This window comes from Gouania willdenowi, chromosome 4 (genome assembly GCF_900634775.1).
Source record: "Gouania willdenowi chromosome 4, fGouWil2.1, whole genome shotgun sequence".
NCBI lineage: Eukaryota > Metazoa > Chordata > Actinopteri > Blenniiformes > Gobiesocidae > Gouania > Gouania willdenowi.
In genome coordinates this window covers 38,205,827-38,268,263 of record NC_041047.1, presented here as the reverse complement: position 1 = coordinate 38,268,263, position 62,437 = coordinate 38,205,827, and the positions used below count along the sequence as shown (strand labels likewise).

General features: G+C 40.7%; 4 protein-coding genes and 5 long non-coding RNA genes across 15 annotated transcripts; 4 read left to right on the top strand and 5 right to left on the bottom strand.

The window, feature by feature from the left end:
- Positions 1 to 7,466: 7,466 nt before the first annotated feature.
- LOC114461826 (tubulin alpha chain-like) lies at positions 7,467 to 10,126 on the top strand. Its single transcript, XM_028444264.1, has 4 exons — positions 7,467 to 7,592; positions 7,739 to 7,961; positions 8,777 to 8,925; positions 9,009 to 10,126. The coding sequence occupies exons 1-4, from the start codon at positions 7,590 to 7,592 to the stop codon at positions 9,984 to 9,986; spliced, it is 1,353 nt and encodes a 450-aa protein (XP_028300065.1). The 5' UTR covers positions 7,467 to 7,589; the 3' UTR covers positions 9,987 to 10,126.
- A 3,766-nt stretch (positions 10,127 to 13,892) lies between these two features.
- On the top strand, positions 13,893 to 28,386 carry LOC114461824 (zinc finger protein 189-like). Of its 7 annotated transcripts, XM_028444262.1 has the most exons (7): positions 14,330 to 14,561; positions 14,630 to 14,684; positions 14,770 to 14,991; positions 15,069 to 15,181; positions 16,996 to 17,607; positions 22,339 to 22,950; positions 27,682 to 28,386. In XM_028444262.1, the coding sequence occupies exons 3-7, from the start codon at positions 14,891 to 14,893 to the stop codon at positions 28,077 to 28,079; spliced, it is 1,836 nt and encodes a 611-aa protein (XP_028300063.1). In that variant the 5' UTR covers positions 14,330 to 14,561; positions 14,630 to 14,684; positions 14,770 to 14,890; the 3' UTR covers positions 28,080 to 28,386. The 7 variants fall into 7 exon arrangements, 2 of the variants coding, with proteins under 2 accessions (XP_028300063.1, XP_028300064.1); XR_003673868.1 differs by lacking the exons at positions 22,339 to 22,950; positions 27,682 to 28,386 and having other exon boundaries at positions 13,893 to 14,561; positions 14,770 to 14,823; positions 14,897 to 14,991; positions 15,069 to 15,242; positions 16,996 to 17,090; XR_003673867.1 differs by lacking the exons at positions 14,330 to 14,561; positions 14,630 to 14,684; positions 14,770 to 14,991; ... (1 more) ...; positions 16,996 to 17,607; positions 27,682 to 28,386 and adding exons at positions 19,263 to 19,919; positions 19,988 to 20,042; positions 20,128 to 20,181; positions 20,255 to 20,349; positions 20,427 to 20,600 and having other exon boundaries at positions 22,339 to 22,433.
- LOC114461829 (uncharacterized) lies at positions 15,541 to 17,680 on the bottom strand. The gene is made up of 3 exons (XR_003673872.1): positions 17,458 to 17,680; positions 17,200 to 17,352; positions 15,541 to 17,045 (listed from the first exon to the last, which is right to left on the bottom strand). It is a non-coding gene; the product is annotated as an uncharacterized LOC114461829 (long non-coding RNA).
- On the bottom strand, positions 21,809 to 23,023 carry LOC114461830 (uncharacterized). Its single transcript, XR_003673873.1, has 3 exons — positions 22,801 to 23,023; positions 22,543 to 22,695; positions 21,809 to 22,388 (listed from the first exon to the last, which is right to left on the bottom strand). It is a non-coding gene; the product is annotated as an uncharacterized LOC114461830 (long non-coding RNA).
- Positions 24,959 to 26,113, top strand: LOC114461827 (uncharacterized). Its single transcript, XR_003673871.1, has 5 exons — positions 24,959 to 25,262; positions 25,331 to 25,385; positions 25,471 to 25,524; positions 25,598 to 25,692; positions 25,770 to 26,113. It is a non-coding gene; the product is annotated as an uncharacterized LOC114461827 (long non-coding RNA).
- On the bottom strand, positions 26,182 to 28,367 carry LOC114461831 (uncharacterized). Its single transcript, XR_003673874.1, has 2 exons — positions 27,886 to 28,367; positions 26,182 to 27,731 (listed from the first exon to the last, which is right to left on the bottom strand). It is a non-coding gene; the product is annotated as an uncharacterized LOC114461831 (long non-coding RNA).
- A 4,707-nt stretch (positions 28,387 to 33,093) lies between the features above and the next one.
- LOC114462122 (zinc finger protein OZF-like) lies at positions 33,094 to 49,587 on the top strand. The gene is made up of 4 exons (XM_028444781.1): positions 33,094 to 33,151; positions 36,885 to 36,950; positions 37,054 to 37,111; positions 46,479 to 49,587. The coding sequence occupies exons 2-4, from the start codon at positions 36,900 to 36,902 to the stop codon at positions 47,735 to 47,737; spliced, it is 1,368 nt and encodes a 455-aa protein (XP_028300582.1). The 5' UTR covers positions 33,094 to 33,151; positions 36,885 to 36,899; the 3' UTR covers positions 47,738 to 49,587.
- An 8,629-nt stretch (positions 49,588 to 58,216) lies between these two features.
- LOC114462224 (homeodomain-interacting protein kinase 2-like) lies at positions 58,217 to 59,968 on the bottom strand. The gene is made up of 7 exons (XM_028444920.1): positions 59,844 to 59,968; positions 59,541 to 59,722; positions 59,295 to 59,418; positions 59,052 to 59,171; positions 58,872 to 58,964; positions 58,535 to 58,704; positions 58,217 to 58,440 (listed from the first exon to the last, which is right to left on the bottom strand). Exons 2-7 carry the CDS (start codon positions 59,717 to 59,719, stop codon positions 58,263 to 58,265), a joined length of 864 nt encoding a protein of 287 aa, XP_028300721.1. The 5' UTR covers positions 59,720 to 59,722; positions 59,844 to 59,968; the 3' UTR covers positions 58,217 to 58,262.
- Positions 59,969 to 59,981: 13 nt separating this feature from the next.
- LOC114462130 (uncharacterized) lies at positions 59,982 to 61,480 on the bottom strand. Its single transcript, XR_003673916.1, has 3 exons — positions 61,358 to 61,480; positions 60,113 to 60,288; positions 59,982 to 60,020 (listed from the first exon to the last, which is right to left on the bottom strand). It is a non-coding gene; the product is annotated as an uncharacterized LOC114462130 (long non-coding RNA).
- Between the last annotated feature and the right edge of the window lie 957 nt (positions 61,481 to 62,437).

Here is a 62,437-nt window from a genome sequence, read left to right as displayed (position 1 = left end):
AGAAAATAAAGATTTTATTTGTGTTGGGAAATATTTAATTACCGGCCAACATACCAGATCAATAAGCATACTTGATATGTTGCATCTATCAATTAGTATTATATATATATATATATATATATATATATATATATATATATATATATATATATATATATATATATATATATATATATATACAGTATATATATATATATATGTATATATACAGTATATATACAGTATATATATATATATGTATATATACAGTGTGTGTGTGTGTGTGTGTTGACCGACATGATTATGTGTTATTAAATTCAGGTTATTTTTTGTAGCACTACAAGTACATCAACATTTTTTTAAAATTATTATTATTATGCACTATATTGTCTTCATTGAGGGCAAGGCAAATGTATTTGTATAGCGCATTTCATACACAATGCAACTCAATGTGCTTTACATGATAAAAAATTCAACTGTTTAAAATCAATAAGAACATTTAAAATCATCAGTAAAATCATTTAAAATCATCAACAAACACATTACATCAACAACATGACCAAAAATCTTTCTCTCAATCATACGCAGTAGAGAAAAAAAGTGCCTTTAACTTTGATTTAACAATGTTCACATGTGATGCTTGTCACCATGTTTACTGTGAGCTCTGGGCTCCACTATCTGACCTGTGTTCATAGACCTGGGAGACCTGCTGGGTTCATACCTTTTTTTTTTTTTTTTTTTTTCTCTTGTCTGCACATTCTGTCGAAGGTTAACACTACAAGAAGTGCAATCTTTTAACAGCAATGCATATTTTGTTATTGCAATTAAATAAATTTATTTATTTCATTGCATAATTGTGACCATCACCAGCCCTCCCTAGGGAAGGGTAAGAAATACTTTATTAAAGGGAGGATGTAAAAAAAGAGAGGGCAGTGTTACACCAAGGTGAGGGGTTGGAGAGGGGTGGGGAAGTTAACAGGGAAGAGGAATACAAGATAGGAAATGGAATGGGTGGGGAGTAGTCGATAGATTTCAAGTGATGCGATGTGAAATTGTGGTTGTGTATATTGTGCTTATTGTTGAGTTATCAAGCCAGTTTGGTGACCAGTGTGCGGCTTAGGAATAATGGTGGTGGCTGTGAGCAGAGGAAGAAGTGAGTGGAAATTCCATAGAACAGGTATTTGGGAACAACGTGTCTGTGGTTGAGCCCAGTATGAGTGTTATCCCACAGCCCAAGGCCAGTGCATCCATGACAAATGTATTTCCAAGAACCGCCACTGCAAAACCCACGAGCCGCCCCCGGGCCCCGGAAGCAGCCAGGCCAGCAGCAAGAGCGGGCAACCCGGGGGCCCCCGGCGACCACCACACGGCCAAGCAGCCCCCCGAACGCCCCCAAGATCCCAAACCGAGAGGCAACCATCGCCCCCCCCATACACACCCGAGAAAGCCCCAAGGAGCCAAGGACCCAGCGCACCACGCCACCAATCCAACCCCCAACCCCCAGACCCCCCACCCCATCCCCCCCACCTCCCCCATACCCCCGCGCCCAACCCCCCGAGGGGAGGGCCCAGAGAGCTCCCCGCCCGAGACCCCAGCGGAGGAGCCAAAGCCCACGCCCAGCAGACGACCAGAGCCACGCCGAACGGGCAGCCGGCGGGCACCCGCCGCCGGGCCCAGAGCCAGCAGGGACCCGACCCCAGGCCAGAGGGACCCGGAATGAACGCAGCACCAGGAGCAGCCCGCCCAGGGAGGACGACCACACCCCAAGCCGCATAAGGCACCAGGGGGCCGCCGGGAGTCTCCCCGTCGGCCCCCAGGCACCCCAACCTAGCCCCCCATGGCGCCCCAAATCACCTATTGTTGATGTCGCCCGCGCCACGGGCTTTAGTTTTTTTTATTTATTTATTTATTTATTTTTTTTAAAAGCCAGGGCCCCCTCCAAGGGCCAAGCCAGACCGCCTTGTGCATCCCCAGCACCCTGCCTCACGGGGCACTGCCCAAGCAGGGGCCGTACCATTAGGTATGCAAGGGCGCGGCACGCGGCACCTGCCCCGAAAGACCCCCGCCAGGACCGGCCCGGCCAGCCAGCCAATCACCCCGGGCCCCAGGAGCACCCCCCGGGACCAGGACCCCCCAAGGGCAAGTCCCCGGGCCAAGCCCCCCGGGACGCACCCCCCACCCCCGCCCAGGACCCGGCCACAGCCCAGCAGGACCGCACAGCCCCGGACAGCCCAAGGCCAGCAGCCCAGGGCCCGCCGCCCCCCGGGCAGCGCCAGCCACGGAGCAGCGCCACCCACCGGCCCGCGAGCAACCGGCGATCCCCACCGCGGGGACGGAGGCACCCCAAAGGCACACATCAAGTGTGGAACCGCAGCCCCGAGCCAAAGATGCCCCGGACCCACCCACCAGTCCGCAGATGGCAGGACAGACCCACCAGGCGGCCGACAGCAACCTCCACCACCGGAACAGCTAGCGCCGCCCCCCAGTAAACAGCATCGCTCCGAGGCACCTAGCAACCCCGCCCCAACCCCGGTGAGGACACCAGCACACCCCCAGCACACCCACCCCCCAAACCGGCGAGGCAGGCCGCCCCAGGCCCGCACACCGCGGGGCCCGCCCCCAAGGCCACCAGCCGACGAAACAAGCACCAAGCCTCACCCAAGGGGAGGAAGCGTCCCCGCGCTCCACCAGGCCGACACCGCCCGGAAAGACCCCGCAAGGAGAGACCCCAGCAAAGCCCCCCCGAGACCCACCGCCACGCCCGACCACACCATCCTGATGTATTTTCACTCTATGTAGTGGCCCAGCCACCAACAGAGGGTTCATACCTGACTAAAATCTCACTGATGTATTCTGGACCAAACTCATTCACAGATTTATACACCAGCAGCAGAACTTTAAAGTCTATTCTGAGGCTGACTGGGAGCCAGTGTAAAGACTTTAAAACTGGAGTAATGTGCTCTGACCTCTTTGTTCTGGTTAAGACCCGAGCTGCAGCGTTCTGAACCAGCTGTAGATGTTTGATGCTCTTTTGGGGGATTCCTGTCAGAAGACCATTACAATAGTCCAGTCTGATGGAGATAAAAGCATGGACCAGTTTCTCCTGATCTTTCTGAGTCATTAAACCTTTCACTCTGGAGATGTTCTTTAGGTGGTAGAAGCTGTTTTTGTGATAGATTTGATCTGACTGCTCAATGTAAGATCTGAGTCAATCAGAACACCAAGGTTTTTGACTTGGTCTTTAGCTTTTAACGATCGAGACTCAAGATGCTCGCTGATAGCAGTCCTCTTTTCCTTGTTACCAAAGACAATCACCTCCATCTTGTCATGGTTTAGTTGAAGGAAGTTTTCACTCATCCAGCAGTTTACTTTTTCTAAGCAGTCATACAACACCTCAATGGGACCATAGTCATCTGGGTTCAGTGATAGATATAGTTGTGTGCCATCTGCATAGCTCTGATAATCAACCTTACAGTTCTGTAAAATTTGTCCTAAAGGAAGCATATAAAGGCTAAACAGAAGTTTAGATGGTTGAGATGGTATTTTTTGGCTCCAGAAACATTTTAATAAAAAGGTGAGAGGAAGCAAAATGGCTCCTTTGAGAATAATGGTTATAGACCGCTGCCATAGGGGCACATGAACACCTTTCAGGAGGTTCACACAAACATTTCAGGTTATTTTTCAACATTATAGATTTTTTTTACATGCACACAGACAATGAACAAGAAAATCAGAAATAAATCAATAAAAAGGCCTAAATTCAAGGCTAATAATGGACGAGACAAAGGAAAGAGTTTAGACGCGCCTGCAGACACAATAAATAATATATACCATGAGCTCAGAGCCAAGGTACATGGGGCAGTAACATTTGGTAAACACTGTTCTATGTCAAAATGTTTCTATTTATGAGGATTGTGTTCACGGTGACGTGGGTGTCCTTTATTTTATTTTCTGAAAGGTGACAACCTGATGCAGATCCATACAAGTCGGCTCCCTCGTCTTGGATCAATGATATATTTCCTCCTTGTTTCTGTCATTAGACCAGGGGCAGACTGGGGGACGAACATGTCCCGAGATTCAATGACAGACCGACCCACTTCATACGAGGTGTGGGGAGCCAGCCAGCCAGTCGGCAACATAAGTTTCATGTCCCTTGATTAAAAAAAACTGCATTTGATGTTGCTTTGGACCATAATCATATAGTAATCTTTAACTTGAACCCTTAAGTTGCTACAGTAAAATAATTACAGCAGTATAATGATTTTACAGCATGTAGTGATTTTAAGGCAAACAGGTCATTAACATATGACTAACCCACCAACCCAACCAAGCTCCAGTGTCCCTTATATTTTAATACAAGTGTACAGGAAATCTAAAATAGCCACTTGTCAATGTCAACAACTTAAAACTTAAATACAAATGTGATTAGAATCTGGTAGGCCTACATTTGTTGACATTAAAATGCTGTGAACATTCCTACTAGAGCTGGCCGATATGCACCAAAACTCACATCTCAATACATTTTCTCAAAATGGTGAATCTCAATCATTTTTATTTCATATCAAGTCTGACCAGAAAGACAATTCTTGGTAAAAAAAAAAAAAAAAAAAATTGCTGATGCAAAATGCCACACAGGCTCATTTATTAACAAACAGCTGCACAATACAACATCTCCTGTAAGGGACAGTATGTGTGAGTGAGTTCTATAGTGTGGCTTGTTATGGGTTAGGTCAAACAAGTATTTTTATACAAAATAGGAGATATATCTGTATATGCGACTTTGTAGTTTTCTATATTGCCAAAATAGAAAACTCAATACATCTTGAATCTCGATATATCGCCCAGTCCTAATTCCTAAATTATAATACAGCCTAAATTAAAACATAAATGGGTATATGAAACACATGTGTTTATCTATTATACTTACAGTTCATATACAAGTCAACACATTGCATATTTGCTGTTAATTTCATGTTGCTTGTATTTAAGTTAGACATTTACATTTGCAGAGCTGCCAAGCCTCATGCTTTGAGCGTGACACTCACGCAATTTGACGCATTCTCACGCCACACTTGACATTTCTCACGCTTATATTTCCCCATTCCCCATTTTTTTATGATAATAAACTTTGATCCTCGTGGCATGCCGTAGCTCGAGTAATTCTGATTGACTGACCGAGATAGCTAATCTATGTCTCCTTGTGCCTAAATCTAACCAACCATGGCATGCATCACACAATAATCAACCAATCAGAAGCAATGTAAGGCGGGTCTTGACGAGCCCTCTCTCGACACAGAGCGTACCGACTTTCAGAAAGAGTTTCTAGAAGTCAGACGCCGTTTGAGATGGAATTTAACTACCCAATTTTGTTCACTGCTTTGTATATTGCTGTGTGTGTGTGTGTGTGTGTGTGTTATAGTGTTAGTTTACTTGTCTAAAAAACTGAACCCCCTCCCCCCCAGTGCACGAACACACAGTCAGCTGTGTTAGCGACTGTCTGTCAGAAGCTCAGTGCAGATGTCTGTCTGTCCTCAGTTCTGAGTGTTAAACACAGAGATGTTTGAGGAAACACTGCATGTGTTTTTCTTCTCTAACTCTCTGTTGCTCCTCAGCAGAGATCTGCTGCTGTAGCTAATGGGGCTGTTTACACTTTCTTAAAGAGACAGTGTCCTGAATGTGATTTACTTTAAAAACGACTTTCTGCAACTCAGAGCTGCCCTGAATGAAGCAACACTACATAATTTAATCACATTTCAGCCTTAATGAAGGAAAAAGTCAAAAGTGACACAAAATGTTGTTATTGTGCTGCTAATGATTAATAAAAGGGTCTTTGTGGCTCCACTGACTTTGACCCATTATTGTTTTTCATGTAAAACTATTGAAAAAAATAAATGGTTTATGTTGCCTATTTCCATTTTGAAGAAAAATATAGAGATATGAATATTGGTCCATATCACCCAGGCCTAATGTAACCAAAACAGTAACGTTTTATTTTGTAAAGGATATGATTGTCTGAACTGTGTGAAATGAGGCGTTCAAATACTGTTTAAATTAGGATTTTATTAATATGAGTGTTACCTCAATAACAAATAGAAATCACTAGACAGATATGCTGCCTTGTTATGTAGCAAGTGTTGCTAATGCTACACTACTTAAGTTAAACAAAGTAAAAAGACTGTGTGTGACTATAAGAACATGTCAGCCCTTTTGTTTGATGTTAGTTGTACTTGGAACCAGTTTGATAAATTGCTTACATTCAATTTAGAAAAAATATTTGAAAATTACCTTGTCTTAAATGATCTTTTATTCCTTTTTTCATTAGGGGCGATGATTTTAAGTAAGTGTTTGTGTGTGTGTTTGTGCTAGACATTAACTTATATTATTTAAAACTCTTATTCAGCTACTACCAGTGTTATGAACACTGGTTGTAGCTGAATTGCACTTGTAGGTTATGTCAGCATAAATACATAGTAAATGAAACAAATGCCTTGTCTAATGTTCATTTGAACTGTTGTTATGATTATTTTTGTATGTAATAGTGTTTTTCTATGGACCTTGAATCTGCTGCTCAGACATTCATTCAATCAAAAATCACTTGATGTTTTAATGGGTTTTTTTTTTTTTTTTTTTTTACATGATTTGCTTTTTAATGACCTCCTTTCTGTTGCAGACAAGGAGAGCTGAGGGGTATTCCATAAAGCGGGTTATGTTCAAACTCTGAGTATGTTCAGGCTCAAATGAGGGAAACTCTGAGTATCCCATTCCAAAAAGCGAGGTATGTTCTTCTCTGAGTATGTTACCATGGCAACATTGTCCTGAACTAAACCTGGTCGCTGGCAGGTTTTATCAAAGAAATCCTGGGTTTCTACCTGGCTCCGCCCACCTGAACACCATTTCTGAACACTTTAATAAACCTTAACACTTTACTCTGAAACACATTAGTAACATCACACACCACAGACGTGTTCACATCATTACTAATGTTGTGTTGCTTTAAGACTTTTTTTTTTTTTTTTTTTTTGTGCAAATGGTAGTTTTCTTTCTAACATTGTAGATGTAGATCATTAAGTGAAAGTCACTGAGAGGTTGATCTGCATTAAAACATTTACTGACATCAGTAAAGTTCTCTGGATAAAGTTCATCAGTAAAGTTCTCTGGATAAAAACCTGTGGATAATATAAAGGAGGAGATGATCATTTAAATAAATCAACTTTTAAGGCTCGATTGTTGTTTTATATTGTTATACAGTTAAATCTGTAGAGCATACATCTTTAAAGGTATGATGATGAATGCTCTACAGACTTAACTTTTTTTAACTTGTCATTATTTTCATTTAATTCTTTTTTTTGTTTTCCTCTCTTCTCTAAATTTTATTTGTACAGTATGTACTGTGTGTGTGTGTGTGTACACACACGCACTAAATCTGACGTAATAACCAGTACGTCATTGCGTGTAATGTGTACATTATTGGAACGCAATGACGTACTGGTTATGACGTCAGACTTAGTGCGTGTAGTTCACAGTACACGGTGTCGAAACGCAGAGTTAAAGTTCTCTCTGACACTACAACTTCTCTCCAAAGCCTGAGCATTTAAAAAGAAAGATAAACAATGGTAAGACAGGATTTCATTGTCTTCATCTGCTTTATATTCATAATTGAACAAATGATTAGATTTTGCAATGAACAAATTAGCATATGACCAACTGATGTCATGATTAAGTGGTGCCAGGATCCTGATATATTGTTTTCTCTCTGCAGCGTGAGATTATTTCTATTCATGTGGGCCAAGCTGGAGTCCAGATCGGTAATTCCTGCTGGGAACTTTTCTGTCTGGAGCATGGGATTCAGCCAAACGGACAGGTGCTTTCAAACCAGGAATCTGGAGGAGGAGACGACTCCTTCAACACCTTCTTCAGTGAAACTGGGACAGGGAAACGTGTCCCCAGAGCGCTTTATGTAGACCTGGAGCCTACTGTCATCGGTTTGTAATCATATTATTACTCATTATTATATGATTATATCAGAACTATGACTAACAAACTTATAACTATACACAGAATACTTCTTTATACTGGAATCACTGTGAACACATTATCATTTCTTTTAAATATCAAGACAAAACAATGCAATTCTGTGATACAACAAACCCATTGAAAAAAATATACAACCTATTTTAAAATTTAAAATTACAATAATACAACATAACACTTACAGGTATAGTGCAAATGTCTCAAGGAAACAATAACAACAATGGTGCAAAAATCCAAAAACAATGTAAAACAGTGCAATCAAAAGTTAAAATACAGTATATACAGTTTCAGTACAAGGACATTTCTACTTTCCTGTTTGATTTTAGGTTTTGTGTTACTGACTAATCAAATCAAAGAACACAATGTGCAAACAACATAATATAATTACTGTATATAGAATAGAACAAGAATTAGAATAAAATAAATAGAAATATGAGCAGAAGATTAACATATAAAGTTACAGATTTTTAGTATTAATATTAAATTAGGAGAAAACATGTACAGTGATTGTAAAGGGTGTGTTTCACGTTCATTATACCTTTTTAAATTATCATTTAAAAAAAAAAGAAATGTGGTGCTATTTGGCCCCCTTCCAGCAGATGGCGCCCTGGGCCTGTGACTAAACATCAGGAAAACTGCACCAATTAAATAAGTCATGTTTTTTTTTTAAAAAAAAACGTCTATGGATTGAAGATTATTCTGAATTGTGTATTTCATTAGATTATTTTGAAACTACATAACTTTACTGCTTTGATTTTCTCTATAGATGAAGTGCGAACAGGAACGTACCGTCAGCTGTTTCATCCAGATCAGCTCATCACAGGAAAAGAGGATGCTGCCAACAACTATGCCCGAGGACACTACACCATTGGGAAAGAGATCATAGAACTTGTTATGGATAGGACTCGTAAAATGGTACAGCTAAAAGAAATGAAAGTTGCAGGAAATAAAACCTAATCTTAAAACTAATAAGGATTTTATTGCTTTTTTTTTTACAGGCGGATCAGTGCACTGGCCTGCAGGGATTTCTCATCTACCACTCCTTTGGTGGAGGCACTGGCTCTGGTTTCACCTCCTTGCTGATGGAGAGGCTCTCTGTTGACTATGGTAAAAAGGCCAAGCTTGAGTTTGCTGTCTACCCATCACCCCAGATTTCCACTGCTGTAGTTGAGCCTTACAACTCCATCCTGACCACCCACACCACCTTGGAGCACTCAGACTGTGCCTTCATGGTGGACAACGAGGCCATCTACGACATCTGCCAGAGGAACCTTGATATTCAGCACCCTTCATACCCTAATCTTAACCGTCTCATGAGCCAGACCGTCTCATCAATCACATCTTCTCTTCGTTTTGATGGAGCTCTGAATGTTGATCTGACAGAGTTTCAGACCAACTTGGTGCCTTACCCTCGTATCCACTTCCCAATGGCCACCTATGCCCCGGTCATCTCTGCTGAGAAAGCCTACCATCAGCAGCTGTCTGTGTCTGAAATCACAAACGCCTGCTTCGAGCCAGCCAATCAGATGGTGAAGTGTGATCCTCGCCATGGTAAATACATGGCCTGCTGTCTGCTGTATCGAGGTGATGTGGCGCCAAAAGACGTCAACGCTGCCATTGCAGCCATTAAGACCAAACGCTCCATCCAGTTTGTGGACTGGTGCCCCACTGGCTTCAAGGTGGGCATCAACTACCAGCCTCCCTCTGTGGTTCCTGGAGGAGACCTGGCCAAAGTGCAGAGGGCCGTTTGCATGCTGAGCAACACCACTGCCATCTCTGAGGCCTGGGCCAGACTAAACTACAAGTTTGACCTCATGTACGCCAAGAGAGCCTTTGTCCACTGGTATGTTGGAGAGGGAATGGAGGAGGGAGAATTCTCAGAGGCCAGAGAGGACATGGCTGCCCTGGAGAAAGATTATGAAGAAGTTGGCGCTGATAGTGTGGAAGATGAGGGAGAGGAAGGAGAAGAATATTAAGGGCTTGATGTAACTGCACACCCCAAAAGTTTGTCATCAGTCATTGTTCCACCAACTGTTTGCTCTGCAGTGATGAATTAAAACTAATAATAATATATAAATAAATATATAACAATAATAATGCCCAAAACAGATAAGTTAACTAGTTACGTGCACATCTTTGGATGAAACCGCAAACTGGCCATTTTAAAGTTGAGTTATTCTGAGTGAGGAAATGTGTATAAATCATAAAGTTGGAACCAGAAGTTTACATACACTATATAAAAAAACATTAAATCAGACTAAACTTTTCATGCTTTAGGTCAATTAGGATTACCAAAATAATTTCTACTTGGCAAATGCCAGGATATTTTGGAAAAAGGGAAACTTTCATTAAAAATGTGAAATACTTGGCAAAACCTATTTATTTGTGTGGCACATTTTATACACAAGGCAGTTCAATGTAATTTACATGATCAAAAAGTGCAGCATTTAGAAGAATCAACACTAAAAACTTTTTGTTTCTCATTTTTGGTTACATCTCTGTTGGTTTTTGTTTTGGTCTTGAACGTGCACACTGGTTATTCTTTTCTGTATCCGTCTCACACTGGCTATGTTCTCAATGTGACCCTGACTCTGGAGTGTGTAATTCTGTTACTCACACAATCAAGCTGTCAGCTTATCTGAACTGTCAGCGAGAACAAGGGTGTCAAACATGTGGTACACAGTTCAACTCTTTTGTTGGAAGTTGTTTCTCTAATTTCATAAAATTGAAGTGTACAATTTAATTGAACTGACAATGAAAAGCATCACTAGCTCGAAAATCAACAGTCAAAGACTAACAAGAAACTTCTCAGGACAGGCAATTCCTCCAAATGCCCAACTTTTGCTCTAACAGCGATATCTCTTCATTTTTTCCAATTGACTTCTTTGTGTTTTATTTGTCCTTGTGAAGCTGAAAAACATTAAACAGTTTGAAATAGGGTGACGGTGGTTAGCACGTCTGCCTCACAGCAAGAAGGTTCTGGGATCAATCCCTGGGGTGGGTCCTTTCTGTGTGGAGTTTGCATGTTCTCCCCGTGCTGCGTGGGTTTCCTCCGGGTACTCCGGCTTCCTCCCACAATCCAAAAACATGACTGTATGGTTGATTGGAGTCTCTAAATTGCCCATAGGAGTGAGTGAGTGAGTGGTTGTCTGTCTGTGTTGCCCTGTGATGGACTGGCGCCCTGTCCAGGGTGTACCAGTGCCCTATGAGAGCCGGAGATTGGCACCGGCAGACCCCCGCGACCCTGATAAACGGGAATAAGCGGGTATGAAGATGGATGGATGAAGTCAACAATTTAATTGAACTGACAATGAAAAGCATCAATAGCTCGAAAATCAACGGTCAAAGACTAACAAGAAACTTCTCAGGACAGGCAACTCCTCCAAATGCCCAACTTTTGCTCTAACAGTGATATCTCTTCATTTTTTCCAATTGACTTCTTTGTGTTTTATTTGTCCTTGTGAAGCTGAAAAACATTAAACAGTTTGAAATAGGGTGACGGTGGTTAGCACGTCTGCCTCACAGCAAGAAGGTTCTGGGATCAATCCCTGGGGTGGATACCTGGGTCCGTTCTGTGTGGAGTTCTGCTTGTTCACCCAGTGCTGCTGTAAGGTTGATTGGAGTCTCTAAATTGCTCAATCACTCCCATTGGAGTGAATGAGAGTGAGTGGTTGTCTGTGTTGCCCTGCGATGGACTGGCACCCTGTCCAGGGTGTACCCCCACCCAATAAGAGCTGGAGATTGGTACCGGCAGACCCCCACAACCCTAAACAGGAATAAGTGGGTCGGAAAATGAATGAAATCAACATTTAAACTATTATTTATTTCATAAACAGAAGAGAGAAAAAAAAAAGCTTTTAACTTGGATTTAAAAATGTTCACATTGGATGCTTTAATGTATTAAATCTAAATCAGTAACACATTTAGTGAATAATTAAGATTGTTGAGTGCCTCTTACAACCGTTGCTTAGGCAAGGCAAGGGACATTTATTTGTATAGCACATTTCATACTCAAGGTAATGTGCTTTACATGATTAAAAAGAACAGAAACAGAAAACATGAAGCAGTTTAAACTCATCATCTCACTGATGTATTCTGGACCAAACTTATTCACAGATTTATACACCAGCAGCAGAACTTTAAAGTCTATTCTAAATACTAATTATGATGTCAAACTTAGTTCGAGTAGTTCAAACACAGCCTAAATCTCTGTCAGCTAAGGCAGGTTTATCCCTCTCAACCTTTGATTGAATACGTGAGAACTAAACGAGCGAGATTTCCCAGAGTGTGATAAGGCTTATTGAAATAAATCTAAGTTTTTTCATAAAAGAAACAAGTCTAGAGGCATTTCTGCCATGAAGAAAAGATAAAGAACTGAAAAAAAGTTAAAGTTTGTTCCTGCAGTGGGTAAAAATAGGCTTAGATTTAAATAAATTACATTTATGAATATAATATATACCTAACAAAACAATATTATTCACACCAAAATCAACTATATTATCATTAACAAACAAGCCAAATGTCCCATCTGATACAGTGAACAGATTACGTTGTATCCCTTTAGATTGAAACCAGTTCTGAACATCCCTCCAAAAACTTTTCACACAAAAAGAAAAGATGATCCAAATCCTCAGTCCCGACTTCACTAAATACACAATAACCAACATTCAAATGAAATATCTGTCTCAGTAATTATTTTGTGGGGTAAACATTATTAATAACCTTAAACTGAAGTTCTTTCACTTTGGCCAAAACTGAATTCCCTAAATATTTGCATCTTTTTCCTTTCGTCAATTTTAAAATCTTTGAGGATGTAATCACTTTTTTCAGAGTGAGTGGAGCAGGAACTCAAAAAAGTGTTTCTAATAAAATTGTTATCACATTTAAGGTTACAAATTACAACATCATTAATATAAAGCTGTCTTAATTGAGGGATAACTTTGGAATGTATTATATGTTGTTTAAGCAAAATTTTAAGTGACAATGGAAGAGCCATAATAATCTGGTTATATTTTTTCGAGTACAAATGATCTGAAATTTTTCCCAGAAATCATTGTGTTTCCATCACCATCTATTAATTGGGAGATCTTTTGCTCACCAGAATAGATCTATTGTTCCAGATTGGTGTGTTGTGTGATGTGAAATTGTGTTTGAAATTTTTTTTCCAATGAAGTTATAAAAATCTGAGAGTTTGACTGGCAACTCAAGAAACTCAAGTCCACCTAATTTCTGAAAGATGCCTTATTGGTATAACATGAAACATCAATTTAGACCTCAGAGGTGTAAAGAGTACTGATATATCCAACTTAAGTACAAGTACTGTTACTTGATTGAAATTGTACTGAAGTACAAGTAAGTGATACATAAAATACTCAAATACAAGTAAAAAGTAACTCAATCAAATAGTATTCAAAGTAAAAGTTACGAGTTACTTTCACCCCCACTTTTATCTTTAGTAATGCATCTTGGTACAGTTCTCATGCATGCAGTAAACATTTCATGTATAAACTTAAAAATAAATTGTAGATCAAATCTTTCACATTTGGAACTTCATTTATTTTCCACAAAGGCATCTGTATTAAAAGGTTTGTCAAAATGCGCAATTATTTTTTAAATAAAATTACACCAATGAATTCAATTCAAAATAAAAATAAAGTAAATAAAAGTATAGCTAAACTGTAAAACTGACAAAATAACCTGCATTCAATGCTGTTTTGGTGCATTACGTTTAATCTGATTGGTCGGCTATGATGTGATGCATTTGATTGTTGTCTGGTCATTTCATTTTTTGTGTAGTTTCACATTTTAAAACGAAATGATAATTCACTCAGTAACGGTTGGGTGTAGAAATGTAATTAATTACTTCTTTTAAAACGTACGTAAGTACAAGCAAATTTACTGATTTAGAAATATACTCAAAAAAGTAAAAGTAAAACATGAAAACAACTCAATGACAGTAACATTAGTACTTGTAATTATTTCGGTCATTATAAACATTTAGAACACGTCATGTTTTCAGAGATCTTGTACATTACAATAAAAAAAGAAAAAACATGTACTTTAAGTATTTTAAGAGCTAAATGAAGGGGTTTCGGCTGAAGTCGATACTTATACCCCATTTACAACTGTAACACTATTACCAAAGATGGCACATAATACAGTTACTGTAATACCAACGATGGTAACATATAAGCACAAAACTTCAACTTCAAGAATCAAAATTATGTTTTGCATCTGCGTTTAACTTCTTTTCTAATGATCTTCATTCGAGTGTACTATAATTTTGCATGTGTGACAGGGTGGAATGCTTCCGCCCTCCTCCTACCTGCTTCTTGTAGCGCTCCTCCCTGCGCACCTGGGTTGTCTGCTGATTACAGGGCGGGCATCGAAGGGATTTAGGTTCAGGTCTGCTGTGGCTCAGATTCCTTGGTCACTCCTGTGCGCGGATCTCTCCTCCTCCGTGAGTCGGTGGAGTTGTACCTCTGGTAGTATCACGGTGGCTTAACATGCTGTGGTCACCTTGCGTCAATCACCACCGTTCCTCCTCGTTGGTAAGTTATCTGCTGCCTTTTACGCACCATTGGCTGTCACTTTGCGCTCAAAAGTGCTTTCCCTCCAGGGCTCTGGTGTAGGCTGACGGCTGGCTGCTTGGGCGCATTGATTGCTACTCTTGGGTGAGTTTTACGCAGAGTTGCTCTTTCTGCTGCTGTGCGCACCGGGCACTCACGGGTTTTTCCTTCTTCCCTCGTGCCATCGCAGTGCGCATTGGTCATCAACAGCGGTTTGTTTGAGTCTTCAGAGTGGGATGTTTGAGTAAGCGACATGCCTCGCCTTTTGGCCCAGCTGGCTGTGCCTAGTCCGTCCTAATGCCTTCCTTTTTATGCAGTGTGGTGCTTTGGTAGGCGCACCTTACGCACACTTTCTGCGGAGGCCGGGAGAGCACCTCTGTTGGGGTCTTTGGACCGGTGCTTCTTCTGACCGGTAAGCTGCTGGTTTCTGCCTGGCTCCTTTAAAATTATAATCCCTCTGTCTCCTAATGTGGTGCTTTGATCTCACAGCGGGACCAAACTGCACCTTCCGCGTCTGCTGGGAATAAGTCTTGGCCCACACCATTCATCGCACCGTGGTGCAACTCCTCCCACCTTTGCTGTTCTCGATACTTTAAAATACAGTAACCCTTCCAAGCTGGACTTGGGATTTCGCTAGACATTTTTTACCAACCCGTCTTTAAGGTTCTGACACTGTATGAGTATTGTACACAATAAGTTGAGAAATCTTAGTCTTTAGAATATTTATGTGCACTTAACAATTTAACTTATCAGTATTAATAACCACATTTTTTTTTACATACACCTTTTCAATTTCTATCTTCCCAATTTCAATTCTACATGGTTTGTTAACTTTCTTATCTACAAATACAATATATTTAGTTTTATGCAGATTTTTAAAAAATTTATTTACATCAAATATTTTTTTTTTTTTTTTTTTTTTTTTTTTTTTTTAATATATTAAGTTCAGTTCCTACTGTATTCAAAAGCAGCTCAAGATCATGTCCAGAACATTACAAACTGGTATCATCAGCAAATAGGATACATTATAATTTGCTTAGGACTTCACTGATATCATTTATGTACATAATAAACAGTTTAGGTCCCAAAACAGTGCCCTGAGGAATACCGTGGGTTATTTTTGCCTCCACTGAGTTTGTATTATTAATATGTACATATTGATATTGATCACTGAAATAACATAGAGCGAGGACTAAAATTGCCAAAATATAATAAATCCTGAATGATGGAGTCAGTTTGTCACCTCAGCGTTCTACAGGCCGATGAAGGACCAAACACTGGAAGTGTCCCATTGTTGATGACAGTTTTAACTCGTCATTTGTGTTCTTGCACACTTCTCTGTTTTAGGCAGTAGTTTTTCTGCCAAAATACAGTAGGAATGTAACTTGCACGCGTCGTCCACAACTCAAGGCATCTAGAAATGGTTGCTACTTTTGTTCTTCATTAGAGCTGGGTATCATGGCCATTATCCGGAATCGATTCGATTTTGATTAATAAGGTTTTGAATCAATTAATCGTGATTTGATTTCAATTCAGTATTGATCTTTCAAATTTTACTTGGATATTTATGAGATGGTTCCAAACTTCTGACTTAAGTTATGCTGGCTTTAGGGCTGTACATTGCCATGAATCTGATGATACGATACACGATTTGCATGTCACGATACGATATATCCCAATAAACCACGATACTAAACAATACAATATCACAATGTCAATAATTACAAATTTCATAAAAGTACACAATTATGTGACATTCAAATTATCATTTTTTTTTAACCAACTGTAATTCAAGTACAAATATCAAAAGCAGATGATACATTTATCAAACTTTCAAATTACATTTTTCAAAAAAGTTTAACTTTTGCTTTTACAACAGATTCTGAAATTCTTTTGAATAGAAATGAACCACATACATCTATTAAGTTTCCAGTGTGTTTTATGAAAATAAAGCTAAAATGCATTGCTGACACCTAGTGACCGGGAGTTTACGTTCTATGCTAATGTTAGCGACATTAAATGTTTTTTTTAATTAAAAACATGATTTAAAAAATCTATTTGGACGATTTTTGGACTGATGCAATAATCACGTGGTGAAATGTTGCGATATATCACTGAATAGCTTTTTTCTTACACCCCTAGGTGAGCTTCATCTATCATTTGTTCACTGGATTGAATGCACCCTCGCGTTGAGCAGGCGCAGTTGTCAGCTTTGCTAACGCCAGGCTATAGAATGAGACTACTGGGGTTAGAGTACAAATAAAATCGATTTCAGTACCTATGAAATAATCTATTTTGGAAAATTTCAAATCGATTTGTTTTTACTCAGCTTTATTCTTCATCACACGGTCTACAGTAGTCTTCCTCCTCCCACTCTACACAAGGTTGATGGCATTCTTCTACTCTGTCTCCTCAGATCTCCCACAGCAACACATCAGTCAGATTGAAGAAGAACTTGACTCTGTTCTGGTAGCAGATATTAAAACAGAAGCAGACGGTGAGCCAGTCCTCCAAAACAAGGACTCTCCTGAATATCCCCAACAGGAGGACGAGGAGTTCAACCAACAACATCACCTTACCAATGAGACTAAGTCATTCACATCACAGGAGTATCATTTACCAAGCAGAGCCTCTGAACAAGCTCCAACTTTCACTTTCCAGTTTGATGAGACGCAGCATTCTTCACAGGAATGTCAGCAAAGCTTCAGACATGAAGCCCCTTCAGTCGACCAACCAAGTGAAGCTCACAAACAGAGACACCAACAATCAGGATCTGTGAAACACATGGAGCAGAAGTCCAACAACAGACGTAACCTTGACACTAAGACCAAAAGCTTTAGACGTAAAGATTTTCCTGTTGGACAACAAAGTGCCACACCTTTCAACTGTGACGTCTGTGAGAAACGCTTCAATCAATCCGTGTCACTGAAAAAACACACAAACTTCCACAAAAAACATTCATGTGAAACATGTGGGAAGTGTTTTGTTACAAAACGTAATCCAAAGTGTCACATGAGAACTCACACTGGTGAGAAACCATATTCTCGTGAAAATGTGCTTTAGAGTTGTAGATGCTCTGATAATTACATAAACAAAATTATTAAAACACTTTAAACTTCAGTGAGTTGTGTTCATTTTAATTAGCTGCAGATAAGGATGTGTGCGATCTGATGATATCAGATCATTAAGGATTAAATCGCAAATAGGCTTAGATTTAAATAAATTACATTTATGAATATAATATATACCTAACAAAACAATATTATTCACACCAAAATCAACTATATTATCATTAACAAACAAGCCAAATGTCCCATCTGATACAGTGAACAGATTACGTTGTATCCCTTTAGATTGAAACCAGTTCTGAACATCCCTCCAAAAACTTTTCACACAAAAAGAAAAGATGATCCAAATCCTCAGTCCCGACTTCACTAAATACACAATAACCAACATTCAAATGAAATATCTGTCTCAGTAATTATTTTGTGGGGTAAACATTATTAATAACCTTAAACTGAAGTTCTTTCACTTTGGCCAAAACTGAATTCCCTAAATATTTGCATCTTTTTCCTTTCGTCAATTTTAAAATCTTTGAGGATGTAATCACTTTTTTCAGAGTGAGTGGAGCAGGAACTCAAAAAAGTGTTTCTAATAAAATTGTTATCACATTTAAGGTTACAAATTACAACATCATTAATATAAAGCTGTCTTAATTGAGGGATAACTTTGGAATGTATTATATGTTGTTTAAGCAAAATTTTAAGTGACAATGGAAGAGCCATAATAATCTGGTTATATTTTTTCGAGTACAAATGATCTGAAATTTTTCCCAGAAATCATTGTGTTTCCATCACCATCTATTAATTGGGAGATCTTTTGCTCACCAGAATAGATCTATTGTTCCAGATTGGTGTGTTGTGTGATGTGAAATTGTGTTTGAAAATTTTTTTCCAATGAAGTTATAAAAATCTGAGAGTTTGACTGGCAACTCAAGAAACTCAAGTCCACCTAATTTCTGAAAGATGCCTTATTGGTATAACATGAAACATCAATTTAGACCTCAGAGGTGTAAAGAGTACTGATATATCCAACTTAAGTACAAGTACTGTTACTTGATTGAAATTGTACTGAAGTACAAGTAAGTGATACATAAAATACTCAAATACAAGTAAAAAGTAACTCAATCAAATAGTATTCAAAGTAAAAGTTACGAGTTACTTTCACCCCCACTTTTATCTTTAGTAATGCATCTTGGTACAGTTCTCATGCATGCAGTAAACATTTCATGTATAAACTTAAAAATAAATTGTAGATCAAATCTTTCACATTTGGAACTTCATTTATTTTCCACAAAGGCATCTGTATTAAAAGGTTTGTCAAAATGCGCAATTATTTTTTAAATAAAATTACACCAATGAATTCAATTCAAAATAAAAATAAAGTAAATAAAAGTATAGCTAAACTGTAAAACTGACAAAATAACCTGCATTCAATGCTGTTTTGGTGCATTACGTTTAATCTGATTGGTCGGCTATGATGTGATGCATTTGATTGTTGTCTGGTCATTTCATTTTTTGAGTAGTTTCACATTTTAAAACGAAATGATAATTCACTCAGTAACGGTTGGGTGTAGAAATGTAATTAATTACTTCTTTTAAAACGTACGTAAGTACAAGCAAATTTACTGATTTAGAAATATACTCAAAAAAGTAAAAGTAAAACATGAAAACAACTCAATGACAGTAACATTAGTACTTGTAATTATTTCGGTCATTATAAACATTTAGAACACGTCATGTTTTCAGAGATCTTGTACATTACAATAAAAAAAGAAAAAACATGTACTTTAAGTATTTTAAGAGCTAAATGAAGGGGTTTCGGCTGAAGTCGATACTTATACCCCATTTACAACTGTAACACTATTACCAAAGATGGCACATAATACAGTTACTGTAATACCAACGATGGTAACATATAAGCACAAAACTTCAACTTCAAGAATCAAAATTATGTTTTGCATCTGCGTTTAACTTCTTTTCTAATGATCTTCATTCGAGTGTACTATAATTTTGCATGTGTGACAGGGTGGAATGCTTCCGCCCTCCTCCTACCTGCTTCTTGTAGCGCTCCTCCCTGCGCACCTGGGTTGTCTGCTGATTACAGGGCGGGCATCGAAGGGATTTAGGTTCAGGTCTGCTGTGGCTCAGATTCCTTGGTCACTCCTGTGCGCGGATCTCTCCTCCTCCGTGAGTCGGTGGAGTTGTACCTCTGGTAGTATCACGGTGGCTTAACATGCTGTGGTCACCTTGCGTCAATCACCACCGTTCCTCCTCGTTGGTAAGTTATCTGCTGCCTTTTACGCACCATTGGCTGTCACTTTGCGCTCAAAAGTGCTTTCCCTCCAGGGCTCTGGTGTAGGCTGACGGCTGGCTGCTTGGGCGCATTGATTGCTACTCTTGGGTGAGTTTTACGCAGAGTTGCTCTTTCTGCTGCTGTGCGCACCGGGCACTCACGGGTTTTTCCTTCTTCCCTCGTGCCATCGCAGTGCGCATTGGTCATCAACAGCGGTTTGTTTGAGTCTTCAGAGTGGGATGTTTGAGTAAGCGACATGCCTCGCCTTTTGGCCCAGCTGGCTGTGCCTAGTCCGTCCTAATGCCTTCCTTTTTATGCAGTGTGGTGCTTTGGTAGGCGCACCTTACGCACACTTTCTGCGGAGGCCGGGAGAGCACCTCTGTTGGGGTCTTTGGACCGGTGCTTCTTCTGACCGGTAAGCTGCTGGTTTCTGCCTGGCTCCTTTAAAATTATAATCCCTCTGTCTCCTAATGTGGTGCTTTGATCTCACAGCGGGACCAAACTGCACCTTCCGCGTCTGCTGGGAATAAGTCTTGGCCCACACCATTCATCGCACCGTGGTGCAACTCCTCCCACCTTTGCTGTTCTCGATACTTTAAAATACAGTAACCCTTCCAAGCTGGACTTGGGATTTCGCTAGACATTTTTTACCAACCCGTCTTTAAGGTTCTGACACTGTATGAGTATTGTACACAATAAGTTGAGAAATCTTAGTCTTTAGAATATTTATGTGCACTTAACAATTTAACTTATCAGTATTAATAACCACATTTTTTTTTTACATACACCTTTTCAATTTCTATCTTCCCAATTTCAATTCTACATGGTTTGTTAACTTTCTTATCTACAAATACAATATATTTAGTTTTATGCAGATTTTTAGAAAGTTTATTTACATCAAACATTTTTTTTTTTTTTTTTAATATATTAAGTTCAGTTCCTACTGTATTCAAAAGCAGCTCAAGATCATGTCCAGAACATTACAAACTGGTATCATCAGCAAATAGGATACATTATAATTTGCTTAGGACTTCACTGATATCATTTATGTACATAATAAACAGTTTAGGTCCCAAAACAGTGCCCTGAGGAATACCGTGGGTTATTTTTGCCTCCACTGAGTTTGTATTATTAATATGTACATATTGATATTGATCACTGAAATAACATAGAGCGAGGACTAAAATTGCCAAAATATAATAAATCCTGAATGATGGAGTCAGTTTGTCACCTCAGCGTTCTACAGGCCGATGAAGGACCAAACACTGGAAGTGTCCCATTGTTGATGACAGTTTTAACTCGTCATTTGTGTTCTTGCACACTTCTCTGTTTTAGGCAGTAGTTTTTCTGCCAAAATACAGTAGGAATGTAACTTGCACGCGTCGTCCACAACTCAAGGCATCTAGAAATGGTTGCTACTTTTGTTCTTCATTAGAGCTGGGTATCATGGCCATTATCCGGAATCGATTCGATTTTGATTAATAAGGTTTTGAATCAATTAATCGTGATTTGATTTCAATTCAGTATTGATCTTTCAAATTTTACTTGGATATTTATGAGATGGTTCCAAACTTCTGACTTAAGTTATGCTGGCTTTAGGGCTGTACATTGCCATGAATCTGATGATACGATACACGATTTGCATGTCACGATACGATATATCCCAATAAACCACGATACTAAACAATACAATATCACAATGTCAATAATTACAAATTTCATAAAAGTACACAATTATGTGACATTCAAATTATCATTTTTTTTTAACCAACTGTAATTCAAGTACAAATATCAAAAGCAGATGATACATTTATCAAACTTTCAAATTACATTTTTCAAAAAAGTTTAACTTTTGCTTCTACAACAGATTCTGAAATTCTTTTGAATAGAAATGAACCACATACATCTATTAAGTTTCCAGTGTGTTTTATGAAAATAAAGCTAAAATGCATTGCTGACACCTAGTGACCGGGAGTTTACGTTCTATGCTAATGTTAGCGACATTAAATGTTTTTTTTAATTAAAAACATGATTTAAAAAATCTATTTGGACGATTTTTGGACTGATGCAATAATCACGTGGTGAAATGTTGCGATATATCACTGAATAGCTTTTTTCTTACACCCCTAGGTGAGCTTCATCTATCATTTGTTCACTGGATTGAATGCACCCTCGCGTTGAGCAGGCGCAGTTGTCAGCTTTGCTAACGCCAGGCTATAGAATGAGACTACTGGGGTTAGAGTACAAATAAAATCGATTTCAGTACCTATGAAATAATCTATTTTGGAAAATTTCAAATCGATTTGTTTTTACTCAGCTTTATTCTTCATCACACGGTCTACAGTAGTCTTCCTCCTCCCACTCTACACAAGGTTGATGGCATTCTTCTACTCTGTCTCCTCAGATCTCCCACAGCAACACATCAGTCAGATTGAAGAAGAACTTGACTCTGTTCTGGTAGCAGATATTAAAACAGAAGCAGACGGTGAGCCAGTCCTCCAAAACAAGGACTCTCCTGAATATCCCCAACAGGAGGACGAGGAGTTCAACCAACAACATCACCTTACCAATGAGACTAAGTCATTCACATCACAGGAGTATCATTTACCAAGCAGAGCCTCTGAACAAGCTCCAACTTTCACTTTCCAGTTTGATGAGACGCAGCATTCTTCACAGGAATGTCAGCAAAGCTTCAGACATGAAGCCCCTTCAGTCGACCAACCAAGTGAAGCTCACAAACAGAGACACCAACAATCAGGATCTGTGAAACACATGGAGCAGAAGTCCAACAACAGACGTAACCTTGACACTAAGACCAAAAGCTTTAGACGTAAAGATTTTCCTGTTGGACAACAAAGTGCCACACCTTTCAACTGTGACGTCTGTGAGAAACGCTTCAATCAATCCGTGTCACTGAAAAAACACACAAACTTCCACAAAAAACATTCATGTGAAACATGTGGGAAGTGTTTTGTTACAAAACGTAATCCAAAGTGTCACATGAGAACTCACACTGGTGAGAAACCATATTCTCGTGAAAATGTGCTTTAGAGTTGTAGATGCTCTGATAATTACATAAACAAAATTATTAAAACACTTTAAACTTCAGTGAGTTGTGTTCATTTTAATTAGCTGCAGATAAGGATGTGTGCGATCTGATGATATCAGATCATTAAGGATTAAATCGCAAATAGGCTTAGATTTAAATAAATTACATTTATGAATATAATATATACCTAACAAAACAATATTATTCACACCAAAATCAACTATATTATCATTAACAAACAAGCCAAATGTCCCATCTGATACAGTGAACAGATTACGTTGTATCCCTTTAGATTGAAACCAGTTCTGAACATCCCTCCAAAAACTTTTCACACAAAAAGAAAAGATGATCCAAATCCTCAGTCCCGACTTCACTAAATACACAATAACCAACATTCAAATGAAATATCTGTCTCAGTAATTATTTTGTGGGGTAAACATTATTAATAACCTTAAACTGAAGTTCTTTCACTTTGGCCAAAACTGAATTCCCTAAATATTTGCATCTTTTTCCTTTCGTCAATTTTAAAATCTTTGAGGATGTAATCACTTTTTTCAGAGTGAGTGGAGCAGGAACTCAAAAAAGTGTTTCTAATAAAATTGTTATCACATTTAAGGTTACAAATTACAACATCATTAATATAAAGCTGTCTTAATTGAGGGATAACTTTGGAATGTATTATATGTTGTTTAAGCAAAATTTTAAGTGACAATGGAAGAGCCATAATAATCTGGTTATATTTTTTCGAGTACAAATGATCTGAAATTTTTCCCAGAAATCATTGTGTTTCCATCACCATCTATTAATTGGGAGATCTTTTGCTCACCAGAATAGATCTATTGTTCCAGATTGGTGTGTTGTGTGATGTGAAATTGTGTTTGAAAATTTTTTTCCAATGAAGTTATAAAAATCTGAGAGTTTGACTGGCAACTCAAGAAACTCAAGTCCACCTAATTTCTGAAAGATGCCTTATTGGTATAACATGAAACATCAATTTAGACCTCAGAGGTGTAAAGAGTACTGATATATCCAACTTAAGTACAAGTACTGTTACTTGATTGAAATTGTACTGAAGTACAAGTAAGTGATACATAAAATACTCAAATACAAGTAAAAAGTAACTCAATCAAATAGTATTCAAAGTAAAAGTTACGAGTTACTTTCACCCCCACTTTTATCTTTAGTAATGCATCTTGGTACAGTTCTCATGCATGCAGTAAACATTTCATGTATAAACTTAAAAATAAATTGTAGATCAAATCTTTCACATTTGGAACTTCATTTATTTTCCACAAAGGCATCTGTATTAAAAGGTTTGTCAAAATGCGCAATTATTTTTTAAATAAAATTACACCAATGAATTCAATTCAAAATAAAAATAAAGTAAATAAAAGTATAGCTAAACTGTAAAACTGACAAAATAACCTGCATTCAATGCTGTTTTGGTGCATTACGTTTAATCTGATTGGTCGGCTATGATGTGATGCATTTGATTGTTGTCTGGTCATTTCATTTTTTGTGTAGTTTCACATTTTAAAACGAAATGATAATTCACTCAGTAACGGTTGGGTGTAGAAATGTAATTAATTACTTCTTTTAAAACGTACGTAAGTACAAGCAAATTTACTGATTTAGAAATATACTCAAAAAAGTAAAAGTAAAACATGAAAACAACTCAATGACAGTAACATTAGTACTTGTAATTATTTCGGTCATTATAAACATTTAGAACACGTCATGTTTTCAGAGATCTTGTACATTACAATAAAAAAAGAAAAAACATGTACTTTAAGTATTTTAAGAGCTAAATGAAGGGGTTTCGGCTGAAGTCGATACTTATACCCCATTTACAACTGTAACACTATTACCAAAGATGGCACATAATACAGTTACTGTAATACCAACGATGGTAACATATAAGCACAAAACTTCAACTTCAAGAATCAAAATTATGTTTTGCATCTGCGTTTAACTTCTTTTCTAATGATCTTCATTCGAGTGTACTATAATTTTGCATGTGTGACAGGGTGGAATGCTTCCGCCCTCCTCCTACCTGCTTCTTGTAGCGCTCCTCCCTGCGCACCTGGGTTGTCTGCTGATTACAGGGCGGGCATCGAAGGGATTTAGGTTCAGGTCTGCTGTGGCTCAGATTCCTTGGTCACTCCTGTGCGCGGATCTCTCCTCCTCCGTGAGTCGGTGGAGTTGTACCTCTGGTAGTATCACGGTGGCTTAACATGCTGTGGTCACCTTGCGTCAATCACCACCGTTCCTCCTCGTTGGTAAGTTATCTGCTGCCTTTTACGCACCATTGGCTGTCACTTTGCGCTCAAAAGTGCTTTCCCTCCAGGGCTCTGGTGTAGGCTGACGGCTGGCTGCTTGGGCGCATTGATTGCTACTCTTGGGTGAGTTTTACGCAGAGTTGCTCTTTCTGCTGCTGTGCGCACCGGGCACTCACGGGTTTTTCCTTCTTCCCTCGTGCCATCGCAGTGCGCATTGGTCATCAACAGCGGTTTGTTTGAGTCTTCAGAGTGGGATGTTTGAGTAAGCGACATGCCTCGCCTTTTGGCCCAGCTGGCTGTGCCTAGTCCGTCCTAATGCCTTCCTTTTTATGCAGTGTGGTGCTTTGGTAGGCGCACCTTACGCACACTTTCTGCGGAGGCCGGGAGAGCACCTCTGTTGGGGTCTTTGGACCGGTGCTTCTTCTGACCGGTAAGCTGCTGGTTTCTGCCTGGCTCCTTTAAAATTATAATCCCTCTGTCTCCTAATGTGGTGCTTTGATCTCACAGCGGGACCAAACTGCACCTTCCGCGTCTGCTGGGAATAAGTCTTGGCCCACACCATTCATCGCACCGTGGTGCAACTCCTCCCACCTTTGCTGTTCTCGATACTTTAAAATACAGTAACCCTTCCAAGCTGGACTTGGGATTTCGCTAGACATTTTTTACCAACCCGTCTTTAAGGTTCTGACACTGTATGAGTATTGTACACAATAAGTTGAGAAATCTTAGTCTTTAGAATATTTATGTGCACTTAACAATTTAACTTATCAGTATTAATAACCACATTTTTTTTTTACATACACCTTTTCAATTTCTATCTTCCCAATTTCAATTCTACATGGTTTGTTAACTTTCTTATCTACAAATACAATATATTTAGTTTTATGCAGATTTTTAGAAAGTTTATTTACATCAAACATTTTTTTTTTTTTTTTTAATATATTAAGTTCAGTTCCTACTGTATTCAAAAGCAGCTCAAGATCATGTCCAGAACATTACAAACTGGTATCATCAGCAAATAGGATACATTATAATTTGCTTAGGACTTCACTGATATCATTTATGTACATAATAAACAGTTTAGGTCCCAAAACAGTGCCCTGAGGAATACCGTGGGTTATTTTTGCCTCCACTGAGTTTGTATTATTAATATGTACATATTGATATTGATCACTGAAATAACATAGAGCGAGGACTAAAATTGCCAAAATATAATAAATCCTGAATGATGGAGTCAGTTTGTCACCTCAGCGTTCTACAGGCCGATGAAGGACCAAACACTGGAAGTGTCCCATTGTTGATGACAGTTTTAACTCGTCATTTGTGTTCTTGCACACTTCTCTGTTTTAGGCAGTAGTTTTTCTGCCAAAATACAGTAGGAATGTAACTTGCACGCGTCGTCCACAACTCAAGGCATCTAGAAATGGTTGCTACTTTTGTTCTTCATTAGAGCTGGGTATCATGGCCATTATCCGGAATCGATTCGATTTTGATTAATAAGGTTTTGAATCAATTAATCGTGATTTGATTTCAATTCAGTATTGATCTTTCAAATTTTACTTGGATATTTATGAGATGGTTCCAAACTTCTGACTTAAGTTATGCTGGCTTTAGGGCTGTACATTGCCATGAATCTGATGATACGATACACGATTTGCATGTCACGATACGATATATCCCAATAAACCACGATACTAAACAATACAATATCACAATGTCAATAATTACAAATTTCATAAAAGTACACAATTATGTGACATTCAAATTATCATTTTTTTTTAACCAACTGTAATTCAAGTACAAATATCAAAAGCAGATGATACATTTATCAAACTTTCAAATTACATTTTTCAAAAAAGTTTAACTTTTGCTTTTACAACAGATTCTGAAATTCTTTTGAATAGAAATGAACCACATACATCTATTAAGTTTCCAGTGTGTTTTATGAAAATAAAGCTAAAATGCATTGCTGACACCTAGTGACCGGGAGTTTACGTTCTATGCTAATGTTAGCGACATTAAATGTTTTTTTTAATTAAAAACATGATTTAAAAAATCTATTTGGACGATTTTTGGACTGATGCAATAATCACGTGGTGAAATGTTGCGATATATCACTGAATAGCTTTTTTCTTACACCCCTAGGTGAGCTTCATCTATCATTTGTTCACTGGATTGAATGCACCCTCGCGTTGAGCAGGCGCAGTTGTCAGCTTTGCTAACGCCAGGCTATAGAATGAGACTACTGGGGTTAGAGTACAAATAAAATCGATTTCAGTACCTATGAAATAATCTATTTTGGAAAATTTCAAATCGATTTGTTTTTACTCAGCTTTATTCTTCATCACACGGTCTACAGTAGTCTTCCTCCTCCCACTCTACACAAGGTTGATGGCATTCTTCTACTCTGTCTCCTCAGATCTCCCACAGCAACACATCAGTCAGATTGAAGAAGAACTTGACTCTGTTCTGGTAGCAGATATTAAAACAGAAGCAGACGGTGAGCCAGTCCTCCAAAACAAGGACTCTCCTGAATATCCCCAACAGGAGGACGAGGAGTTCAACCAACAACATCACCTTACCAATGAGACTAAGTCATTCACATCACAGGAGTATCATTTACCAAGCAGAGCCTCTGAACAAGCTCCAACTTTCACTTTCCAGTTTGATGAGACGCAGCATTCTTCACAGGAATGTCAGCAAAGCTTCAGACATGAAGCCCCTTCAGTCGACCAACCAAGTGAAGCTCACAAACAGAGACGCCAAACAATCAGGATCTGTGAAACACATGGAGCAGAAGTCCAACAACAGACTTAACCTTGACACTAAGACCAAAAGCTTTAGACGTAAAGATTTTCCTGTTGGACAACAAAGTGCCACACCTTTCAACTGTGACGTCTGTGAGAAACGCTTCAATCAATCCGTGTCACTGAAAAAACACACAAACTTCCACAAAAAACATTCATGTGAAACATGTGGGAAGTGTTTTGTTACAAAACGTAATCCAAAGTGTCACATGAGAACTCACACTGGTGAGAAACCATATTCTCGTGAAAATGTGCTTTAGAGTTGTAGATGCTCTGATAATTACATAAACAAAATTATTAAAACACTTTAAACTTCAGTGAGTTGTGTTCATTTTAATTAGCTGCAGATAAGGATGTGTGCGATCTGATGATATCAGATCATTAAGGATTAAATCATGAGGACGATCTGCCAAAGCGCGAATCACAGTTCTTTTCTCTGTAGAATCACGATCACAGTTTTATCACATTTTGTTTCATTGAAATTATTTAGACTATTTACTATTAAAACAAGGCAATTCACCTACTTAAAATAATGGCCCTAAATGAAAAAAGGAATAAAAGATACATACAATCCCAGCCAGTTACCTCTGTAGCTCGGCTGTTGGAATGTTGATTGACTTGTGAACCTTGAAATTTGCCTGTTCCCAGACTTATGTTTCCTCCATTGATAGCAGTATATCAAAAACAGTCTAACTTTGGCTTTCTTTGCTTATACAGGAGAGCTCTTCCACCGAGTTAAACATTTGTGGCTTCCTGCCTTTATCTTAAGGCTAAAGCCTTAGACTCCACTTGTTGGTTTCAAGTTTCTCGTCAGCCTATATATGTGATCACCAAGCTGGATTTTGAGAGAGCATGATTTGACCCCGGTTGCTCTCACAGGGTTCCTGTCCCTGCCCTGTTTTTTTATTGTGCTTGTTTTAATAAACTTTGTATTATTATGCAAGCCAGTTTCATCAAAGACCCTTTTTTCCAAACTACATCTTTTTCACGATCCACATCATCACCTGGGGTGACACTTTCTTCACTGTTTTCTTTGTAAATGTCGTGCCATTTTTAAATTTGATCTTTTTTTTACAGTAGAAACAGTAATGGGCCTTATCCCAGTTCCTTCCTCCATACTTCTTTTTGCTAGTTTTAACTGTAATTTGTGGTATTATTCCTGTCCGTTCTTTCATTTGCACAGCTTCTTGTTCACAAGATGAGCTTTTTGATAAAACTTTGTCTTTGCTTTTTGTTGAAACTGTCGTTGAAGGTTTTGTACCTTGTGTAAGAACCTCATCCTCAGAGGATGATGTTGACAACGGTTCATAACCTTTATCAGATCCACTATTGCTGGATAGCTCCGTCTCTTCAAGGAGAACAGGAAGTGTCTCATCTTTAGTGCGTGATGAATCTGCCATGAGGTGCTTAAACAGCAGAGAGAGAAAAAAGAATGGTTATTCATTCAGCAAATCAAGACAATGAAAAGTTTCAGATCAGAATTATTCTTTGCATCTTCATTGACATTTATGTGGCTTAACGTGCTGCCTACATCTACCAAATGTCTTGGACATGAAACATGTTAAATGTGTTACCAGTTTTAGATGTTACAAATGTAAAAACAATGTAGGGTCGCTATGAAATAATTTTGCCAGACACATGCGCAGTGACCACAAAATATAAAATGGTTCGCCACTTCTGACGTGTGCAAATTTTCTCGAAGTTTTGAACACGTTTAAACCGTCAGAAACGCAGCATTTTGCGCAGTAGTAGAAAGTATGATAATTCCTTGCTTTCCAATAGGTTCTAGTCCAGCTTTGTTCAAGCTCTAATCAAACATATTGGAAGTATATCTGTGCCATCTCAGTTTGAATTTCTATCTTTGAATTTTTTTACCATCAAAATCAGACTTCAAATTGTAAAAGTCATCAAAATTCAAGCACAGAATTTTTTTTTTTTTTTTTTGCTTCTCACTTTTTCAAATTTTAAATAAATTCACGGTAAAAATAGTAAATGTCTCAAAATATATTCTAAATTTCGACAAACTAAATTCAACACCTAATAAAAATAAATTAGTGTAAAATAGTTCAACATCTAAAAAAAATTGACTGCAAAAGAGCCAGGGAGAAGAAATTCATCAAAACATTAAGCCAATCAAGTTATGCTTTGTTACCATCATCATCATCATCATCATCATCCTAAGCTTAAGCTGCACCTGATTTACACTGGACTCTTTTTTTTTTTTTTTTTCTAGATGTTTAATTTTTTTTTACCCCAAATGTAATTTTCGATTACTGAATATTGTGAGACATTCTCTATTCCCAAAATATTGATTTCTGGGACACAGGAAATCAACATGTGGTCAGTTCACAGAAATGACTCATGTTTACCAGTACCTAGACTCCTGTGATGACATAGGGCTGTGAAAGAGCTGTCATTTAACTTCTCAGTTTCCTCAGCAGCCCATTTCCTCTTGGTGGATTTGATGCTAGAGCAGCTTATAAAAACGGCCACTTTTTGAGTCAGGGGTGTGGAGGGGGGCTTTACTAACCCTGGACACAGCGTGACCTATCTACTCAGACCATCACTTATACTACTGCTTATAATGATTGCCACATTCATTCCATTGTTACTCGCATTTTGTTGGATAAAAATAGTACAATTTTACTGTTGTGAGATCCCCTGTTTTTAACCCCCTATGGGATTATCAGAACAAGCTCTCCAACTAATGGGTAAGAGCCTAGAGTTACAGGTATTACCATGATACACTAACTTGGGTGAATTAAGCTGGTATAATTGGGGAAACTTAATTCCCTAATACTGTCTTTACAACGTCTCACCCGTCTACCCCCGAATATTCCAACTTCAGGACGACAACCCTGTCCCTGGTCAGATGTTCTGGTCACATAGCTCTGTTTGATAAGTCTCCCTGATATATTTTTTAAATCCATTTTCCAAATTATTTTTTTTTAAATCCCTTTTCCGAATTAATATTTTTTAAACCCGTTTTCCGAATTAATATTCTTTTTTAATCCGTTTTCCGAAATTTGTTTTTCAAAATCCGTCTCCTGAAATAATTTCTTTTTTAATCCATTCTCCGATTTTTTTTTTCTAAATCTGTTTTCCGAATTTTTTTTTTCCCCGTGCGGATTATCTTGTAATTTTTTTTTTTTTAAACACAGGGTTCCTGGTCAGAGTTCATCACAATGGCGTCGTCCACAGTGCTGGATATTCAGCCGTTAATTGATTTTTACTTTTCGAGTTAAAATATAAAGATATTAAGGATTTGCAGTCGGCACAACTTTCTCATTAGTGACGGACAGGTAAAGAGGATACTTTAGTTCTAGAGGACACAGTCGTTGTAAAGCATAGCTTAGAGTCCTGGTTGAATTCCTTAGCAACCAACTACAATACTACGGGCAAGTTCATGGATACCGGTGGATAATAATAATATTAATGCATTAGATTTTATTTAATGTTTTTCATAGACACTCAAAGCGATCAAATGTGAAAATATCTGTATTCATCAGAGAAGTTATAAATGGTCCAACTTACTGCTTAACATGCTAGAATCAGTGCTACTGTACGTACAGAACTATACAGTGTGTATGTGAGCTAATGATGCTTATGATGGTGAACTGCTATAACCAGTGTTTATTACACACATACTGTGAGGAAGTTTTGTGTCCAGACACGTAATTATTCATTTATAGTTTAAATAGTATTTGGATACATATTATTTACAGTTAAAAAGCAGTCAGCTTTGTTCACTAAATTCTTGTAAACAATTGTTCTACTGCAGTGGCAGTATGATTTAAAAAAAAAAAAAAAAATGATTAAAATGTATTTTTGAAATGTTTTAATTATTTTTCAAATCATAAGACCACACACAGAACAAACTTAAATAACTGTATTCTATGCTTTCACTTTCACAAATGGAATCTACATAAAATAAAATGCAGTATAAAAATATCTGAGCTGCCACATCTTGTCACATTGTGTCACTAATCCTCGCAACAACAAAACATTATCAAAAGCTAAATCTAGAAAGAAAAGAAAAAGGCTCTGGAGACGCCAAAAATGTGTGATATTAAATGTGGTCACGACCCAAAAAAATTCGGAACCACTGATTTAATGTCACATGTAATGTACAGTGAAATTTGTCTCTGAATTTTACCTATCCTGTTGAGGAATAATATATAATAAATAAGAATCTCTCACCATGGGTGTAATTTGTGGCAATGCATGGAGGCTCCTGACCGCTGGTCCATTTATATTTCAGTTTCCAATTTTTATTTTTTATTCATGTACCCCACTTTGGGAACCTAGGCCCTAGTACAATCATACAGCTTGTCTTTGGGCTTCACTCTCAAAGATATAAATCTTGTACACACGTTTAGGAGGAATTAAATGTGTGGCTTTATTCTTTTTTCATTTCAGATGTGATTGATCCACTGAAGCAGAGGATGAACGCTGTAACCATCACTGCTGTGTTACACATGGATCAAAGTTTCCTCTCAGCTGTAGTTAATATAAATAAAACACTTTCTCATATGCGTTGCTCCAGCTCATTTGGGCCAACATTGTTGAATTGATTGATCGCCAACATTTGACACTACACAGATATACAGTATGTATGAATGACGTGCTTCAAGTAGAAAAAATAAGACTCAGATTTGTAAGGAAATTAGTGTTTTTCTTCTTTTTAATGTAATATCTTTACGTAGGTCAAACAGTCAAACATTGTTTTGGGTAGTACATGTGAGTGACACAACATTCTGTCAACTGGACCTTCCATGTTGTGGTTGTTGGGTGGGTTCATGTTTGTACAGACTGGTAAAGAGGTCTAATCTGTGGTGGACACAGAGCTGGACTCTCTGGTGGCAGAATGACAAACCCTGGAGACTGTTGACACAAACGGAGACGTAGGACAGGGTGCATACACATTCAATGAGACGCTTCCTAGACTGATACAGAGAATATAAGGACGTGGATCACGTGGGAGGCTAACAAATCCAGAAGAGGGCGATAGAGCAACAATAAGGATGTAAGCAGCAGATAAACTCCAAAGAAGAAGAAGAGGAAAAGCAGTAGAAGAAGAAGGTGAGAAGCTGCTTTCTGTCTTTAAAGCTGATTATTGTCAGTCAAACCTCCTTTAGGAGAACATCTGCACTGTTTTTATCTTCCTAACACTGACTGTTCTACTCAGCCCAGCCTCAGGGTAACACGGTCACCAGTTGAACCGTAACACTCGCTCAGCACCACAAATGCCTCGGTACTGTGTAGCAGCTCACTGCTATAGATCTATATTAGAGATGTGCACTTGTGTTCTTATAGATCTATACTAGTTATTAGAGCCTTATAAATCCTTATAAATGTTTATATAGATCTATTTTACAGACGCTAATGTTCATATAGATCTAAGATACAGGGCTGGAATTTTAATACTTATTCGTGGATGCAGATTTGATTTAAATTGCGATTTTGATTTTACAAGTATTGCGATTCTACAGTGATGATTATTACGATTTTATTTTCCTTACCCAAATATTAGTTGAAACCTACATTCCTAGAAATGTCACAGTACCAAATAATAATGCACATTGCGTCACATTCAGTCATTCACTGATTTATTATTATTTCGATTGAAATAAAAAACCAAATAAAACCTCCATCAGAAAGGAGGCATATATAAAACAACACATTTGGAAGTTGGTCAAATGATACTGTTAACGTTCATCAAGCTCGTGCTTGGGAGTGTCAATGTTTTTATATCGGAACCTACGGTGGCTGGGAAGTGTCAGGTGAATGCATTTACAGAAACGAACACGAATGCAAACCGGCCACAATGGAAGTGTTTCCGACGGACCGGTATTACAGTCGGACGGGTATTATGATATGATAGCCTGATATGAAAAATATAAGAGTATCCTAATCAACTTTCACTTACTTTCATACGCGTTTCGATGTCTTCTTCTTGTTCTTCTCTGTTCTGGTGGGTTAAAAACATCCGCCAGAAACGTGTCCGTCTGTAATACCGGTCCGTCGGAAACACTTCCGTTGTGGCCATTTTGCATTCGTGTTGTGACCTTTTTGCATTTGTGTTCATTTCTTTAAATGCATTCACCTGACACTTCCCGGCCACCGGGTTTCCGCAACGGAAGTGTTACCGACGGACCTGTATTACAGACGGACACGTTTCTGGCGGATGTTTTTAACCCACCAGAACAGTTAAGAACAAGAAGAAGACATCGAAACGCGTATGAAAGTAAGTGAAAGTTGATTAGGATACTCTTATATTTTTCATATCAGGCCATTACATCATAATACCCGTCCGACTGTCCGACTGTAATACCGGTCCGTCGGAAACACTTCCGTTGTGGCCGGTTTGCATTCGTGTTGTGAACTGTTTGCATTTGTGTTCGTTTCTGTAAATGCATTCACCTGACACTTCCCAGCCACCGTACGGAACAGCAGCTGGTCAACATGCTCAGTAGTTGGGCTGCTCCAAAAGAGAAATGTTTGGGCTGTGATTTTTGCCCCAAGAAACTGAATTTCTCTAGTTCAAGTAACAATTTGAAATTAAATTTACTGTTTTGAAACTGAATTAGTCACTTGAAATTGTATTCCTGTTGAAATAAATTCATCTTAATACGTTCCAAAACGTCAATATTCAAAATGATAAAATGATACAGCATGGCATGCTGTAGCGCTTCTGTGGAAGAAACCGGTAACATGTTGTACACCGCCTTGCTACCGCCGGCAGCTTTAGTACATGCTGAGAGGCCAGGTTCAGTGTAATGCTGAACGATTAACTTTAATCGCAGCGATATTGAGGTTTTCACTACTGTGATAACCTAACCTCAGATGGTGAAGTTTTTTGATTCCGTCTCCATCATTTGAGTGATATATATGATCAGAATTGCAGAGAACCGCCTTCCTGGGCTGCTGGTCAGTCAGAGATTGTTATGGGACACAAGCAAATGTGTGCTGCAGCAAGTCTCAGTTACCCCTCATTTGAATACGCTAACAACAACTACACTAGCGCCTAATAACATCCATCTTAACTGAATCACAGAATCAACCAATGAAAACGTAATCTATCGTTCAATGCGGAAATAGATTGAATCGGGTTGAAACGCCGTCACCGTGAGGAAAAGTATGTTTTTTATGAAGAAATGTTTTGGAGACTGCTTATTAGGTGCACCGCCCACCCCCCGCTTCAAACACAGTCTTAACCGCACTAAACACCATCTAAACTGCCAAAAAACTATGCAAATCATCGCTGACTCCTAAATAGAGCCGACCAGTGCCTGCTTAACTTTAACGTGTCATGTAGCGCTGCTCCGTGAAAACATAATCAGCTTCAATCATCTTCACCTGCTCATTGTTTAAACATCTCATCAGAGCAACAGAAGATTCGTGGGAAAAGTTGTTCTGTTGTTGTAGACGAGACCATTGATGCCAGGGATTGTAGAGTCTTAAACATAAAATATTCTTGCCCCTAGTGGTGAAATAACTGATGCATCCTTGCGTCCATTTATTTTTGTGTAATCATTAAGGTTTGGAGTGATATCATCAGGATCATTTAAATTATCTTAATTTAAATTAAGTTGATCAAAATGTAATCAATAAACCTGCTCAGATTCAGTAAACCATTGATCCCTGAGGGGGAATTGGGTGACATTAATGCTGCGCTGATACATCTTTATATGACATATAAATATTTAAAAAGGAGTAGTCAGAACAATCCATGTCAGTACAACTTATATCTACCTTTTCACTGTATCTTACTCGTTATTTTAAATTACATTTTTATTTTTGACATGTATTTTTGTTTATAGTTTTATTTTTTATTAGTATTTATTTTGTTTCCTCACAGTACAATTTATATCTACCTTTTAAATGTATCTTGCTTTATTTTTTACACATTTTTGCCTAATTATGTTTTTTATTAGTATTTTGTTTCCTCACGAGTTAAAAACTAATATTTTCTGAAAAAAAATGATTAATATTTCATAAAAAAACTGTGGAAAATGTGGAAAACACGAAATTTGGAAGAAAAAAAAATTTTTTAAAAAATTGTAGATCGAATCACAATCGCAATATCTGTCAGAAAAATTGCAGTTAGGTTTTTTGTCAAAATTGTGCAGCCCTTGTTCAGGGGGTGTGCATAACACTTGATGTGGAGAAAGCCGACCAACTGTGCAGCAACAGCCATGTGAGCTGTGTTGTCGGTGACTAAAGCAGCGTCTTTCTCCGAGATGTTCCCCTCAGTTGCGACGGTGTGAAGCAGCTTTGCTATATTTGCCCCTGTGTGAGATTTGTGCATTGCCCTTTTCTGGAGAATGTGGGAGGATTTGTCCGCCATCTTTGTCCGCCAAAAGGGAAATCACAGCTGCTGCAAGTCTTCCTCATGTTTGCAATCACTTGTTGGTGCATTACCGCCACCCAGCGGTCATCCACGGAAATGTGAAAAATACAATAAGAAAAAAATCTATTCTGAGAAACAGAAAATCATCACCCAAGAAATCGCAATAAATCTTAAAATAGATTTTTTTCTCACCCTTATTGTTCATATAGATTTATGCTGCATGTATTCCTGTTCATATAGATCTATGCTACATACATTCCTGTTCATATAGATCTATGCTACATACGGTCCTGTTTATATAGATCTATGCTACATGCGTTCCTGTTCAAATAGATATCTGCTAGATCACATTTATTAGTTAATACATTTGCCCGTCCCTGATCTATCCTGACATGTCTACAGTGAGCTTTGGAGTCTATGTTGATTTTTTGTTTAAATCTTTTTCTCCGTGAATAATTGCAGCTGATAAAGGAGATCATGACTGAAGAAGGCCAGGAGGCAAAGCAGACTGACAGAGAACCTGAGGAGGTAACATCACAGATCTATGACCATGTTTACTGTAGACTTATCTAACCAACATGTTTCTACAGCTGCTCACCCTCATCATTAAATATATTTATTGTTTTCCCAGAAACTGGAAATAAAAGCTTTGTTCCAGAACAAGAGGATTCCAGCCAACGTCCTGTGTGGTAATCAAGTTTACTTTTATTTTGAAATGGATCTTGAATGACTTGAATCTTTGCTCTTCACCTGTTCATATTGTGCTGTGGGCCAACACTGCAGTGATAAACACATGAGAAGTTCCACAGCTCCACAGTTGAAGATCTACACTTTAATGAGTCTCTACAGACATTGTCAACATGTTCTGACATTTACTGTTGTATCGCAGCAACATGTTATTATTAATGACTCTGGTGTTAATGTAAAGGAGGCTGCTGTAATCTTTTCTATTCTATTGATGGGAATGTCTGCTGTATTTCTTTCACTCCACAGAAATCAGAGGCCATCTGATGTCCTTCTAAGGTCAAAATGTTAGTTCTATTTCATAATATTTTGTGAGATGTCTCACTATGGCATGCAACCTGTCTGCATTCCTCAGAAGCATTTATTTCAATCTGTCAATCCTGATTGGCCGGTGAAGCCCGTCCGTCCACGAGGGGGAGACCCACCTCCTATAAAAGGAGGACACGGACAGGCACACACCATTCAAACACCTCTTCTCCTCTCAGCTATCTCGCATTTTTCTTTGCCAGCTTAACTGTCCACAGGTGGATTTTCTTTATTCCAGCTGCCGGACGGTGGCAGAACTAGCGCCTGCATTGGACCACAACTGGCTGAGAAGTGGGTAGAATACAGCTCTTACCTTGCTTTGCTTAGTAGGTGCTGTCCTTCACTGCCGAAAGGTAGTGTGATGTGTTCATCGCTCACGCCCCTAGGCTGAAGGCCAGGGGCACATCATGTAAAAGCAAAGTCTGCCACAATAAGCGGGTCCTGTTATTTCCACTCGCTGGGAGGCTCCGGCCACCTCCTGGTTGGCAATGGCGGTTTTCCCGTCATCACCCCGTCCCCTGGAGCGAGCGGTGTGTGCTCGCTCCGGGGGGTGTTGCCCTGTTCCACCGGCAGGGGGCGCCTCCGCTGTGCAGGAAGCCCCTTTGTATTTGATCGGGTGGACACCGGCAGGGGGCGGACACCGGCAGGGGGCGGACACCGGCAGGGGGCGCCACCGCAGCGCGGCCCGCTACTGTGCATGCAACCCGCTACTTCGAGGGGGCTCCACCGTTGTACAGTTAAGCTGCCTCGGTCTGCGCCGGTGGCCTCCGACAGGGGGCGCCGTCGCGCCATTTTTGGGCTCTCCGTTTGTTTACGTTCTGCCTCCGGGAGAGGGCGCCATTGCTCCGTGTATGGCTCCTCTCTCAGTGGGTACACCAGAGCACTTGACATCTTTCTCCCTGAGGATAGAGAGATGGAGCGCTTGCGGCTCCGCCTTGGGTATTACGGACGATATCGAAGGGTTACAGGCTGCAATTTCCATCTGTCCTTCTCTGTTTCACCGGCATTAAGCTCTCTCGGGCCCACGGAGAGTCGGCCCATGTGTTACAGGAAGAGATCACATCCCTGCAGGAGTGCGATCTCAGTGGTCTCTCCCGCTCGGTCTCGGGATGGGTTCTACCCCAGGTACTTTCTGGTCCCCAAACGAGGGGGGTCCGTGATCCATCCCATCTTGGACCTATGGGCCCTGAACAAGTGCCACAGGAAATACACCTTCAGGATGCTCACGCATTCCTCCCTACTGCATCTGGTGCGTTAGAATGATTGGTTCTCGTCTGTCGACCTCAAGGACGTATATTTCCACGTTCCAATTTCACCCCACAGAAAGTAGCCACGGTTTGCTTTCTGGGGGGTGTGTCACAAGTACCGTGTTCTCCTGTTCGGCCTCTCTTTGAGCCTGAGGGTGTTTGTGCACTGCACGGATGCTGCGATCGCTTCACTGAGGAGGCAGGGCATTCGTCTGGCTACGTACCTGGACAATTGGCTGCTTTTGGCACGATCAGAGGCGGAGGCCTGGGCGCACACGTGCATTCTGCTGGATCACCTGTCAAATCTGGGATTTGTGGTGAATGCGGAAAAGAGCATGTTGTCCCCTACACAGGAAATAATTTTCCTGGGTCTGTCCCTGCGCTCGGTACCGTTCACTGCGCGTCTTTTTCCGGAGCTGATGAAGATGTTTGGGGCGTGTCTTGGATTGTTTCGGGCGGGCACGTCTGTTCGGTTCAGATTGTGTCTTCGTTTACTCAGGTTGATGGCTTCGGCCATCCTCGTGATCCGCCTCGGTCGCATTCACATGAGAGATTTTCCAACTGTGGGTGGCCTCACATGGGCTCGATCTTGTACGTCATGGCGCACTGAGATTTTTGGTCATGCCGGAATGCGGCGCAACTCTGCGCCACTAATGTGCCCCGGGCTTCCTGACGGATGGGGTGCCTATAGGCATCGTTACGTCCAGGAAGGTTGTCTCCACGGACGCATGCTTAACAGGCTAGGGTGGGACACACGAGGGTGGGGCTGTGAGGGGTCGCTGGAATGCAGTCCTCCTGCCTGCTCAGATAAATTACTTGGAGCTGTCAGCGGTGTTCCTCCCGCTGATCCATTTCCTTCTGTCTGTCACGGGACATTATGTCCTGGTAAGGACGGACAATACCACAGCGGTGGCGTGAAACAATCGCCAGGGCGGGTTGCGCTCTTATCGATTGCTGTCACTGGCATGCCGACTGATCCTGTGGAGTGTTGGGCGTCAGCTTTCGCTAAGAGCGACGCACATTCCGGGGATCATAAACGTGGGCTCAGATCTGTTGTCCAGGGGCACGCCGCTCTACGGGGAGTGGATGCTGCACCCAGAGGTGGTGCCTGTTCTCTGCGGAAGAGAACCCGCAGCGCGCAATGTTCTTCTCCCTGTGCAGCACAGAGGCTCCCCTCGGTGTAGACGCACTAGCGCACGTTTGGCCGCGCGTGCTTCTTTATGCATTTTCCCCGCTGGCTCTGATTCCCTCCACCCTGTCCAGGGTGAGGGAATGCGGACACACACTGATCCTGATGGCTCCACTGTGGCCGGCCATGCATTGGCTGGCGGAGATTTACCGGCTGCTGTGTGCATGTCCCTGGCAGCTCTTGCTGCGCAGGGACCTGTTGTCACGCTGGAGGGGCACTGTTTTCCACTTGCATCCAGACCGTCTGGCGCTGTGGGCTTGGACCCTGAGTGACTCAATTTGTCAGCCGTGGGATTGTCACAGTGTGTGATTTCCACCATACAGAGTGCCCGAGCCCCCTCCACTAGGTCTCTTTATCACTCTAGGTCAGGGGTGTCAAACTCAAATACACAGTGGGCCAAAATTTAAAACTTCAGCAAAGTAACGGGCCAACATTGAACAAATGAACCTTTTAATATGGACCAAAACATGTTTTGCTTTAATATTGAATATGGAATGAGCAACGCTTATTACTATACAATATAATCAATACAATAGTGCAGCCATGCAAAATCGAATTTCAAATAAAAAAACACATCAATGGCTTTGATTTATCAAATGAAATTGAAATAATAATCATATGCCTCTTTTCTATTTGCAGCCTTCTGATTTAAATATCAAAATAAACTTTTTACACAGGCTAATAATTTCAAAAATAAAACAACAATAATGAATCAATCAACCATTCAAGCCCATGCCTTGGAGTAGCAAGAAAAAGTGAATAAAGAAAAGGGTAATTATTGCTCAGTTTGCTACACACTGATCGAATCTGATGTGTCCAAACCAGATACCTGGCATCTCTTCTTGGATGCTAGTTCATCAATGTCTGGGCTCAGGCTCTGAGCTGAGGAAATCCTCAGTATTGCGCGAAGGTGTTCATCAGTCAGACGTCTCCTGTGAGATGTTTTGGTCATCTTCATAGAAGAGAAAAGTTGCTCACATAGGTAAGTGCTGCCGAACTTGGAGAGCATCTGAGCACCTTGGCTGCGGAGCTGAGGCATTGTGGCAGGGATGAACTGTGGAAACTGTGCGGCACCCACAGCATCATACTTTGACTTCAGCGTGTCATTACACTGGAGTTCAATCAGCTCCATTTGGAGGTTTGTTGGTGCGTTTTCCACATCAACTGCAAAGGGATTACTGAGCAGTTCCTATTTCCTCACGCAGCTCGAAACATCTGTTCAGTACTTTTCCTCGGCTTAACCATCTCACCTCTGTGTGATACGGCACGTCCGCGTATTCCGAACCACATTGCTCCAGAAAAGACTTAAACTGGCGGTGATTCAGACCTTTGGCTCTTATCAAGTTAACTACTTGTGTTACTGTGGTCATAAAATGTTCCATCTTTAGGGCTTTGCCACACAGTGATTCCTGATGTATGATGCAGTGATAAACAGTTAGCTCACCTGCATAGTTCTCTTCCCGCACTTCTCCCTAACCCTGCCCACCAGTCCACTCTTTTTACCGCACATCACTGGCGCACCATCTGTCGTTAATCCCACAAGTTTATCCAACGGCAGCTTTATTTCAGTTGCACATTTGGAAACCTCCTCAAAGATTTCCTTTCCTGTGGTTGTGTCATTCATTGATTTTAATCCCAATAGCTTCTCCGTAACACACAGATTTGAGTCCACTCCATGGATGAAGACTGACAGCTGAGCAGTGTCAGATGCGTTGCTGCTCTCATCCACAGCAAGGGAGAATGCAACGAAATCTTTTCCCTTTTTCATCAGCTGGTCATATAGATTGGTGGCAAGATCACATGTGCGCTCAGCTACTGTGTTTCTGCTCAGGCTCACATTTGAAAATGCTTGCTTTTTGTCTGTGCACACGAGGTCACCAACTTTCATCATACACTTTTTCACACTCTCCCTCATTAAAGGGCCGGGCTGATTTTGCAATCTCTGCTGCCACAATATAACTAGCCTTTACAGCAGCCACACTTTGTGATGTGGCTTTTTTGAACATATTCTGTTGTGAAACCAAACTTCTTTTCATCTCCTCTACTTTGTGTCTCCTATGAGTCATGTCCAGGTCCTTGTACTTGTCATGGTGTTTTGTTTCATAGTGTCGTCTAATGTTGTACTCTTTAGTTATAGCCACGTTGACTCCACAAACAAGACAAACAGGTCTGTCTTTTACATATGTAAACAGATATTCTTCCTCCCACTTGTCCAGAAAGCTCCGGTTTTCTGCCTTTCTTTTTGCCATTTTTGGGAATAGGTCACACGGTGCAAGTTGTAGCGTGAAGTCGCTATGACTACTGTCCGTTTGTAGTTGAACGTTTGGACGTTGTACTTCTTTTCTGGGTCCGACCTGATTGACGCACCAAAACAACAGCAGAACATTATGAGATTTGTAGTATTAGCGGTGAATGCGCTGTTTACTTCCTGGTTTTGTCAGATTTGTCTATAATACTGGCGGGCCAGCTCTAGTAGTCATTTGAGATTGCCTCGTGGGCCAAATATAATTACACTGCGTGCCAAATTTGGTCTAGGTGGAGGCTGTTTGAGGGGTGGTGCCTTCAGAGGAACCACATCCCTTTTCAGTGCCCGGTGGGAGTGAGTTTGGAATTTCTTACAGGACCTGATTGACAAAAACTTTGGCTTTGGGGATAAATTAGCCAGTCAACACCTGCTGATCTGCCGGTTTATGAAGGGGGCGCGTAGGCTCCGCCCCGTGTTAAGATCACTGGTGCCACCGTGAGATCTGGCGGTGGTTTTGGAGGGACTTAAACGTCCTACTTTCGAACCACTGGAGGAGGCGGGCCTGAAGTTCGCCTTTCTTAAGGCTGTCTTGTTGCTGGCTCTGGCTTCGGCCAAGAGGGTCGGTGACATCCATGCACTCTCGGTTCATCCATTGTGCGCTCAGCTTTTCCCAGGTGATGCGAGGATCATCTTGAGACCTAACCCGGCTTTTGTGCCGAAGGTTGTGGGCTCGTGTTCTCCCATTGACCTTTTGGCATTTTCTGCCTTGCATGGTGAGCAGCGACAGGACGTGTTATGTCCAATTTGTGCGATCCGCACTTAGATGAATATGACAAGGGGCCTCAGGAGGAGCAATCAGCTGTTCGTCTCCTGGGCCAGTCCCCGTAAGGGGAAGCCTATTACTAAGCAATGCCTGTCACAGTGGGTGGTGGAGGCTATTGCTTTGGCTTACTCGTGTCAGGGTTTGCAGCCACCTACGGGTCTGCGTGCACACTAGACTCGGGGTCTTGCCACATCCTGGGCTTTAATCAGGGGAGTGTCTGTTCAGGACATCCGTGCGGCGGCGAGTTGGACATCCCCCCTCACGTTTGTCTGCTTTTACATGCTGGACGTTTGAGTAATATGAGTGCGATGTTTCACCAGACTACCCTTCTTGCTCGAATGAGGAGAAGAGGTGCTTATTTTGAATGGTGCGCACCTGTCCGCGTCCTCCTTTTATAGGAGGTGGGTCTCCCCCTTGCGAATGGACCCACTTCACCGGCCAATCAGGATTGGAATGCAGACAGAGGTTGCATCCCATAGTGAGACATCTCACGCATATTACTCATAAAACCAGGGTTATATACATAACCTAAAATTTTGTTGTGTAGAATAAGATGTTTCCCTCGTTGCATACGTCTTAAGGCGCTGATATAAAACAAACTTCAAGAACTGCCTTCTTTCATCTCCGTAACATTGCTAAAATCAGATCTATCCTGTCTCAGGGCGACGCCGAAAAGCTAGTCCATGCTTTTGTTACCTCTCGACTGGATTATTGTAATTCTCTTTTAGCAGGCTGCCCGAGCAAGTCGCTTAAGACACTTCAGCTGGTTCAAAATGCTGCAGCACGTGTACTGACTAAAACTAGGAGAAGAGATCACATTACTCCTGTATTAGCCTCTCTGCATTGGCTTCCCATAAAATATAGAATAGAATTCAAGATTCTTCTTCTCACTTATAAAGCCCTAAATGGACAGGCACCAGTCTATCTCAAGGAGCTTGTAGTGCCATACAATCCCCCCAGAACACTACACTCTCAAAATGCTGGACTACTCGTTGTTCCATTTGTCTCTAAAAGTAGTATAGGAGGAAGAGCTTTTAGTTATCAGGCCCCACTTCTCTGGAACCATCTACCAACCACGGTTCGGGGGGCAGACACCCTCTCTACCTTTAAGGTTAGGCTCAAAACATTCCTCTTTGGTAAAGCTTTTAGTTAGGAACCAGCTCATAGCTCATAGTTAAGATGCAATAGGCATAGACTGCCGGTGGGGGGGTCTGGCATGCTCGGTTGGAGAGAGGTTGGAGAGGGCTTTAAGAGAGAGGTCATTTAGGTTAGAGAGGGACCGGAGAGGGTCCCATTCCTCTCTCTAACACTCCCTCTATGTCTGCTTCTTCCCTTGTGTGTTTGCTCCTGTACTCCTTCTGGCTTTTGTCTTGCAGGTCCGTGGGATCCTCAGTGTGGAGTTACAGAGTCTCAACAACTCTGTCTCCACCCTTTCCTCTGCACACACCCAACACAGCATAACGTGGATGGCTGTTCATCATAGGAATGGGATCCACACAAGGTTCCTGCTGCTTAACAGAAGGTTTTCTTTGCCGCCATGATGAATTCATGTTGGGTGTGGGATACATATGTATGTGTATATACGTATATATGCATATGTGTGTATCCATAAAATGAAGAGTCCGTCCTTAAGACTGCTCTACTGTAAAGTGTCTTGAGATACCATTGGTTATGATTTGGCACTATACAAATAAAAGATTGATTGATTGATTGATTGATGAGACTCGGGTGATCAATTGAGTTGTCAAGTGGGCGCCCTCCTCCTTGGGTGTTTTACTGAACAACACCTCGACAGGGTTCAAAAGTAAATCCCAGCATCCCAGCTTCACCCCTAGATGAAATCAACTTAATTTCACAGCCCAGGTAGAGTCCTTCCTCTTCATCCACAGCCACTGACTAACCTTTTCAGTAGCCATGGAGAGGTCTTTAACTGCCTGCTGGTAGTTCTTCTTTCACAAGCCTGGATGTTGATTTGACTACAAACTCTGCTGCCTACTTCCACCGGAGGAACCTTCACTTTCCAGCCTTCTCGCAGCCTTGTCTGCGACCAGACAATGTCGCAGACAAGGTTGGTAGCTGCGATCTCAGTTGGGAAGCGGAGTTTCTGGCCAAAGTCTTTGAGCCCCGTGCATCTCCTTGCTGCCTACTGTCTGGTCTGACAAAGAGGGCACATGGGGTCTTCAACGTACCACTGGCCTAGGTTTGCAGGAGAAGGCAGGACATGTTAGGCAGCCCTGATTGTAAAGCTCGCCCTGAATGTCTCAATCTACCACAGCTTTTTCCAGGTTATATTCCTCTTCCTCACTTCTTCCCATGCCATCCACTTCCTGTGCCATAGCTTGTGCGCACCGGTGTACCTCCTGGACCACCAGCTTACGTCTCTTTGCTGGAGTGGTCTTGCTCCAGACTGGTGTGCTGGCCCCAAGACCAAGACCAATTCTCTCCTTTTGCACCTTTGCCTGCTCAGTTGCAGCCAGTTGAGTCCACTTCCTTCCGGTGGCCAGGATGGGGGCAGCTTCGGCTACAACTGGATCACTCAAATCCAGTAGCCACCGGAGAGGGTAGATTGCACGGGACACTACGGCCCCAGGGACACGCAGAGCAGCACAGTTGCAAACCCAACCTGCGGCATCCCCGAACCATACTGGCCCCACGGAGCACAGCGGCACCCCCACCCCATAACCACAGCAGGGCACCAGCCACACATCCCAGCGGTCCAGGGGGTGACCACTGCCGGGTATCTTATTTTTTTTTGTAGCCATGTGTGGGTGGGACGCATGCACCATTTGAAGTGAATCCCTCCGCCATGGGTAGCAAGCTCGTGGTGGCGCAGTTGGGTTTATTCCTTGTGGTCAGCTGTCTTTCCATGCCATCAGTAGGTCTTTCCCTTGTTGTTCGCTGCCTTTTTGCAGCAGTCACTTTTTCAACTGATGATCAGTTGCGTTGTGTAGGATGAGATGTTAGTATCCCTAGTTGCTTACGTTTTGAGGCACTGATTAAGCCCTGTGGGATGATCATTTGGGTGATGGCATCCTTGGGATATAAAGTGGGCGCCCTCCATCTTTCTGAGTAGCCTGGGTCTTGAGGTGGCTACAAACCCTCTGCAGCCTACTTTGATGTGTCCATTTGTTTTTACTACAGTTGCTAAAGCTAAACATGAACCAACTTCTTTTACAGTGAAAAATATGATTTAAATGTTCATATTTTAGTATTGTCCCAAAACATGCAGGTAAGGGTTTATTTTGTGCCATAGTTCTTTACATTCCAGAGGGTTTAGTCCATCATGTCATGATATTTTGTAGTGACATTTCGGTCTTTTTGCCCATCCATTTACTTTGAACAATAGTGTGTAAATGTGTGACATTTCCCACTATAGAAAAGCAACAACAAAACAGAGAAAATTACTCCAAAAACACACAAAACAACAAAAATTTACAAAATTTCTAGGAAAATATACACAAACAAAAAAAATCCAATAAACCTTTTTTTGTTTCCTGTAAAGGAGAATCTGCTCATGTACTACAGCTCCAGGATCATCTCCACATAAAGAAGGAAGAGGAAGAACTATTGGAAAGTCTGGAGGTAAAGCAGGAGACGGATAACACGGCTGTTGCTGTGAAGAGTGAAGAGGATGGAGTTCAGTGTTCTCTGCTACACTGGAGACAAAGTGAGAAGAACATCAAAGGAGAACCTGCAACCTGCAGCTCAGCTAAAGTCATGAAAGTAGAACCAAATGTAGACATCAGTGAAAGTCCAGATGCAGCAAACACTTGTACACAACCAGACACTGATGGAGAGGAAACAGACTGCTCTGACACTGAAGACAGTGAGGATTGGAGGGAACCTTTGTCCCAGTCTGAAGCTCAGAGTGAACACATTGACATGAGCTGTGAGAGCTTTCAGACATCTGAGGTTAGGACTGAGACGAACACCAAAGGAAAATCAAAGAACACAGAGAAACACTTTGGTTGTGACGTATGTGGGAAACTATGTAGCAGAAGATTTGAACTGAAGATCCATAGGAGAATTCACACAGGAGAGAACCCCTTTGGTTGTGACGTCTGTGGGAAACGATTTAGCCGCAGATCTAATCTGAAGGTCCACATTAGAATTCACACAGGAGAGAAACCCTTTGGGTGTGATGTGTGTGGGAAACTATTTAGCAGAAGAGTTGACCTGAAGATCCATAGGAGAATTCACACTGGAGAGAAGCCCTTTGGTTGTGACGTCTGTGGGAAACGATTTAGCAGCAGATCAAATCTAAAGAGCCACACAATAATTCACACTGGAGAGAAACCCTTTGGTTGTGATGTTTGTGGCAAACGATTTAGGTACAAGACTCATCTAAAGGCTCATATGTTAATTCACTCAAGAGAGAAACCCTATGGTGGTGATGTGTGTGGGAGACAATTTAGCATAGGATGTGATCTGAAGAAACACACAGGAATTCACACAGGAGAGAGACCCTTTGTTTGTGACGTGTGTAGTAAAGGATTTTGTCACAAGTCTCACCTGAAGCGACACATGGAAATCCACACTGGAGAGAAACCTTTTGGTTGTGATTTTTGTCAGAGATCATTTTCTTGCAGGTCGCATCTGAAGATGCACTTGTTAATTCACACGGGGGAGAAACCCTATGTTTGTGATGTTTGTCAGAAAAGATTTGTTCAAAAGACTAACCTGAATCGACACATGAAAATTCACACTAGAGCAACGGTCACCAAATATGCAGACCCAGACCCACAAAATAAAAAGGAGTAATTAATTAAAAGTTAATGTGGTGCTTCTATATCTAGCCTGTCCAGCTATTGCAGTCTTTACAGTAGCGTTCTAGCCGACAAGGAAACGCTCAAACCAGTCGCATACAAGTTCTCCATCTTATGTGAGACAGCTAAACCTATCAGGTTTGTGTAATACTAGGCCTGGGCGATAAAACAATAGTGATATATATTTAGATAGAGATGTAATCAATATCAATAGAAAATGTGTGATAGAATGTTAAATGATTTCACTGAACTCTGTTAGAAGTGAGAAGAAGAGATGACCTGGAATTCTCAGTGGTCTCCCATCCAACTGCTAACCAGGCCTAGCCCTGCTTAGTTTCACACATCTGATGAGATTGGGCATCAACATGCAGGTTTGGCCACATGTAACGTGTACTGCCATATTACTGTTTGTCAGTGTCAGAAATTAGCTTGGGCCATGGCTTGGCCTTTGAATTTATTCAAGAACGACCCCCAAAAATCTTGTTTCATCGGCCAAAATTTCCTTCAATGTTTTGGTCATCAACTTACAGTATTAGTATCCCCTTTTTAGTATCCGCTCCTGCATTTGCCCCTCTCTCACTCACTCACACACACACACACACAAAACAATTTCATTTTTGGGGTGTAATGAGGGATTAAATGCCAAAAATACCCCACAATAATTTCTTAATTTCATACCCTGCTGTTCATTTCATGTCGGAGATGTTAGTTCTACCTCAGATGTGCACTGATTTATTATTTACAAAATGCGTAAATACATTTTGTTTGTTTAAGGATTTATTCAATGTCTATATTTGTACATTGAACACTACAAATATAGCAAACCTTCATTTTATTGAGGTCTTTTTTTTAGTTTTTCTCCATAATTGTGTTGACCTTTTTAAATGTTAAAGATTATGTTTAAAATATTTTTTTTTTACATTTGGCCTTTTTTCTTCTGGTCCTTATTTTCAATAATTTTAAAAACCGAATCAATAATTATCGATATCGACTGATATCAAACACTTATGTCGTGATACATTTTTCAGGAATAAACTCAGAGCAAAGACGGGCAGGATGGTAGGACACGAGAAAGTGGAGAAAAGAAAAGAAAGATTGCATTAATGAGAAACAGTAAAAGAAACAGGCGACGGAGCTGAAGGTAGGGAAAGACTCAGACAATGGTGTCCTGAATACCCCTGCACTAGAGAGAAACCCTTTGGATGTAATGTTTGTAGTAAAACTTGTAGTTTTAAAAACTTGTGGCCAACTCTTAAGAAACATGTAAACATCCACACTGGAGTGTAATTTTTACAATGTGATGTTTGATGTCTGTAGAAATGTTGCAAAATGTGGAACTTCTTTTATTAAATATATGCTAAAGGATCAAAATGAAGAAACCAAATTTAAAAACGTTGTTTCAGAAACATGAATCTCCTGAGGCGATTATACATTTATGAAGCTAAAGCAGCTTCATTCTTTTACCTCCACTATTTTAAATTTAGATATTTATAATTCTGAATCTTTTTTAATAATTTGTTTGATTAATTAAAATAGACAAAAACAAATGTCAGTGTGTATAAAACAGTCGAATGTGATAAACTGTTGTTTTGGTCCTAAATGGCTTTGAATGGTTTCAGTGTTGAGGAATGCAAACACTAAACTGTGATATGGATTATTCTGACTCTGTAAATCACAGACTGAGCTGCAGTGTATCTTTGCTCATCAGGGCGTGGATGTGGCTGAAATGCACACATTTGTATCTGTGACCAAATATTTGTTGCAGCATTTTAAAGCTTGTTTTACAAATATTGATTATTTCGGTGTTTGTCCATGTTTAATAAATCTGCCATTTTTCCCCCCAAATGTTGGACGTATGTGTCGTGTGTGTATGCAGTAAATGTGTGAGTTTTGATTGTTCCTGTAAACCCAGTTTGAATCAGTCCACTATGATTTCAACACTCACTGCAGTAGAATTCTATCCCTGCACAGTAACATCTACAACTGTCGGCTTCATTCTCTCTGGAAGAAAGCAGAGCATCTAACTCCAGCTTAACATAACTCCCATTCCTCCTTAAGAATCAGGACTGATGGACAGCAGTGGATTCAGCTTCTGAACTACTGCAAAAAGGACTTGATTTACAATAGGGATGTTGATAACTGACCAGTTTGATGTTTTGATTAGTTACTTGTCTATTACACCAGGTTTTTCTAAAACACTTCACATACTGAAAATACTCTACAAGGTAAAAACTGTCTTAAAAATACATTGTGTATGTTTAATATTCATCTGAAAAGAAGCAATATTATTGATTAATAATCACATGGCAATTATTAAAAAAAAAACACTTATCAGAATAACAGTTCAGCTCTAAATAACATGTTAAGGCATCACATTTGAATTGAACAGGAAATGTAGAATGATGGAAGTGTGGAATTTATTCTTGTTAGTGAATAGAAACTAAAGCTTTGACTATTTCATGATACAAACGGAGCAGCCATGGAACCTTGTTTCATCGGCCAAAATTTCCTTCAATGTTTTGGTCATCAACTTACAGTATCAGTGTCCCCTTTTTGCAGAGTGCCATTCACGAAGGCTCCGTGAGGGGTGTTGCTGTTTCTACCGCTCCTGCTTTTGCCCCTCTCTCTCATTCACACACACACACACACACTTGTTTTTAAGAAAACAATTTCATTATTGGAGTGTAATGAGGGAATAAATGCCAAAAATACCCCGTTCCACCTACAAGGAATCACAGCAGACGACTCCAGGTACTTCTTGGTTGTTGCGGCTTTGGATCAGCAGTCCACATGCTGCGTGACCCGCCGCACCGTGGGAAATACTCAAGCAGCAGCTGTACCGGAGATTCAGCCTGTCTGCCACGAACAGGACAGATCAGTTGCTTTCCCTGCTGGGATTGGGTGATGGCTCGGTGGTTGACTTAATGGACGGCATGCTGTCGTTACTGGGATCGGATGATGGAGGCTTCCATTTCCCGCACATTTTCCTTCGTCAGCTTCTGCCGCCAGTGCGTGCTGCCTTAGCCAACTCCCCAAGTTTGGCAGCTGGCGATTATCGAGGGTTGGCTGAAGAGGCTGATCGTGTCCTGCTGGCTACTAGACGATTTCTCCGTGCTTGATGTGGCGTCGGAACACCTGCAGCAGACAGATGTGGATGAGAGCTCGGCGGTGGTGGCTGGAGTCTCCACCCGGAGACAGCGCAGAGGCTCCCTGTGTTTTTTCCACCTGCATTTTGGCTCTAAGGCACGGCGCTACGTGCCTCCGTGCGCTTTTGAGATGCAGGGAAACCCCAAAGCCAGCCAACATTTTATACCCACCACGGGCCCGCCGGTTTTTGTGCACACTATGGAGCGTTTGGGGATCGTCCGGCACTCAAACAGCTTGTGGGCTTCTCCGCTTCACATGGTACCCAAGGCTGATGGGTCATGGCGTTCGTGCGGTGATTTTCGTCGCTTAAATAACATCACCGCACATGATCGCTATCCCATCCCGTACATTCAGGATTTGTCCACCCACCTGGCGGGTGCAACCGTTTTTTTCGAAGGTTGACCTGGTGCGCGGTTATCATCAGGTTCCTGTACGTGTGTTACTTCATTTGGCCTCTTTGAGTTTTTGCGCATGCCTTTTGGCCTCAAGGGGGCAGCACAAACCAGTGCCAGTTTGGCCTACCAGTGATCGTTTTTTTAGGCCACCGTATTTCGTCTCAGGGCGCTGTTCCTTTGTCGTCCAAAGTGCAGGCGGTGGCAGATTTTCTGCAGGAGTTTCTGGGAATGGTGAATTTTTACAATCATTTCCTGCCCCATGCGGCCCACCTCCTGCAACCACTCTATGGGGCTCTGAAAATGGGGAAAGCCAGGGACCTGGTCGATTGGACCCCTGAGCGAGTCCTAGCTTTTGACCGAGCTAAAGCTGCTCTGGCGGATGCAGCACTTCTGTCGCACCCCTCGCCCACCGCACCTGTTGCCCTGACAGCAGATGCTTCGGATGTTGCTGTGGGGGCGGTGAGCTGCTGGCATTGTATTTAGCAACTCGTCATTTCTGTTTCCTGCTAGAGGGCCGTTCTTTCACAGCCTATGTCGACCATAAGCCTTTGATGTTTGCAATGGCTAAGGTGTCTGAGCCATGGTCAGCTCGTCAACAGCGTTCATCTGAGTTTTACGACGGACATTCAGCATGTTGCTGGGAAGGCTAACCCTGTTGCTGATTGTTTGTCATGTGTGCTGACGTGTCCTGTGCTCCTTGGTTGGGGGTTGGGGGCTGTGGCGGAGTGCGCTGGCTCCTCGGCTTCTTCTTTTTTTTTTTTTTTTTTTCTTTTCTTCTAGGCTTCTAGGTGCTCGCCGCCACCCAGTCCTCTCTGCACCTGAGCCCTACGGATCCCTCTGCGGGTGGTGGGTCCACAGGAGGGCGTGCCCACATCGTCCTTTCGGGCTAGGCCCGGCCAGGCCCCGTGGGCAAGAGCCCGACCACCAGGCGCTCGCATTCGAGCCCCAGCCCCAGGCCTGGCTCCAGGGTGGGGCCCCGGCTGCGCCATATCGAGCGACGTCCCGGTCTTTGCTTTTATAATGTCCATAGAAGGTCTTCTGAACTGCGCTTAGTCTGACCCGTCACCAAGGACGTGTTTGACATGGGAGACCCTACCAGGGGCATAATGCCCCAAACAACATAGCTCCTTGGATCATTCGGGCACTCAAACAACCCCACCACGTTAAGGTGGCAGTTCACGGGGTCTGGGAGGAGTTTGGAGAAGCCATGGAGGAGGATTATCGGTCGGCCTCGAAGAGATTCTGGCAAACCGTTCGGAAACTCAGGAGGGGGAAGCAGTGCTTCACCAACACTGTTTACAGTGCAGGGGGGAGCTGCTGACCTCAACTGGGGATGTTGTCGGGCAGTGGAAGGAGTACTTTGAGGGTCTCCTCAATCCCACTGCCACGTTTTCCGATGAGAAAGCAGAGGCTGGGGACTCAGAGGCGAACTCACCCATCACCCGGGCTGAAGTCACCGAGGTGGTTGAAAAGCTCCTCGGGGCAGGGCTCCGGGGGTGGATGAGATTCGTCCTGAGTACCTTTAGTCTCTAGATGTTGTAGGACTGTCTTGGTTGACACGTCTCTGCAACATCGCGTGGCAGTTGGGGACAGTGCCTCTGGATTGGCAGACCGGGGTGGTGGTCCCTCTCGTTAAGAAGGGGGATCGGAGGGTGTGCTCCAGTTACAATCACACTCCTCAGCCTCCCCAGCAAGGTCTACTCCAGGGTGCTGGAGAGGAGGATCCGGTCGATAGTCGAACCTTGGATTCAGGAGGAACAATGCGGTTTTCGTCCCAGTCGCAGCACAATGGACCAGCTCTATACCCTTCATCGGGTGCTCTAGGGTTCGTGGGAGTTCGCCCAACCAGTCCACATGTGCTTTGTGGTTCTGGAGAAGGCGTTCGACCGTGTCCCTCATGGTGCCCTGTGGGGGGTGCTGCGGGAGTATGGGGTCCGGGGACCTTTGCTAAGGGCTGTTTGTTCCCTGTATGACCGCAGCAGGAGCCTGGTTTGCATTGCTGGCAGTAAGACAGACCTGTTTCCAGTGCATGTTGGTCTCCGCCAGGGCTGCCCTTTGTCACCGGTTCTGTTCAGTACTTTTATGGACCGAATTTCTAGGTGCAGCCAGGGACCAGAGGGAGTCCGATTTGGGAACCTCAGGATTTCATCTCTGCTATTTGCAGATGATGTTGTTTTGTTGGCTTCATCAAATCATGACCTTCAGCGTGCACTGGGGCGGTTTGCAGCCGAGTGTGAAGCAGCCGGGATGAGGATCAGCACCTCCAAATCTGAGGCCATGGTTCTCCACTGGAAAAAGGTGGCTTCCCCTCTCTGGGTCAGTGGAGAGTCCTTACCTCAAGTGGAGGAGTTCAAGTATCTCAGGGTCTTGTTCACGAGTGAGGGTAGGATGGAGCGTGAGATCGATTGACGGATCGGTGCGGCGTCAGCAGTGATGCGGTTGCTGTATCGGGCTGTTGTGGTGAAGAGAGAGCTGAGTCGGGGGGCAAAGCTCTCAATTTACCGATCGATCTACGTTCCTACCCTCACCTATAGTCATGAGATTTGGGTAATGACCGAAAGGACAAGATCGTGGATACAGGCGGCCGAAATGAGTTTCCTTCGCAGAGTGGCTGGGCGCACCCTTCGTGACAGGGTGAGAAGCTCAGTCACTCCGGATGAGCTCGGAGTAGAGCCGCTGCTCCTTCAAGTTGAAAGGAGCCAGCTGAGGTGGCTCAGGCATTTGTTTCGGATGCCCCGGTCGCCTCCCTCGGGCGGTGTTTCAGGCATGTCCTATTGGGAAGAGGCCTCGTGGTAGGCCCAGGACACGCTGGAGGGACTATGTCTCTGAGCTGGCCTGGTGTCGCCTCGGGGTCCCCCCAGAACAGCTGGAGGAGGTGTGCGGGGATCGGGAGGTCTGGGTATCTCTGCTGAGACTGCGGCCTCCGCGACCCATCCATCCAGAAAATGGATGGATGGATGGATGGATGTTTATTGATTTATGTGATCCTTCATTTGTGTATCGATTTTAATTTGATTTATTTTGTATTTCTCTTGTATTTGAGATTGAATCATTATTGTTTATTGATTCATTGAGTTTGATCTATTTCATAGTTTGATTTTGGTTATATTGTTTTTTGTTATTTCTATATTGTTTATTGTTTAGTGTGAGTGTGCTGTGTGGCCATTTTATGGTTCCCCTTTTTCCTGTGGACAGATATTGTGGACTCCAATCGGCGACCCAATCCCTGGTGGTGGTTTTATCACATTTCAGTTTGTGTGTGTGCGCAGTGTCACGGTTGATTGTATTGAGGTGTATTGACTGCTTCACATGATATTCATTTAATGCAATATACATTTTTACCTAGATTTGAAAGTTGGTCTTTTGCATGCTTGAACACATGATTTCACAATTAAACCTAGCCAGCACAGTTGCCAGAGTGTTATATTGAGACGGAAACCAAGGAGGTTCCTTGGTCCCAGACTAGCCACAGCTGTATGTCATATAAATGTCGGACTCCGGCTCCAGTTTTTTGATATTTAGGAGGTTTACCACCTTTAGGGTCCACGATAAACATTTGTTGCTTCCTCTCTTTGTTCCTTAGTTAAAGCCTTTGACACCAAGTGTTGGTTTCAGGTTTCTCATCAGATCATAAATGTGTTTGCTTGGCTTTTTTTTTGTTCGAGTAGCATTTGGCTTTGCTGCTCTCAGACCTTGTCATGGAGGGTCTAATTCGGACACGCATCTTCACTATCAAGATGGCGTCCGCCTAGAATTCTTCACATCATCACATCAACATTTAGATAAAAGGGAACTCGCCACAAATTGGCATTGTCGGTGCAATCTGATGTGATGTTTCTGCAGTCATAGATGCCTCTCCGGCACCATCAGACCGGGTGAGTGATTTTCACGAATTTGGAATGGTGTGTGTTGGGGAGATGGCTGTGTGCTGTGGAGATGTTACACTGACAAGAACAGTGTGCGGGAAGGAAAATATATGTGTTGATGATGTGTGAAGGAGTTCTGTTTAAATTGTTCAAATAAATGAAAGGAAAGGAAAAAGTGTAATGATAAGTTTAGCTAAAAGAAAGAGTCAAATAAAGAAATTAAAGATAAAAAGAGAAATGTGTTGAAGTGAAAATAAGAATAAAGTTAATATGGCAGAACTTGGCTTAGTGAACTAATTCACCATGCAAGCCTTGAAGAAGATGAGAATAACCTTGAGCGATGATGAATGAGGTAATTAAATGATTATTCATTGGAAGTTTGGCCAAACCAAACATTTGATCAATTTAAGAAAATTGTGAAAAAACAAAAAAAAAATGAACGAGTCGACAAAATGAATTAAAGCACTGTTTTTGTGTGTCAATACGGAAACTTATACAGTTGCTGGTCAAGTTGTATTTGCTCTTTTTTTGTCTATTTTGTGTGTTGTGTGAGTGTAGAATCAAATGTTATATCTAAATGTTAAATCTAAGTCTAAATATTTAATCTCAATCTAAATGTTATATATCATATCTAAATGCTAAGTTAATATCTAAATGTTAAATCTAAATCTAAATATTAAATCTAAATGTAAATATTATATGTTAAATCTAAATGCTTAATCTTAAATCTAAATGCTTAATCTTAAATCTAAATGCTTAATCTTAAATCTAAATGTTATATGTTAAATCTAAATCTAAATGTTTAAATCTCAATGTTAAATCTAAATCTAAATGTTAAATCTAAATATTAAATGTAAATCTAAATGTTGAACTTAAATGTTTCACACATATGCTAATTGGCCCCGCCCCTTGTAACCTCAACCAATACACAACCTAGTCAACAATGCCTGCCTCGTACAACTGCCATGACCGTATGCTCAATCTCCGCCGCTGGGAGAGAACCAGCCATACATATCACCAAGGCATGCATCGTTGAAGAGGTGCTTGGGAGCGGCTGTGTGTGTCTCTGCTTGTGTATTTGTTGAGGTTACAAGGGGTGGGACCAATTAGCACATGTGCGAAACATTTAAGTGCTACATTTAGATTTAACATTTAGATTTAGATTTAGATTTAATATTTAGATTCAACATTTAACATTTAGATAGAAGATTAAGCATTTAGATATAACATATAACAGTTAAATTTAGATTTAAACATTTCAATTTCGATCAAATATTGAGATATAGATTTACCATTTAGATATAACAAATACCATTTAGATTTAGATTTAAATATTTAGATTTAATGCTTTTTTTAACCTCTATATATGTGGTTAAGTGTTGTGTTAAATGTAGGAAAATGTGCTAAATATGAGAAAAGTGAGATAAATAATGAAAATGTCTTAGCTACAACTTTTACACTAAATGTTTACACTTGGCACCCCAGAGTTAGTACATACAAAAACATTCAGAATTATCACTTGTTTGATTTATCATAACATTTAGCCTACTGGCATTTTTAGTAATAAACCTGTTTCCTGTTTGTTTTAGAAAAATAATGTAAATACTTGCTGCTGTTTTTTAATCCTGTTATGCAACAAAATTTTGTTCTTTCAAGTTTGAATGACAATAAAAAAAAAGTCTAAGTTTTGATTGAACATATCACAGTAATACAGCGTATTGATCACCCTGAAACTGAAATACAACTCGCTACAACTTAAATAAGGTGGATGAGGTTGAGAGGATGAACAGAACTCTGCAATGTTTGGCTAAATTTGAGAGTCTGAGTCTTTAATTGTTCTCCACGTAAAGTCTGTTTCTGTTTTACTGTCCACATTCACACAAGTAGGGGTCTACATGGTGGCAAAGTACATCAAGGTCTTGACAGCATGTATTTGTCTAGTGCAAAGAAATGCAGCTTTCGCCATATTTGCAATTTTTTTGACAAGATTGTTTCACTGCTACTGATATTTCCATGCAGGAAAAAAACAACAAAATTTGAAATAATATCAATTTATTGGTTAGTTTTTACTCAGGCAAAAATGTTTCATAATTCCAGAGGATCTATTGGGGGATTTACCATACTGTTACAGATTGGCACAAAGTGCACAGCCATGTCCAGCTCATCGTGCCAATCAGAGAGATCTGCTGCACCTGTACAGTAAATAATTGATCCAAGTACTACTTTGATTGTTTGTGGCGAACAATGCCCTAATTATAATTCAGGTCCTAATTGTATCCATCATTTTGATATATTCAGTGGGTGATAGAGGAGAGCAATCCCTGTCACCTTTTAGAGAGCAGAGGCCCTTTTTCATTTTGATGTGCAGTTTTGTTAGCTACACCCATGGCCGACCCTATTCATTGTTTTTGTACTGTGCTGAGCTCTTCCATAGGTAACTGATTATGGACAGAGTCAAAATTATTACGACTGTTCATAAATTATTAATATTTTGTCAGATTTTATTCCATCACAAATGTTTTACCAATTCTAAATATATGATTTATTATTATATCAGTGACATTATTGTTGAAGAATAGCATGAGGTGAATAGACAGGACAAAGGCCACATGGACTCCTGGTAACCATAGGAGGAAGTTGAGATCATGCTACCAAGTTGGAGTTTGGAATTAGTTTTGAGGCCGACATTGTATTGGGCAATATGCCATAACCCTTAGTGACTTATAAAAACAAAGCCCCTTTTCATTTTGTTCCAGGAGATTTAGCAGCTCTGCAGAACTTTTAGCACACTACAATGTCAGGGACTTCCCCGAAGAACTAAAAAGAAAATGTTTGAGAAAGGGGTCAAAACTATGAAAACATTAACAAAGCAGGTAAGTCATAAATATTTATTGTAAAAATGTGGCTAAAAAATTCATGCAATAGGATTATTTACAAATACAATGAAATAAAAAAAATATACTAAGATTATTCATTCAATACAGTTACTTAAAAAATACATTGAAATGAACAAATTTACAAAGAAATACAAAGAAGAACAAGGAAATACTACTCAGAATGTCTACATTTACCAATTGCATGAGAGAGGGTACTTGGTATTTCAATCTTTGGGCTAATATGCCACAATGAGTCCACATTTGTTGTGTTCATTGAAGAGAGGGTACTCGGCATCCCAATCTTCAGGTAATTGTACCACAATGCGTCCACAGTTGCCATTTTCATTATTAAGAGGGTACTCGGCATCCCAATCTTCAGGTGAATGTTCTTCAATGACCTGTGCCTCGGTTTGACTAGAGGAAAAATAAAAGAAGATTAGTACAAAATTCAAAAGAACAACAAAATGACCTTCATGTGCGTGATCGCTTTCACAGTGCAGTTACTCACTGTTCTCTGTTGTCTGGCTCCTGGCTCAGGTATGACCCTGTAATGTAGGGATGCTGAAGAGCATCAATGGGAGAGATTCTCTCTTCCCCATCCAGATTCAACAGTTCTTTCAGGAACTCGATGAAGGCCTTCCTGTCTTCTACCGTCTCATTGTCCCCTAGTTCAGACATCTGGATTAAATAAAATAGAGTTTGGTCAATACACTAGTTTATACCTCTCTTGCTCATGTTAACGATAATGGTGAGTAAATTCAGCTTATAAACATGTCTGAAGTAGGTTAGATTTTAAAGTAGAGATCTCTAAGTATTTGAACTCAAATGACATAGAGAACACTTACATAGAGCAGGTCATCTAATGATGACAAATGTGGACGATATTCGGGCCACTCCTCAGCTTGTCTTCTGTTCCTAGAGGTGTACTCTTCTGGTGTCTGAGGAAACACAATGACAATATAAGGGGTTTAAGATAAGTTTAGGGCAACAGTCAAGGTTCAACAACAATAAAAACTATGTTTTACCAGCAGCCTCCATCTTGTGGCCAATTCATCCACCTCATGACAAAAGAACCTCTTGCTGTATAAGCCAAAGTGGAGCTGGTACTTTGATGGCATTCCCAGCATCTCCACCATGCTCTGCATCTGCACAAAAAACACACAATTATACACATTAGGGGCAGTTCTTCAACACTTTCTATACCTGTAAAAAAGAGCACATGGGTAATTAAATGAATGGAGGGATGATGTATAGAAAAGACGACCTACCATGAGGTATTCACAGTGGACAGGAAAGAGGTTGTCATTTAGGAAGAGGAATGCCAGCGTGCAGCCCACTCCCCACATGTCAATGGCCCCCGAGTAAGGAAGGCCAAGACAAACCTCTGGGGCCCTGTGAAGCAAAATGAATGAAATATACTTCAGAACTCTATATTTTAGCGTTAAGTACCAACACTTTAAAAACACACGTTTGTTCCAAAAACCCATAAGTCATTCAGGGTGACATCCTCATACCTGTAGCCGATGGGCTGATGTCTGAGCCCGGGCATGGCGGCAGAGATGGGAGAAGCCATTCCAAAATCAATGAGCTTTACACTGAATGGACTTTCATCAATGTTGACCATCATAATGTTGTCTGGCTTGATGTCAGTGTGCATTACTCTTACAGCTTTGAGTCCCTGTAATGCCACCATCAGCTGCAGGGACACAATGAGAAAAGACAGGATGAGAATGGAGTTCCTCTTATGGAGCTGTTTAAGCTCAGGTTTGAACTCAAGGCTTTCCTAATCAATCAGCAAGAAACAAAAAGATTCATACCTGCTTTGCAATAGGACGGATGTGGTTGACGTTCAGTGAACGAACCAGGTGGAGCAAATCCACGTCCAACAGCTCAAAGACGAGGCACTTATAGCCCAGGTATTCAAACTGCTCATAGAATGTGACCAGATTGAAGAGGTCAGCATTCAGAGAGCTGATGGTCTTCAACACTGACAGCTGGAGGGAAAAAAGGACAGTTAGATCACCTTCATATCACTTTACCCCAAAAATTCATAGTTAAAGTTCTGTTGAAGGCACCAAACACTTACTTCGTCCTCCACATCTTGAAAATACTCCTTCTTTAGGATTTTTACTGCCACCAATTTGCTGCTGTTGTGAGCACGACACTTGGCAACTTTCCCAAAGCTACCTTCTCCGATAAACTCTAGGATTGTGTATCGAGTGGAGGGGCTGTGGAGGGCATGCCCTACCATTAGAGGATGTGCTGTCAAAGTGAAATGACAGGGCACAAGGTTAGTATTCAGTAATTTAACACTAATGCTCACACAAAGAAGGAAATATTGTTCTGTCCTGTCACTTCTAAAGTTTGGGTTGGAAAAAAAGCCCAAGAGGAAAAAGTACTGAGTAACAAGAGCATCAATAGAAACGTAATGAAAAAATATCCAGCAAGAATAATAATAAAGTACAGATACTTCAAAAATAGTTACGTACAGTATTAAGTACTTTAAGTTCATTTGTCCACACTGAATACATGCATGTACAATATAGGAAACAGATTATTGACATTATTTGAAAGTGAAAGGTTGTCTAACTGCAAGATGATAGAGAATCCAACAGTATCTGAAAATCCACTGTACATGTGAAGTCCTGTCCCTGTATTGACTGCATGTGTAGCACATCCTAATTTTCTGTTGGTACACTGAGCACTTTTTACAGTAAAAAGATATGCACACACATTTTTGATTCTGAAAGCTCCCACAAAGTGTTCCAAACAGTATCATTTACATCAAATATTGAGCCTATTTTTCAAGGAAAAGTATTTTTAATATATTAAAACCAGAGTAAACGTATTCTCTAATAATGACAATCTGTACTTCTGGTTTTTTTTTATTTTTTTTTATTATTTTTTATAGAAAATCTAGTGAATCCTTCAATGACTACAGTGTTCTTTCATCTTAGCCGATTCAAATTCATTCTCATATTATGTCTGTAAAGTCTGTTTTACCTGCAGCAGCCATTCCTCACTCAGGTTTTTACAATTGAAGCTTTCAAACTTCACAAAAATAGCTTGTTTTACTTCTGATACAAAGATACTTAGACAGAGTTTTTTCACACTTCAAACAGTATCATCTACATAAGATATTAAACTTATTTTTCAAGATTTTTTTTTAAGTATAATTTGTACTTTTTAAAAAAAAAAATGTATTAATTATAATAATAGTTTTTTTTTCCTAAAGAAAATCCAGTAATTCCTTCAATGACTACATTTTTCTTTCATTTTACTAAGCAGATTAAAATTAATCCTCATATTTTGTCTGTAAATTGTGTCTTACCTGCAGCAGCCATTCCTCTCTCAGGTTTTTACAATTTAACCTTTCAAATTTCACAAAAATTGATTGTTTTACTTTTTGATACAAAGATACTCAGAGAGAGTTTTTGCTACTTCACCACTTGCAGTGAGAGAAGCAACTGAAGATTTAGTTATGTTTGAGTCTCTTTCATCTTGCTGCCACGGCAACCATTCAGTTTCAAGTAATGTCAACAAACTTACTAAAAAAAAAAAAGGCCTGCAAATCCAGTAAGTTTTACCAGTAAAAAAGTATTAATACATATTCTAGGAGCTCTTTCTGCTAAATCACATCCATTCTGTGAACATTGAAATCAAACACCCTTATTTTATGTATTACATGTAAGGATGGGACTTAAACGCGTCAATTGCGATTAATTAATTACAGAAAAAATAAATATTAAAATAATATCGTTAATCGCTTTTTTGCGGTCCGAACAGCGCGGAACCTTTGTTATTTAAAGAGTTCCCGGTATACCCATAATACTGATGCACAGACTACAATACAACACAGGACGCTGGTGAGCTTTGTTGGTGTTAATTTGTACTTTTAAAAACACCGGATGGAAAACAAAAGCCCAGTAGTTTACAAATTGTTTAAGAAAGAGAGTTTGCTGATCACTGGATGTTTTGCAGCCTCCTCTACCACCTCAATGCTAACATGTAGCGGCTAGCACGGACACTCGGACAGTGCTAGCCGCTACATGCTAACACGCTGTGTTGCCAATACACACTGGACAAGATGACAGGGTTCAGAGCCAAAATGAATAAGTTTACGACTGACAAATGAACAAACTCACTGGATAAATGTTATGATCTGAAGGAGAGAAAAAGCAACAAGTTCTGTGTAATTACACAGACTGTTTAATCATTTTATAGCTCAGAAAAGTGTTGTTATTGTTTTTCATGCCTTAACTTATAGCACTTCATATGGACCTGATGTTTTATTTCATTTTTAGTTTTTATGATATGAAAATTGACAAAAGTACACAGCATTATTCTCCTATAGTCTCAAATACAGCTGAATTATAGTAAATAGCTACGTCTGCATCTGTTCAAGTCTGTT

Coding starts and splice junctions, on each gene's coding strand:
- LOC114462122 (XM_028444781.1), top strand. CDS start 36,900: ATGACTGAAGAAGGCCAGGAGGCAAAGCAGACTGACAGAGAACCTGAG. Junction 36,951..37,053: donor CTGACAGAGAACCTGAGGAG/GTAACATCACAG, acceptor TTGTTTTCCCAG/AAACTGGAAATAAAAGCTTT. Junction 37,112..46,478: donor TCCAGCCAACGTCCTGTGTG/GTAATCAAGTTT, acceptor TTTCCTGTAAAG/GAGAATCTGCTCATGTACTA.
- LOC114461826 (XM_028444264.1), top strand. Junction 7,962..8,776: donor CCTGGAGCCTACTGTCATCG/GTTTGTAATCAT, acceptor TTTTCTCTATAG/ATGAAGTGCGAACAGGAACG. Junction 8,926..9,008: donor TGGATAGGACTCGTAAAATG/GTACAGCTAAAA, acceptor TTTTTTTTACAG/GCGGATCAGTGCACTGGCCT.
- LOC114461824 (XM_028444262.1), top strand. CDS start 14,891: ATGCAGTGTGGTGCTTTGGTAGGCGCACCTTACGCACACTTTCTGCGG. Junction 17,608..22,338: donor TCACATGAGAACTCACACTG/GTGAGAAACCAT, acceptor CTGTCTCCTCAG/ATCTCCCACAGCAACACATC. Junction 22,951..27,681: donor TCACATGAGAACTCACACTG/GTGAGAAACCAT, acceptor CTGTCTCCTCAG/ATCTCCCACAGCAACACATC.
- LOC114462224 (XM_028444920.1), bottom strand. CDS start 59,719: ATGGTGGCATTACAGGGACTCAAAGCTGTAAGAGTAATGCACACTGAC. Junction 59,172..59,294: donor TCCACTGTGAATACCTCATG/GTAGGTCGTCTT, acceptor TTTTTTGTGCAG/ATGCAGAGCATGGTGGAGAT. Junction 58,441..58,534: donor GAGCCAGACAACAGAGAACA/GTGAGTAACTGC, acceptor TTTTTCCTCTAG/TCAAACCGAGGCACAGGTCA.